Source organism: Rutidosis leptorrhynchoides, chromosome 5, assembly GCF_046630445.1.
Source record: "Rutidosis leptorrhynchoides isolate AG116_Rl617_1_P2 chromosome 5, CSIRO_AGI_Rlap_v1, whole genome shotgun sequence".
Taxonomy (NCBI): domain Eukaryota; kingdom Viridiplantae; phylum Streptophyta; class Magnoliopsida; order Asterales; family Asteraceae; genus Rutidosis; species Rutidosis leptorrhynchoides.
In genome coordinates, this window is record NC_092337.1 from 363,304,665 (window position 1) to 363,376,753 (window position 72,089).

Here is a 72,089-nt window from a genome sequence, read left to right on the forward strand (position 1 = left end):
CATGGCTGACAGGGTTGCTAGAAACATCGTGAGATGGTTCTGTTCAATCAGATTGAAAGTACATTGATGTGATAAGAGGACAGCGTCAACATGTTGTGCTCAATTGCTCTACCTGAAACATCGTGCGATCTCAAGTGAGGACTGACTTCGTGATTAAAATCTAACATTGTAAAATGTTAAAGTAATTAATCAACGTGATCATCGAAGTCTAGGGTGAAAGTTGGTAAATGTTTATTGATATGTTTGAAAGTTGTTTTGTATATGGTTTATCAAGTACTTTATGAATGAAGCGTGAAATTACATGTCAAATTTAGTTCAGTTCTGATCCCCAAATCATAAGATTAAATCAGTGTGATATGTTAACTCACAAAAACATGTGTTATGCTTTTCGTACTGGGCTTCATGATAAGTTGTATTATTTTTCCTTACGCTGATAACCTCATTTATCTGCTAATCATGATATGCTGGATCCTGTACAGTAGTTTGCTTTATGAATTTGCATATGCTTTCCTATCTGAAAAGTCCATATTTGATTACTTGAATTAGATTAGCTGCATGTGCATCTTTGTGTAGTGTATTATGTCAAGCAACTCAGTTCTCGGAAAGGTTTATTGTGAAAGGAATTCTTTATTTTTAGTTAATTTTAAAACCAAGTTGTTTGGAACATAAAGGTACAAAGCGTGTTAAATATATACTGTGGAGATCAGTCCCAGGGGGAGTGGAATAGGAAAGGGTTTGTGAAATTGAAATCGAAATTTCCTAAGTTGTAAACCCTAAAGACAGACGACTGATTGAGGCTACACACTCGACCGAGTAAGTGTACACACACGACCGCATGCGTAAACCACTCGACCGATCAAGTTTTAAATAATGTGTTGTGTTCATAACACACTCGACCGAGTATGTATACTCACACGGCCGAGTGAGAGACACACTCGACCGAGTGTGTCTGTGGGTATAAATAGACTGAGGTCTCGAACGGCTCAGAACACTTTGGTGATTTTGAGCGGATTTTACCTAGATTTTTCGAAGTTAAAGGAGGAGTTTTTTATCGTGCTTTTTACCTACATCTTTTTCTTGTGATTACAGTGCCACTAACTAGGTATTCTAACTCGTTTTAATTTGTTCGTAATCTTTGATTTTATATTCGAAGTGCAAAACTCAAATCGAATGATGTTAAGACTTAATCTGTTATAATTGATGCTATGAACTTGTTAGTCGGCCTGTTTAGATGTTATTGTGACCAGATCTTGAAGCAAAATCAATAGATTCGATCGATTTGGAAAATTGGAGGTCTCAGATCTGATGAACACGATCGACCGAGTGTGCAACACACTCGACCGAGTGAGTTCACACATTCGACCGTTCCAAAACACACACGACCGTGTGTGCATTCACACTCGACCGAGTGTATAGAAACCCTAATTTTTAAGATTTTGCTATTTTTGATTGTTTTGTTATGATATCATGTTTAAACTGAATGTGTTGCATAGTTTTGCTTTTAGAATGTCAGGTCCAAGTAGTAGGTTAAGTGGAAGATGGAAGTATGACCTGGAACGTAGGAAAGCATTGGCCGAACATAGGCCTATCCTTGTAGAGACCAAAGTTGTTGCATCCCAGTTCACGAAGGATCAGTGGAAAGGTTTAGATTGCTTGACGTTTCTTCAGATTGGGAATTATTTCTGTCCTAAGCTAATCCAAGAGTTCAATTCTAGTGTGACCATAGAGAAGAAGTATGTTCAGGCTAATTTCTTTGGTGTTGACTATAAGTGGACCATAGATGACTTTGCAGATAACCTTCTATTGAATTACTGGGGAGCCAAGATTTACTGTTCTAGTAAAGATCTTAGGAAGATTTCTAGCAAGTTTGATGCCGGTGGGGTAGCTTCTCACATCACTAAGCCAGGATATGTAATTGGTTCTAACAATATTGAGGTCAGAGAGAGCGATGTTAGGGATGACTTGATGCTTAACATGAGAATTATCAAAAGAAATGTGGTGTTTAGAGATCCTCATGATGATATACTATCTGGTACTGAGGCTGTTCTATTGTACTGTCTTATGGAACGTATCAAGGTGAATCTTGGGCAGATAGTCGTTAATGTCATGAAAGATGCTTTGGATGATGAGGAAAAACCATTTCCTTATGCAGTTCTTTTAAATCATTTGTTTGATGAGATTGATCTGGAAGAGGACACGAATTATGAATGGAATCAGGTTCCAGAGGAAGTTATTGAAGGATAGTTCTCATGCTTATGATTATTTATGGTTGTTTTGTAATTTGATCAGGCTAGCTTGTTAGCCCTTATGATTTTATGTGCTTATGTTTATTTATGGTTGTTTTGTAATTTGATCAGGCTATCTTGTTAGCCCTTATACTATGGTGTGTAATAAACAATAACTTGTGGATGACGTAACTGTGTGATTTATTTAATGTGTTTGTTATGTTTGTTAATTCATTGATTCATATAATTCATTAGATACCCCATGATACATGGAGGTAAATGCTTATTCGTTATGTTGTTTTGAGTGTTTTTCAGCTATTCACTATGTCTCAAGAACAACAGCAGATGTCTGATGAAGAACGTGAACCACGAATCCCATTATCTTCTGAGTTACCGGGTCTGATTTGTCGAGAAGATACAAACGTACTTGCGTGTGTTGATGAAAAGGGTTCAGAGGCCCAAAGAGGAGGTTTTGGTCCGATCATTACTTTCTTGAAACGTTATTACTGCTGAATGCACTCCGTATTATTCTCATCAGAGAAAATTCTGGGAGGTTGCCCAAGTTGTTACTGAAGATAACAAGAAGGTGATATTGAGTTCTGTCAACAACACGATTGTTCGTATTTCTGCACAGACTATCAGGGAAGATTTTGGGTTTCCGGACAATGATAATATGCCAACTGATTTGCCGATTCTGAAAGTTAGAAGGTGTTTAAAGAGATGTGGTTATACTGGTGACATAACCAAAGCTGTTAAATGTACGAAACTTCCAAGGCAGTATCGATACTTTACATACGTTCTTCTTAGATGTTTGAGCCCGATGCAAGGAGGTTTTGATGAGATGACAGCGAAATACAGCTCTATGTTTGTTGCGTTGGTTTTGAACGCTGAGTTTAACTTTTCACAGGTGATATTTGATGCAATGGTTCTAAATGTGAAGAGAAAAGTACATCTGGTGTTCCCGAGGTTTCTTCAGATTATGTTAGAGAAGCAGGTTCAAGGGTTGGTAAAGATACCTGAGGATGAACTAAAGCAGAATCATTTAAATGATCAATCTTTCAACAGGTTTTTGCAGAGCCGAGTGGAAGTACCGGAGAAAGGGCTGATTGGTCATCTGGTTAATGAGAACTACGTGTGTCCAGAAGGCTTGAGTTGCCGACATGAAAACAGTAATTCAGGGGATGAGACTGATATTACTATTGCAGGTGAAGAAGAGGTGAATCAGCCTCCACTAAAATCAACTGGTCCTCGATTAGTTGATGAAGATGATGTAACAGCACTTGATGATAGTCAAATGGATTTAGTGAAATGAAAGTTAGCTGAAACTCCCAATGTGTCAACAAGAGGGAGACAGAAACGTTTGAAGATTTTGGTTAAAGATGGAAGTTCGCCTTCCACAACAAAGTCCCAGCCGAAGGTTGCTCAGACTGGTCTAGCTACTGTGGATCTACTCAAGCTACACCCACTCAACTACAACAAACTACATCTTCTCAGCAAGTTCAAATTTCTCAACGTTCTGAGACTACTGCAGGTGATATGACAGGAATTGTTAACCGAAAGTTGATTCAGTTGTCTGCGGATTTTGCTAAGTTCCAAAAGGCAGTTGATGAAGATAAGAAAAATACAACATTTGAAATGTCTGCATTGAGGTTGAAGATTGGTGAGCTGGAGAAAAATATGGAAAGTCAGGCTGGAGAAATTTTATCTCTTCAGACACAAAACTGAGATCTGACGGATAGATTGAACGAATGGGAGAAGAGGATTGTGGTTGAAGAAGAGGATGATGAACCAGATCCATTTGGTACTTTTGGTGAGGAAGAAGAGGACAGAGCTGTTAAAGTTGCTAAAGGATACACGGAGGATAACCCGCTGTATGTAACTCCTCTTCAAGTTTTAACAGTTTCTGAATTTTTAGCTATGCAGGATCGTCTTAATCATACAACTGTTTACACTGATTTAGAAGAAGGGGAGATCCCTCCGGATCTGACCGAAACTGAGCAGGAATTGATGGAGCGTCTAGAGCGATAAGCTAAAGAATCTGCTGACGCTACATCAAAAGCTGCAACTGAGGCTTCGACATCAGGAGCTCGGAATTTTGATGATGAAATGAGTGATACTGATGTTTTTGATGAAAGTGATAACAGTTTTGATGAGATTGTTATTGAGGATGATCCAACTGAGCCTTATCCTCGTTATGAAGGCGTTGGTGATGATCTTACAACTTTTGCTGATTACTTTGAGATGAATGATGAGCTTTTGAACAGAAAATGTAAAGAAAAGGAACAGAAGGAAAAAGAAAGTGTGTTACCAGAAGGATTCTTGCCGGTGAAGATCAACAAAGAAAAGGTTGAAGTGTTGGAAGAAGAATGGAAGATTCATATGCGGATTAGGAAGTATGTGATGAAACCTGAAGTAGAGCAGCAGTTTTTGAAGTTTATCGAGCACTGTGAGAGTTTACGTGCTAAAGGAAAGATCATAGCCTGGGCCTATATTAAAGAATTCGATATGTATGCGATCAAGAAAGAATATGGAGTGGATTATATCAAATCTCCATTTGAATTCAAAACGTTAATTTATTTTGAGTTTATGCAGGTGGCCAGGCTTAAGATGTTGTATCAGGATTATAGTGGAATTCCTGATGTTTTGGTTCGTAAGATAAGGAGATCATATCATTCACCTAATTTAATAGGTTTTCGTCCTCAGTTCCCGAAGATTTCTTATCGAACGAACAAGAAAACAGGGATTAGAAGGAAGATAGTAAAATATCGACCTGTGAACTATATGCGGAAGGTTCCTTTGAGAAAGATGCCGCAGCACTTCAGTCCTCGTTTTCGTTGGTGGTATTATGATGAACGCTCAGAGGAAGCAGTTATCGTGTTAGACAAGGATGGTGGAGATGAAAATGATAGTATAAGGGTTCTAGATCTAGTTTGGTTGCGAAACTGCTGTGAGGAAGATATGTTTACCCTTTACTACAATTGGATGTTGTATCGCCCAGAAAATCGTGTGCAGGCTGAACAGTACTGCAGGGTTGTGAAACTTTGCTATTTGAAGAACTGGGTGACGGATCCGTTTACTGATTGATAATCGAATTTTTATTTCTGTTCTACGGCTAGGTCTTAGGGGAAGTTTGTTGGTGCATGAATCCCCAGCCGTAGTTTATTCTTACGTTTAGTACATTCGGTTATGTAATAATGTTATTTACTAGTGACTATTGATTACTATGGTGATTATGCGTTCTTAGTTTATTAAATAATCAATATGTTAAACTGCACACAATTGACCGAGTGTGTGTATACACTCGACCGACTGTGTAAGTCAGTCGACCGACTGACAGACACACTCGACCGAGTGTGTCTGACTTGCAGTATATATACGGGTTTAGACTTCTTTGATGAGGTTACTCGTCCCATTTGTTCCAAGTCGTTGTTTTTCGTCTCCAGAGAACCCTAACACCGAATACCACCGAAATACATCGTCTAGGTGTCGATCTAATCTAGGTTTTGCACTAGGTTCGACCAATTCGATCCAGAAACGACCCGTATCTCGATTTACCTCTATTCTATTGTGTTCCGCCTTTAGTTTAGAGTTCAAGCGACCTAAGATCCATAGAATCATCGTCTACAGATTTATTATGGTTAATTGACTTCTTGCTTGGGAAATGTTTGTTTAGTTGCTTGCTTGGATCTAAGGTGAGTACAATTTGTACATATTAATTAGTAAATTGATTTTGATATGCAAATTGTATTGAATGCGGAATGCGAAAGAATCTCAAGTTACATTGGGTGATGTACATACATCGGGTGACGTATGAGAGCTTCCTAGCATATTGTATGACATCGGATGATGTCAAAATACATCGGGTGATGTACACTTGGATGGTAGTTTGGCTTGGGGACACCCATGACTATGACATCGGGTGACATCTAGCACCAGGTGGTGCTAAGTGGACGACTAGAGGACTTGCTACTTGTGGGTGACTAGACAAGGACTCTAATGTGCTTATTGATGTGTTATATGGAGTTTGTTTTCATTGTTAAATTTATTGATTGATATGTACATATTGTATTCACTAAGCATTTGCTTACCGCTGTTATTTACTGCTTTTTATAGGCTCCGGTTTAGATAAGGGTAAGGGCGCTTTAGATGGATAGCTTGATGATGCGAAGTGTACTTTTGGAAGTTGCATATTTGATTGTAGGTACTTGCTAGATACTTTTGGTGGGATAGTGAAATCCCCAAGATCATGTTCTTACCACTAGCAATGGTTTTTAGTATTTTGTTAATATGGGTCGACATTAAGACTTGTAGTTCGTAATGGCTCAAATTTGGTACTTGTCTTATTTTGGGTCATGATCCTAGCACTCGTACTTTGGTTTATATATTTTGTTGTATTGTGATTATGTATTTAAAGTTTAACAAGTTGCTATTAAGTTGCTAGTGTTGGTGTCGAAATGAGTAGTTTGAAACGGATGAAGTGTGATTTTGGTAAGTTTTCCATTCCTGAAGGGTCAGCAGAAGTTTTCGTAGTAAGTCTTCTTAGTCAGCACGATTTCTCGTGCTAAGTCTCCTTAGTCAGCATGAGTTTTCGTGCCACGTCTTCTTAGTTAGCACGAGTTTTCGTGTTTGGTGTTCTAAGTTAGCGCGAGTTTTCCTTTTAGTTCGCTAATGCAGCTGGTTTTTTATGATATTCTTTTAGGTGGAACTCCATCTATCTCATTATTTAAGAAATCAACATAGAGATAGGATAGAAACTAAGCTGAATCCTAAGTTTCGGTTCTAAGTGTATTATTGGTATCTTTTGAAACATATAAAGATGTGTTTGATTTCGAACACGATAATATAATTATTGTTTGATTTCGAGCTTGATGCTCATTTAAATAATAAATAATATTAGATTGAAACTAGTTACTAGCTTAAGATTCTCGTTTAGAACCTTGAGCTAGATAAGCTCGTTTATAGATCCATGACTAATTAATCTTTGTTATGAAAGGAGAAAGATGTTTAGAGTGATGGGGATCATGTCACTCTTCTGAGGATCATTCAACTCTTAAGAATTAAAACTGAAATAGTTCCATTATTAATTTATTATGACAAAATTTCACTAATGCAGCTGGTTCTTTATGATATTCTTTAAGGTGGCACTCTATCTCATTATTTGGGCAAAATTTCACCAATGTACACTGCACTTTAATATAGACAGAAACATAGATCCATCTCAATTGTTGTTGTATATAGTCACGTCAAAAACAATTTGAAGGTACTGATGGATGGCCTGAGGAACATATACATGCATACTGCTATTCAGAACTAGTTAAGATTGCAAACACTATACAAAAGAAGTCTTCAATAAATCTGATTAACATTGAAATACTTTTAATGAAACTTGTTTTAACACTGTAAATAAAATTTAAATAGCTGGTTGAATCCAGATTGGAAGAGTAAAGTGACTATGTGACTCTCCGTGAAAGCGTTGTTCAACGGTTTGACTTGACATATGGTACACTCCCATATCGCTACCTCCGCCCACACCGCTTAAATCCTCAAAATCATCAGTAAAATATATGCAATTACCCATTATCACCCCTTTACTATCCTCCTCCATAGAAAACGACTGGCCATATCCCACAAACAAAGATTTCCTACCTAAATTTTTTACTTGTGACCATTCTTCACTATCTAAATCATACTTGAAAACCCTAAAACTCGTTGTCTTGTAAGGACTCTCATTGTATACAGTCGTACCAAGTGCTACTTCCCTGATAATCACCAACAACCCATTATCGTCTTTTAATCCAATAACATATGCTCTGAAAATATATTTTTCAAAACTTCTGCAATAAAGATATTCAGGCAATGTTGAAACAGTCACAATAGTTGTAGGATTCCCTTGAGAAACATCACAAGCTTTGATCTGGTAGTCATAACTTATATTGTAAATATGACCCTTGTGATAAGTGATATCTAGTAACATTGTATCCTGACTATCAAAGATAGATGTCCACTTTTCATCTTTACACCGACAAAACTTTAATTTCACCCGACATCCATATAACAGTACCACGACCAGTGATGATTCAACAAGGACTAGCTTCCTAAAATGTATATCATCCCTATTTGAAGAGATTCTCGATTCTGGAAAGGTGCATATGTTTGGAAGATAGATAATTTCACGTGAAAAAGGATTGATGAGTTTTGGAACATTTTCGTGTCCGATAGTTAAGAGCCACCCACCCGAAGAAATGTATAACCTACCACGTCCTTCAGATAGACTTATCTTACGGATGTTCTTGTTTAAGGGACAAAACAATTGTAGATCATCATCATCCTCTTTTTTCTCAGTATTAAAGAAGTAGTACCTTTTCCAATTATTACCCTGTTTTTCGTCTAGGAGCAACAGACACGGAATATGGGAAGGAAGACCATTGGGGTAGTGGTCCTTGTTAGTAGCCCGAACGGCGGCTAAACACCACGATTTACATACTCCGGCAAAACACACATAATCTTCATGATACAAATTATGCTTCTTGGCTATGATATCAAGTATTTCAGGAAGCATCTCGGACCAATTCATTGACTCGAATAACTTTATGCTTAACTTTTACGAGTACGAAATAAAACCCTACGAATTAATCGAATGTTTGTGAAATACTATTGAAACTTAATTAGATATCGTGCTTATATAAGTTTCCAATATAGATTTCCAGCTTAGCCTCAAAGGTTTACGAAATAGCCCTAATTTCATTTTTTTTCTTTTGTAATTGGGCTTTTTTTTTTTTTTTTTTTCTCTACTATGCTTTTTTGGTTATTTATTTATTTATCCATTTTTTAATTATTATTATTATTATTATTTATTCAAAAAAATTTATTTTTATTTTGTTTTATTTTATTTTCCTAATTATTGGCCGGAGGTCCTCTCGGAAGCAATCTACCTATCCGTCGAATAGAGAGGGGTGACTTTTTCTAGTTTTGAGAGTGTTTTTCACTCAGAGTGAAAAATGACTTGTTTTTATTCTCGGATAGGAGAATGATTGTCTACATCTCACCTCCCCATACACCATGATGCAGGGATACCTTGAGGGGCTGCAGGTGACAAGTTTGATAGTCGATGGACTGCATGCGACTTATATTCAAACTTCATATCCATTTTATCTTTTAGTTTGTTGATGTTTATCTTTAAGTTTGAATTCTGTTTCTTGTTCCATAATTCACGATTGCCTTTATCAATCGTGATAGACTCATTTTGAAGTAGTTTTTATTATTATTGAAAAGTTGCTTAGCAATAAAAAGTCCAGAAGCCACATCGGCATTTTTGGCTATTTCCACATTTGTGTTGATTATCTTTGTTATTCGGCCACGATCCGCCATTATTTGGTATCCAGAGCCTGAGGTAATGGCCGAACGTAATCAGAGTGGACGATTCACTAGGGGTGATGCTCGTAGAAACACCGAGAAAGGCAACGAACCTGATCCACGAGATGCGGAGTTCGATCGCCTAAACATAAGAATCGCCGAGTTGGAAGTAAATCGGTACCAGTATTATGAAACGGATTCGGATCAAACTCATGATCAATGGGATGATTATGCGAATCCTTTCGCTCATGACAGGAGGGGTCCGCGTAGAGATTACAACGATGATCCCTTACAGAACCTAGGGATGAAAGTCGAGATTCCAGAATTTACGGGGATGTTACACCCCGATGAATTTCTCGATTGGGTGAGCACCGTCGAGCGTGTCTTCGACGTTAAAGACATACCCGAGCACCTTAAGGTCAAGTTGGTTGCTATAAAGTTGCGTAAACATGCATCTTTATGGTGGGATAATTTGAAGCGAAATAGGTTGATGAACAGGAAATCGAAGGTCGAAACTTGGGCTAAAATGAAGAAACTCTTAAAAGAAAATTTTCTTCCAGAAAATTATAAGCAAGAAGCATTCCTTGACTATTATAATCTTCGCCAACGCACATTGAGTGTCAAGGAATTAATTCAGGAATTTGACCGATTGAACATGAGATGTGATGTGCAAGAGGAGGAGGAACAAACGATTGCCCGGTTTTTGGGTGCCTTGAACTCTGATATTTCTGATGTTGTTCAATTGCATCAATATTGGAACTATTCTTATGTTTGTAAACTTGCCCTACGTGTGGAAAAACAACAACTCCAGACTAAGGGTAAGGCTACTGTTTCACGTTTACTCCAAGTCCAAAAACACCTATAGTGACCACGAACCTACTTAAAACCGCGTCTAGTTCAACTAGCTCTACTCCACGTACTAGTGGACGAACTCCACGATGTTTTCGTTGCCAAGTTCAAGGACATTATGCCCGTTATTGTCCAAATCCATGCTCAGTTACCTATGTTGATGATCCAGAGGATTATCCCGTGTACGATACTGAGGGTGAAACCGATATACCACCAGAAGATGAGAGTGAAATTGTGTATGCGGATCGAGGAGAATCATTAGTTGTGCGGCGTACATTGAACACCACAGTGGGAAACCTCGACAATAATGATTCTTGGCTTCGTCATAACATCTTCCGTACGAAGTGCACGTCTAAAGGAAAGGTTTGTACTATGATCATTGACAGCGGTAGTTGCGAGAATGTTGTCTCATCAGTTATGGTGGAGAGGTTGGGGTTGACGACCGAAGCCCATCCCGAGCCATATCAACTCACGTGGTTGAAGAAAGGGAACACCATCAAGGTGAGCCAACGATGTAAGGTTGCGTTTTCAATTGGGAAAAACTATAGTGATGAGGTTTGGTGTGAAGTTATACCAATGGATGCTTGTCATATCTTATTGGGTTGGCCATGGCAATTTGACCGCAAGACGACACATGACGGGTTTCGCAACACTTATAGTTTTCAAAAGGATGGTGTCAAAATCATCCTAGCTCCTCTCGATACTTGAAATGATGATGAACCGACATTATTCCTGAATAAAACAGCCTTCGAAACAATGATACAGAAGAGTCATATTGTGTTTGCTTTAGTGGTCGAGGAAATGAATGCGCCTACTGTTCGCATACGTGCTCAAGTGCAGCCTTTGTTGGACGAGTTTAGTGACGTGATACCTGATGAAATACCCCCGGGTTTACCACTTATGCGAGACATACAACACTGTATTGATTTCGTCCCTGGCACCACCATACCCAACAAACCCGCTTACCGTTTGAACCCAAAGGAGTATGCCGAATTACAAAGACAAGTCACTGAGTTACTTGACAAAGGTTTAATCAGAGAAAGCATGAGTCCATGTGCCGTACCCGCATTGCTTGTACCGAAACACGGGGGGACCTTTCGGATGTGTATCGATAGCCGAGCCGTCAACAAGATTACAATCAAGTATCACTTTCCGATTCCTCGTTTAGACGATTTGTTGGACCAGCTTCACGGGTCTACTGTGTTTTCCAAGATATATTTACGCAGCGGATACCATCAAATCCGAATGAGGCCCGGGGACGAGTGGAAAACCGCTTTCAAGACACGGGACGGTTTATATGAGTGGATGGTGACGCCATTTGGGTTATCGAACGCACCTAGTACCTTTATACAACTCATGAATGAAACAACCCAACCCATATACAACACGAGAAAATATTTTTTTTAAAATAATAAACATTTACGCGCCATTCGAAAGATGTAAACCATTCTATGCAACCCATTTAAACATGCAACCAGTTTAATGTTTACAATAAGAGGCACAAGGCCTTAAATCAATTGTTTACAAGTTCGACCCATTAACATGATAGTTTTAATCCAAACAACACCCGAGCATGGTTTGGGGCTAAACTACCCAAAACTCTAGGTCGACTTCAAAAGCTTCAACAAGCATCCAACATGGGGAAACTAGTGTCCAACAACCCCCTTCCCTTTGTCCGCACCTGCATCTAAAAAGTAGACAACGAGAGGGGTAAGCTAACGCTTAGTGAATGCAATAATTATACATATATATATATATATATATATATAACCTACTTACTTGCAATCACTTACACAATACCGCATACAAGCTAGCAATTCAATAACCATGCAAAACTCATGCATAAACTACTATCCGCAATTCACAATAAGCTAGCAACATCAATACCATATAGTTCACAAATTAATATGCTAATACAAATTCACACAACCATGGTTAACCAATCGTACAAAGGAACGGTACTCGAAGGACCGTTGGAGTTCATAACATTCATTAGCGTACTTTACTCCGCGTAATCACTAACCCCCCGGGTGATGTCTTAAACACCGCGACTAACTCACCCCCATTAAAATGTGGTGTCTTGAACACCGCGACTATCCCACATGTCAATCAAACCCATGAGTGGTGTCTTGAACACCGCAACAATCCCACTCCCATGACAATGCGGTGTCTTGTACACCGCGACTATTCCACACGTCAATCAAACCAATGAGTGGTGTCTTGAACATCACGACAATCCCATTCGTTACGTAGAATGTGGTGTCTTAAACACCGCGACTATCCCACATTTCACGCTACACAAATAAATACATTATATACGTACACGCATAATTATTCCACTCACCATATCACACCGGTGGTGATTAAATACTTCCGTAAGCTTCAAAGCAAAGTACCTAATACATTAAGTACACATTCAATACACAAACTTGTGGAACTAACCACAATACTTAACTCTTGAGCATTTAATGACCCAAATGCATTAAATAACTCACTTACACCAAAACCGCCCATAAATGGCCAAGACTCATCATAATTCACTAAAAGCTAGTGATTAAAGTCCACTAGTACCAACTAACACAATTTATGGGTATTTCTTACCCATCTCACCCAAATAGGTCAACCATTACCCATTTGACCCATTTTAACACTTAGACTTACAAATTTGGTCAAACTTGAAACCATTAACAATCTTTCATCATTACACAAGTGTATTAGTGACTAACAACACAATTAACACTTACAAACCTCAATTTACATGACCAAACCCTAAATTATAATCATTAGGGTTTCCTTACATCAATTTAACCCAAATTCACCCATTTAACCCCCAAATGGGTCTTACAAGTCTCAAATGAACAAAACCTAGCCATAAATCAACTAAAACTCAAAACATGGAGTTAAGACTTACCAAAACTATCAAGTCGTAGCTAAGAACGAGGGGAACAATTTTACTTCTTGCTCCAAAGATCGATTCACAAATCTTCACTCTCAAATCTTACTTTGAATCTAAATGGGTTTTGTGTTTTGAGAGAAAATAGAGAAAGAAAATGGAAAAAAAAATGAAGAAATGAGATAAGTGGCTAGTATTTGAGCCACAATCTGATCCAAACGCAAAAATATGAAATTACCCTTGGATCACCCTTTTTAAAAACTGAAATCGGAATCAGACCCGCAGATCTGTCGCGGCGCGGCCGCATGCCATCACGGCACGACAATTGGGGAAATTTCGATCCTGTTTATCTTGCTTCCTGTTCCTGATTTACATGGAATGCCGCGACGCGGCCCCAGCCATCCCCAGCGCGACAATAGGCATAAACTGACCAATTTCGACAACTTTAAACCAACTATTGATTTACACGACTTGTACACTTCGTTCTCGCTTCCTATATACATCTAAACTTCACTATAAAGCCTCACACGACTTAACCCCATCAAAAACCATGCATATACTTATACATGCTTACATTCTCAAGTATATATATATATATATATATATATATATATATATATATATATATATATATATATATATACATCAAATTAACAATTTATATCATTTAAACACATATACGATCAAGTATAAACGTTCTAAAGATCAATTTCGCACCTTAAGACACGTATGAAGAAAAAGGGATGTTACAATGAATCAGGTATTCAAACCTTTTATAGGCCGGCTTGTCGTTGTCTACTTTGATGACATTCTTGTTTTTAGTACATCAACCGACCAACACCTTGCTCATTTACGCCAAGTTTTTGCAGTTTTGAGAGACCAAAAGTTATATGCTAATGGTCAAAAATGCCACTTCTTAGTTCCAGAAGTGAGTTTTTTGGGTTACATCATATCAGGCACCGGTATTAGAATGGACGAAGCAAAAATAGAAGCAATACTTAATTGGCCAACACCCACCTCTGTTCATGACGTAAGAAGCTTTCACGGCCTTGCTTCTTTCTACCGACGGTTCATTCGTAATTTTAGTACCATAGTTTCTCCAATTACCGAGTGCATCAAAGGTGGTTGTTTTACTTGGAACGATGAAGCATCAGCAACCTTTGAAGCACTTAAGATTCATGTTACAAAAGCACCGGTTTTGGCTTTACCAGATTTTGGGGAAGTATCTGAAGTTGAGTGTGACGCATCGGGTGTCAGTATTGGTGGGGTTGTTAGTCAAAATCGCCGACCGATTGCCTTTTTCAGTGAGAAACTTAATGATGCTCGACGACGTTATTCTACCTATGATCAGGAGTTTTACGCCATTGTTCGTAGCTTAGACACTTGGCGACATTATCTACTACCCGCAGAGTTTGTCTTATACTTCGAGCACGAGTCCCTTAAATACATTCACGGGCAACACAAACTCAATGTCCGTCATGCTAAATGGGTTGAGTTTTTACAAGCATTTTCATTCATCATCAAGCACAAAGCGGGTTCACAAAATCAAGTGGCAGATGCCCTTAGTCAAAGGCATTCTCTTGTCACCACTTTGTGTGTTCAAGCACATGGTTTCAAGTCTATAAAGGAATTGTATGCAGGTGATCGTGACTTCAGTACTATTTGGGCAAGTTTCTGTGTTGCACCCTTGCACAGGTTCGCTATCCACGATGGCTATCTATTTCGAGGTACTCGACTTTGTATTCCTTGCGGTTCTTTACGCGATGCTATTATTATCGAGTATCATGCAGGTGGTCTTGCCGGTCATTTTGGTCGTGACAAAACATATTCTTCTGTTAAAGCAAGGTTTTATTGGCCCCACTTGGAAAGACACATTAACCACGTGCTTAAGCGTTGTCGGGTATGCCATTTAGCCAAAACACATAGGACAAATGCCGGATTGTATACCCCACTGCATGTACCCCATCATCCGTGGGAGGACGTTAGCCTTGACTTTATCCTTGGTCTGCCACAAACACAATGCCATAAAGATTCGGTGTAACGACCCTACTTTTTCCGTTATCTTTTGCCGTTAATTATTTAACGACCGTTAACTGTTAGTGTGCCACGTCATTTCTATGACCTATATTATTATTTTTGTAATAATATATATATATATATATAATAATTATTATGTGTTATGTGAATATATGTATTCATATTTTAATTTATACGTTTCTACGTCTCGCGGATTTCCATCCGGCGAATCTTTTCGGTTTTTAAACCAACGGTCGAGCTTTCGGGATTTTTAAATCCTAAATATTTTAAATATGATATTTTATGATCATATTATTATTAGGTGTATTTATATTTATTTTTCGTCGCGCGTTTGTTATCTTTCCGGATTTTTAATCGCGTAAGCGTGTTTTCGCGTTTCGGGCTTCGTTCGGGATTTCGGGCCACAAGGAAATTAACTTTTAACAAAATTGGACCCATGGGGCCCACCCCCATGCAAATTCGGCCGAAGCCAAGGGGGGGAGGGGGTTACTTCTCCTTGTTTTCTTTTTTTTTGAGATTTCATCTTATCACTTTCCAATTTATCAAAAACCTAAATTAATTTTGCTCTCCTCCCTCTTTCCTTCTTCCTTGGGCGACGCCACCACCAACACCATTCATCATCATCCATCAACAATATATTACTTGGATCATTAAATCGTTCACATAATCGGATTCCTCTCTTCGTTCTCTACGCGATCATATACTTTGATTCTCGATTTGGGTATAAACCCTAACCCTAGCTTTTTGATTTTTCATATATATTACTGATTTTATATGTTATATTATTAGTATGATGTGTATAAGTTGTTGTAATGTTGTTTGAATGCGTAGAATTACTCGTTTGTACATGTTTTCGGTTTGTAAATTTTGGACAGCAGTTTGATTCGTATATTCTGACTTTGTAACTGATATGAATGTTAAAATAAAGTACATAAATGAGTTCCTCTCATCAAGACATTAACTTTAGACTCCGGATTCATGTCGTTTCGATTCCCGGAGCCCTAGTTATGCTTAATTTGGTTTTTGCTAAAGATTGAAAGGTGTTCTTGGCATGAACAAGGTTGGGTCCGACTTTGTGACCATCCTTGGTGTCTTTAGGGTGTGTCATTTGGTTAGGACTGATGGTGAGATGAATTTTTATGTTCGGGTCACCTAAATCCGAGCCACGGTTCACCCGTTGTGCCCGAATTACTGTTTTGAGTAAATTGATTTCCCAAATGTTGTCATGGCTGATATCCACGACCTAGGGACTGTTTTTGGAGTGTTCTTGAGTTCATAATTGTGTCGGGTGGTTTGAGTAGGTGAAGTTGCATATGTGGCTTGCCCGAAACCGACATCCGGGGCTCAAGATACGACCCGACGAACTTTTAAACTTAAAACTTATGGTTAATGACTAAACTTATGGTAAAATTTATGGATTTCATTATTAATTAATTACTTATGATAAAAGAAGTAATTATTATTATTTAAAACTTATGATATAAATATTTATTATATCATTTAATTATTAATTATAATTTAATTAACATTTTAATTAGACTTATGATTAATAATACTTTTATTATTTAAGGAAAATACTTATGATAAGTATTAAATTTGTTTTTGAGAAATTATTAAGAGACTTATAATAAATATTAAATAATTATTTAATTATTATAAGACTTAATTATTATTTAATTATGATTTAATTATTAAAAACTTATGATTTAATAATTTTAATTAGAAACTTATGATATGATTAATAATTCATTATTAATTAATAATACTTATGATATGATTTAAAATTTATTATAAATTAATAATATTTATATTATGATTAATATTTAATTAATTAATTAAATACTTATGTTATACTAATTATAACATTTCAACTTATATTAACTTTAATAATTCATTTTATTTAATTAAACTTATGTTAAGACATTATTATACACTTTTGACTTTAAATAACATTATAACCTATGTTATTATTATAACTTACACTTTTAAAATTAATATTGACTATGTTTGACCAAGGTTGACTTTTGAGTTGACTTTCGGTTGACTTTGACTTTCAGTTGACTTCTGTTGACTTTCTAAATAAGGAAACTTTCCTAACTTCAAAACTTTCCAAAAATAGAAACTTTCCAAAAATAGAAACTTTCCAAAAATAGAAACTTTCCTAAAATAGAAACTTTCCTAAAATAGAAAACTTTCCAAAAATGGAAACCTGCTAAAAATAGAAACTTTCTAAAAATAGAAAGTGTGTCCTTATGCTGTTCCAATCAAACCGATGCTTGCTGAGTAATGTTCTATGCCTACTTGCAACATGTACAATAGCTATCATACTAAGACTTGGCCTAAGTTAGTTATTTATTTCGACCTGCTTTATTTATAGGTCGGCGTTGTGATCTTTCTTGATCACTTTACTTTACTTGCTGTTCGCTTGTTTGTGAGATTTCTTCAGTTGCTATTTAAGGTGAGTTATAGTCCCGTTTTTACATACTTTTCAAAGTATATTTTTGGGATGTGAGTACATGCAGATTTTTATTTACGGTTAGACACAAGTAACAGTTAAATTTAATTATTCATTGTGAGTTGGACAAAAATATTCCCTAGTCTGGTAACTGTAATCATTGGTTTCTACCGGTGAACGCGAATCCTACGGATAGATCTATCGGGTTTGACAACCCCATTTCGAGCTAGTCGCGCTAGCAATTTATAATCGGAATGTTTAGTACTTCGTAATTTGTTGTAGATACACTGTCCAAGTGTATATTTTTATTGTGTTTGGCAAGGGTAAATAAAGGGTTAAGTGGTTACCAGGTGGCTCATTGATAATGGAATAATGTTTAATGTTTTCTAACATTTTTAAATCTTGTGGTCTAAAGTTTACTTATTTATTTAAACCTATAATTCACTCAACCTTTGTGTTGACAGTTTATTTGCATGTTTTCACAGGTACTTGAGTTATTTGATGCTTCCGCTGTCGTTAGAAGAGTCTGCATGCATTTGGGCAGATTTTATGAAACTATTTATGAAACTTAAGTTCGCATTCTATTTTGGATAATTTAAATTGTGGGTTTGTTGGCAAGGTTTTGTGTCAACTTTTGGATTATTAATATGTTGGGTTGTTTTAAACTTCATATTTTGGTTTGTTTCCTTTTTGGGCAACATTTTGAAATAAAAGAATGCAACTTTGTTTATTTAATTCATTTAAGTCCGATCAAGCTATGGGACCAACTGACGGATCCGTTAAGTGTTTTGACGGAGTCGTCACAGTTGGTATCAGAGCCTTGGTTGTAGGGAATTAGGCTGCATTGATGTCGTTACCCGAGTCAATAGGGAGCATTAGTGAGTCTAGTCTACAGCCCGGTATATTATATATTATTATATGTGATTATTTGTATCGTGTTGGTATGTATGTTGTTATCATACATACATTACTACTATGTTCTGAATCCGGGAGGAACTCCCATTCCGATTTAAACGCATTCTCCGACTCATGCGAGTTCATCTTTCATAGGAACACCTCGGTTAGTGAAACCGAGGGGGTGTCATTCTTGGCTTCTGAAATTCTCGACATTTCTATGTCATAATTTGTGTTTATTGATATAACGTTTGAGTTACATTACGTGTTCTAGAATTCTCGTCATTTCTATGTCATCAATTATGGTTATGTATATAACGTTTGAGTTATATTACGCGATATGTCATTCTTAACTTCTAAAGGCTCGGCATTTCAATGTCAGCTATTGTGTTTGGGTATATAACATTTTTGTTATATTACGCGCCTTTGTGCCGTTGTGCCTATGTGCCTTGGTTGTTGAAACGAAAAACGTCATTCTTGACTCTTAGAGATTCTTAGTACTTCGAAGACATTTTTATGTCATCGTTACTCATATTCATTACTTTCGATGTCTTTGTCTCTTGTGCTATCCTTAGCACATTGTTAAGAAATTGTTTTAGGGAAATTGTGTTGAAATTCGAGGTTGACCACGTGTCCTGACCTTATGTAGTGATATTGGAATGGAACTATGAGTTAGTGAAATATAATGGCGTCAGGCCAACGTGATTATATTACGTTAATTCATAAAAAGTCCCAATATTGTGACATGAGGAATAGAAAGTGAGTCAAAGAAAATTTGTACACCACTCATTCGGAAATTCTAACGTTGTTACATGAGTAAGGAAGATACTCATTATCTTATTTGTTGATATACGAGAGACTCGTCTTAACCGAACTACTTACCCCATGTTTTATCATTCATAACTCGCTTGTTAGTGACAGCTTCGCACGTGACTAGTTTTGACCCAAGGACTTGTGTCCTGATAAAAGTCAAAACAATATTTAACTCATTGGGTTTCATAACCTCGTAGCATTTATTGATTAGATGTCGCAAGACGATTCAAGTCCTTCACCCGAGCTTCAACGATCTTACTTCAACTCGTAACCTCTGTAATGCGGATACCCTGCTTTACATTAAAATTTTTACACATTTGTGTAATTGGGCGGTTCTCATGAGATTTATGGGTGAATGGAAGTAATGAGATATTTTGTCATGTATACAATTTATAAAATCATATATGTATGTATGGGTTCAAATGAATAAATTTACTCTTACCTATTTTGGCTAGTATATACTAAATTATACCTTCAAAATTATTTTAAAACCACTCCTTTATTGAGTTGTCTAGTTAACATTTTAAAACCACTCTTATTGAGTTGTCTAATTAACTCAAATTGTTTTACGTAAAATGGTACACGTTATACATACTTCTAAGTTTACTAAGATCTTCGTTCCGTTTATGGGGTTACATCAGGCGTTTAAAGCTTTTTCAAAACTTCTTTGATTGATTACATTAGAATTTTCGGAGTGTTTGGATCACAGTTCTTCTCATCCTCCGTTTAAGGATGAAATTTACCATTAAGTTCATTGATAGAAATTCTTACACTAGTTTGGATGCCGGTTTTATAAAATTTGTTGGAGAGTCTTTGCGCTTATAAAATTTTATTTCTTAGGGTTGGGCAAGGCCGAAACGCGGGCCGATAAATCAATTTTCTGGGGTACCCTCGGTGGTTACCCTATTGTAGAAAAGGCGCTAGGTGAATTTCTACCCCAACTGTTTTATAGTGGGTATCATGGATATATATTACACTAGACCGTTTGAGGAGTTTCTACTCTCAATTTTCGCTGTCAACCGCAACACCCTCGTAAACATCAATCATAGTATTCAATACTTTGAGGTACATGAAATTATTTTTTGGAGATTCATCTCACCTGGAGTCGGACATTCCTTATAACCCATGATTCACATTCTTTTCATCCTCACATAAATTTAAGAATATGGATGAATTCTAGATTTCCTCGCTCGTTGTACAAGGAAGTTCACTCTCGATGAAATATCACACCTTTCGTACGCATTACTTTCGGGAATGTAATGAAAATTTACTTTGAAGACCATGATCCTCGTTATCTCCTTTGAGAGAATTGCCTTATATATCTATGTCACCGATGTGACTACTCCATATAATTCTCCCTTCATTGTTGCAACTATATTTTATTCGTCCCAGTTCGTCCCCTTGGGGAGCTCCTGTTCTTTTTGTTAAGAAGAAAGATGGTTCGTTTCGTTTGTGTATTGGTTATCGCAAGTTGAACAAGCTTACGGTTAAGAACCGTTACCCTCTTCCGAGAATTGATGATCTGTTCGATCAGCTTCAAGGTTCATCTATTTATTCTAAGATCGACCTTCGTTCCGGATATCTTCAACTACGGGTTAAAGAATCTGATATTCCGAAAACTGCTTTTCGCACCCATTATGGTCACTTCGAATTCCTTGTTATGTTGTTCGGATTGACAAATGCACCTGCTGTGTTCATGGACCTCATAAATCGTGTGTGCAGACCCTATCTGGACAAATTCGTTATTGTTTTCATCGACCACATCCTTATTTATTCTAAGAGTGATGAAGAGCACGAAGAACGTTTGGAGTTAGTGCTTGATCTATTGAGAAAAGAAGAATTGTACGCTAAGTTCTCTAAGTGTGCTTTCTGATTAAGAGAAGTTCAATTTCCTCGGACATATTGATAGTAAACAGGGAATACAAGTTGATCCTGCTAAGATTGAGGCCTATATATATATATATACTCAGATTCGCCAGTTTCTAGGATTAGCAGGCTATTATAGAAGGTTCATTCAAGATTTTTCACGAGTAGCGAAACCTCTAACTGCTTTAACGCATAAGGGGAAGAAGTATGAGTGGAAGAATGAACAAGAGACTACTTTCAGATTTTGAAGAAGAAGTTGACTACCGCTCCGATATTGTCACTACCTGAGGGTAATGATGATTTTGTTGTTTATTGTAATGCTTCGCGTTAAGGCTTTGGTTGCATTTTTATGCAACGAAAGAAAGTTATTGCGCATGCGTCACGCCAGTTGAAGATTCATGAGCAGAATTATACAACCCATGATGTAGTGTTAGGAGCTGTTGTGTTTACACTTAAGATTTGGAGACATTATTTATATGGGGTCAAAAGTACAGTGTACACTGATCACAAGAGTCGTCAACATATTCTTGATCAAAAACAGCTATATGTGAAGCAGCGATGACGGGTTGAGACGTTGAATGATTATGATTTTGAACTTTTATATCATCCTGGAAAGGCCAATGTTGTGGCTGATGCTTTGAGTACAAAGGAGAGAGTTGAACCTCGTAGGTTTAGGGCCTTGAATATGACCATTCGAACAAACCTCGCAAGGCAGATTCTTGCAGCTCAACAAGAAGCCTTGAGAGAGGAAAATTTTGTAACGGGAAGGTCCGAGGCTTAAGTAAACAGTTTGAGGTACGAACCGATGGCACTCGGTATTTTTGCGGGACGCCTTTGGGTTCCGAAGTTTGGTGATCTACGACAACTTGTTTTAGATAAGGCTCATAAGTCTAGGTACTCTATTCATCCTGGTTCAGGAAAGATGTATCATGATCTTAAGGAGCTGTATTGGTGGCCTAATTTGAAAGCTGATGTGGCTACGTATGTGGCTAAGTGTTTGACCTGTGCTAAGGTTAAAACTGAACATCAGAAACCGCCTGGACTTTTGGTGCAACCTGAGATTCCCGAGTGGAAGTAGGAAGGTATTACAATGGATTTTATTACGAAGTTACCAAGAGTTGTGGGTGGTTATGATACCATTTGGGTGATTGTTGACCGACTCGCTAAGTCAACTCATTCCTTGCCAATTAAGGAAACAGATTCGATAGAAAAGCTTACCCGTTTGTATTTGAAGGAGATTGTTTCTAGACATGGTGTTCCCGTATCTATTATTTCGGACCGAGACAGTCGATTTACATCGAGGTTTTGGAAGGTCATAGTGAAAGGACCATTCAAACGTTGGAAGACATGTTACGAGCATGAATCATTGATTTTGGTAAGGGTTGGGATAAGTACTTGCCACTGGCCGAATTTTCTTATAATAATAGTTATCATGGAAGTATTAAAGCCGCACCGTTTGAAACTCTGTATGGTAGAAAGTGTAGGTCTCCTGTCTGCTGGAATGAGGTTGGGGATGCTCAACTCACAGGTCCAGAAATTATTCATGAGACTACCGAGAAGATCGTACAGATTAAGGAAAGATTGAGAACCGCCAGAAGTCGGCAAAAGAGTTATGCCAATAAGGGAAGGAACGATATTGAATTTCAGGTCGGTGACCGTGTTATGTTAAAGGTTTCACCTTGGAAGGGTGTGATACGTTTTGGTAAAAGGGGAAGGTTGAGTCCTCGTTTTGTTGGACCTTTTGAGATTATTGAGAGAGTTGGACCGGCGGTTTATCGTTTGAAGTTGCCACGAGAACTCAGTGCTGTTCACGATGTTTTTCATGTATCGAATTTGAAGAAGTGTTTGGCCTAGGCCGGTGAAACTATTCCTTTGGAGGAACTTCATGTTGATAAACAACTCCATTTTATTGAGGAACCTGTCGAAATTATGAACCGAGAGGTTAAGACTCTCAAGCAAAGCAAAATTCCTATTGTTCGAGTTCGATGGAACGCCAGACGCGGTCCCGAGTTCACTTGGGAGCATGAAGACTAGATGAGGCAGAAGTACCCGCATTTGTTCTCAGATGCTGAGTCAACCCCTGCACCTGCTTAAATTTCGGGACGAAATTTCCGTAACGGGAAGGTACTGTAACGACCCTACTTTTTCCGTTATCTTTTGCCGTTAATTATTTAACGACCGTTAACTGTTAGTGTGCCACGTCATTTCTATGACCTATATTATTATTTTTGTAATAATATATATATATATATAATAATTATTATGTGTTATGTGAATATATGTATTCATATTTTAATTTATACGTTTCTACGTCTCGCGGATTTCCATCCGGCGAATCTTTTCGGTTTTTAAACCAACGGTCGAGCTTTCGGGATTTTTAAATCCTAAATATTTTAAATATGATATTTTATGATCATATTATTATTAGGTGTATTTATATTTATTTTTCATCGCGCGTTTGTTATCTTTCCGGATTTTTAATCGCGTAAGCGTGTTTTCGCGTTTCGGGCTTCGTTCGGGATTTCGGGCCACAAGGAAATTAACTTTTAACAAAATTGGACCCATGGGGCCCACCCCCATGCAAATTCGGCCGAAGCCAAGGGGGGGAGGGGGTTACTTCTCCTTGTTTTCTTTTTTTTTTGAGATTTCATCTTATCACTTTCCAATTTATCAAAAACCTAAATTAATTTTGCTCTCCTCCCTCTTTCCTTCTTCCTTGGGCGACGCCACCACCAACACCATTCATCATCATCCATCAACAATATATTACTTGGATCATTAAATCGTTCACATAATCGGATTCCTCTCTTCGTTCTCTACGCGATCATATACTTTGATTCTCGATTTGGGTATAAACCCTAACCCTAGCTTTTTGATTTTTCATATATATTACTGATTTTATATGTTATATTATTAGTATGATGTGTATAAGTTGTTGTAATGTTGTTTGAATGCGTAGAATTACTCGTTTGTACATGTTTTCGGTTTGTAAATTTTGGACAGCAGTTTGATTCGTATATTCTGACTTTGTAACTGATATGAATGTTAAAATAAAGTACATAAATGAGTTCCTCTCATCAAGACATTAACTTTAGACTCCGGATTCATGTCGTTTCGATTCCCGGAGCCCTAGTTATGCTTAATTTGGTTTTTGCTAAAGATTGAAAGGTGTTCTTGGCATGAACAAGGTTGGGTCCGACTTTGTGACCATCCTTGGTGTCTTTAGGGTGTGTCATTTGGTTAGGACTGATGGTGAGACGAATTTTTATGTTCGGGTCACCTAAATCCGAGCCACGGTTCACCCGTTGTGCCCGAATTACTGTTTTGAGTAAATTGATTTCCCAAATGTTGTCATGGCTGATATCCATGACCTAGGGACTGTTCTTGGAGTGTTCTTGAGTTCATAATTGTGTCGGGTGGTTTGAGTAGGTGAAGTTGCATATGTGGCTTGCCCGAAACCGACATCCGGGGCTCAAGATACGACCCGACGAACTTTTAAACTTAAAACTTATGGTTAATGACTAAACTTATGGTAAAATTTATGGATTTCATTATTAATTAATTACTTATGATAAAAGAAGTAATTATTATTATTTAAAACTTATGATATAAATATTTATTATATCATTTAATTATTAATTATAATTTAATTAACATTTTAATTAGACTTATGATTAATAATACTTTTATTATTTAAGGAAAATACTTATGATAAGTATTAAATTTGTTTTTGAGAAATTATTAAGAGACTTATAATAAATATTAAATAATTATTTAATTATTATAAGACTTAATTATTATTTAATTATGATTTAATTATTAAATACTTATGATTTAATAATTTTAATTAGAAACTTATGATATGATTAATAATTCATTATTAATTAATAATACTTATGATATGATTTAAAATTTATTATAAATTAATAATATTTATATTATGATTAATATTTAATTAATTAATTAAATACTTATGTTATACTAATTATAACATTTCAACTTATATTAACTTTAATAATTCATTTTATTTAATTAAACTTATGTTAAGACATTATTATACACTTTTGACTTTAAATAACATTATAACCTATGTTATTATTATAACTTACACTTTTAAAATTAATGTTGACTATGTTTGACCAAGGTTGACTTTTGAGTTGACTTTCGATTGACTTTGACTTTCAGTTGACTTCTGTTGACTTTCTAAATAAGGAAACTTTCCTAACTTCAAAACTTTCAAAAATAGAAACTTTCCAAAAATAGAAACTTTCCAAAAATAGAAACTTTCCAAAAATAGAAACTTTCCTAAAATATAAAACTTTCCAAAAATGGAAACCTGCTAAAAATAGAAACTTTCTAAAAATAGAAAGTGTGTGTCCTTATGCTGTTCCAATCAAACCGATGCTTGCTGAGTAATGTTCTATGCCTACTTGCAACATGTACAATAGCTATCATACTAAGACTTGGCCTAAGTTAGTTATTTATTTCGACCTGCTTTATTTATAGGTCGGCGTTGTGATCTTTCTTGATCACTTTACTTTACTTGCTGTTCGCTTGTTTGTGAGATTTCTTCAGTTGCTATTTAAGGTGAGTTATAGTCCCGTTTTTACATACTTTTCAAAGTATATTTTTGGGATGTGATTACATGCAGATTTTTATTTACGGTTAGACACAAGTAACAGTTAAATTTAATTATTCATTGTGAGTTGGACAAAAATATTCCCTAGTCTGGTAACTGTAATCATTGGTTTCTACCGGTGAACGCGAATCCTACGGATAGATCTATCGGGTTTGACAACCCCATTTCGAGCTAGTCGCGCTAGCAATTTATAATCGGAATGTTTAGTACTTCGTAATTTGTTGTAGATACACTGTCCAAGTGTATATTTTTATTGTGTTTGGCAAGGGTAAATAAAGGGTTAAGTGGTTACCAGGTGGCTCATTGATAATGGAATAATGTTTAATGTTTTCTAACATTTTTAAATCTTGTGGTCTAAAGTTTACTTATTTATTTAAACCTATAATTCACTCAACCTTTGTGTTGACAGTTTACTTGCATGTTTTCACAGGTACTTGAGTTATTTGATGCTTCCGCTGTCGTTAGAAGAGTCTGCATGCATTTGGGCAGATTTTATGAAACTATTTATGAAACTTAAGTTCGCATTCTATTTTGGATAATTTAAATTGTGGGTTTGTTGGCAAGGTTTTGTGTCAACTTTTGGATTATTAATATGTTGGGTTGTTTTAAACTTCATATTTTGGTTTGTTTCCTTTTTGGGCAACATTTTGAAATAAAAGAATGCAACTTTGTTTATTTAATTCATTTAAGTCCGATCAAGCTATGGGACCAACTGACGGATCCGTTAAGTGTTTTGACGGAGTCATCACATTCGGTCATGGTGGTCGTAGACCGTTTCTCTAAAATGGCACACTTCATGCCATGTGCTAAGACTTTTGACGCAAGCCGAAGTTGCTAGGTTATACTTTGTGGAGATAGTGCGATTACATGGAATTCCAAAAACCATCACCTCTGATCGGGATGTAAAATTTATTAGCCATTTTTGGCTTACTCTATGGACTCGGTTGGGATCAAAACTGAATTTTAGTAGCTCGTACCACCCGCAAAACGATGGTCAAACAGAGGTAATCAATCGGAGCTTGGGTAATTTACTGCGCAGTTTAGTAGGGGAAAAACCAAAACAGTGGGATCTATCATTAGCTCAAGCATAATTTGCCTTTAACAGTTCTCTCAATTGCACAACGGGCAAGACTCCTTTTGAGATCGTGTATGGCCGTAACCCGATTACACCATTAGATTTGTTACCTCAGCCAGCCTTAGACACACCATCAGATGAGGGAGCTACACATGCTGATCAAATTAAAGCTATGCATCAGCAGGTACACGATCGCATTGTGCGCCAAAATAATGTGTATCGTGATCATGCTAATAAACATCGAAAGCGCGTTGTGTACAAAGAAGGAGATTTGGTGTGGATTTACTTAAGGAAGGAGCGGTTTTAAGGTGGCGTTTCAGTAAACTTACACCTCGTGCTGATGGTCCTTTTCGGGTTCTCAAACGGATAAACGACAACGCTTACAAGATTGAATTGCCCGGTCACTATAATGTTTCGGCTACTTTCAACGTGGCCGACTTAGCATCGTATGAGGGGGGTGACACTGATGATGCAGACTCGAGGTCGAGTCTTCCCGAAGAAGAGGAGGATGATGCAGGGATACCTTGAGGGGCTGCAGGTGACAAGTTTGATAGTCGATGGACTGCATGCGACTTATATTCAAACTTCATATCTATTTTATCTTTTAGCTTGTTGATGTTTATCTTTAAGTTTGAATTCTGTTTCTTGTTCCATAATTCACGATTGCCTTTATCAATCGTGATAGACTCATTTTGAAGTAGTTTTTATTATTATTGAAAAGTTGCTTAGCAATAAAAGTCCAGAAGCCACATCGGCATTATTGGCTATTTCCACATTCGTGTTGATTATCTTTGTTATTCGGCCACGATCCGCCATTATACCACTTATCTGGTATTGAGTTATGTTGTTGTTGTAATTGAGCTTTTTTATTTGTTAATTAAAAAAATCAAATCAGACCAAATCTTTCTATCTTCACTCCCACCTCCCCCCTTTAGCCTTTACTGTAACTTGACTATTACTCGAACCCATTATAGACATTTGACCAATCCAGTAGCTAATCCCAGCATAACTATTTACTAAACATCACAATCAAGAACAATTCATCTCTTTGACCAATCAAACTACACTTTTTTTTTTTATCACAGTTGCTTGTATATCCAGAGATAACTGTACATCCATCCTGATAATTCATCCTTTTGAATCCACCATAAGACCACGGTCACTTTACCCGTTATTACCAGCACTTTACACGTCGCCACCCGTAACTAATCATAGGCACAGCTTAGTTACCTGCGTTAGTTACCCGCATTGGCGAATACTCTTAGAAATTGTGGGGTCCAGTTGCTTTAAATTGTTTGGACTTGATGCTTATTGATTGTACAGAGACTCATTTAGCACAAGAATTAAAAAACCACACTTTTTTATAACTCATCCTAATAAACACAAGCCTCTTTTTCTTATGTGAGGACAATGGAAACACACACCATTCCAAGCAGTAGAGAATACATCTACCCTTCTCCCCCTTTTATCTCCTTTAAATTTCTCATGAATATGAACACGTTAATATACACACATACAACACATTTAAATTCATAATTTCACAACATGTAAGTTCCACATTGCCGTGGCAATCCTCAAGAGATATTTGCATATCTGAGTCTCGTTTTCAATCTTCTAATGCTCAAAGAAATTTAAACTAAAATTGTGCTTTTGTATGAAAAAGTTTCACTAATGCAGATGATTTTTTATGATATTATTTTAGGTAGGACTCAGAGATGTAGCTTTATCTCACTATTTAGGCATGAATAAGAACAAGAGATGCCAAGGTACATACAGAATAATGAATGAATATGAACACTGCACATTAATATAGACATAAACATAGATCCACCACGATTAATTGTTGTGGTATTTAGTCATGTATAAAACAAATCAAAGATACTGATACATTGAGGAACATATACATAACGGTAATCCAGAATCAGTTAAAATTCTAAACACCGTCCAAAAGAAATCTTCATTGACTAACTTTATTTCGAATAATAGAATTAAGATTGAGATAATTTTAATAAAGCTTGTTATAACACTGTAAATAAAATTTAGACAGGTTGAATCCAGATTGGAAGAGTAAAGTGACTATGTGAGTCTCCGTGAAAGCGTTGTTCAATGGTTTGACTTGACATATGGTACACTCCCATATCTCTACCTCTGCCCACACCACATAATTCCATAAAATCATCAGTAAAAATAGATGCAATTACCCTTTATCACCCCTATACTATCCTCCTCCATCCAAAATGACTGACCATATCCCACAAACAAAGCTTTCGCTCCCATATCCTTTACTTCTTCTGACCATTCTTCACTATCTAAATCATACTTGAAAACCCTGAAATTCATTGTCACGTAATTCCTGTCAAATACTTTTAAAGCCAACAACCCATTATCGTCTTCATCGTACTCGGTGGTATCAAGCGTTGCTTCCCTGATAACCACCAACAACCCATTGTCTTCCAATCCCATAATATATGCTCTGTAATTATATTTTTCCAAACATCCACTATAAATATGTTCGGGCAGCGTTGAAACAGTCACAATAGTTGTTGGTTATTCCCTTCAGGAACATCACAAGCTTTGATCTGGTAGTCAAAACTAAAACTATAAATATGACCCTTTTGACCAATCAAACTAAACTTTTTTTTTTTTTTTTTTTTTCCAGAGATAATTGTACACCCATCCTGATATTCATCCTTTTGAGTCCACCATAACAACTTTTCACAATTATCTGCTTCAACCCGGGTGCAATAACTTCTTATCCAATTACCACTTTGACTCATATTACTCAACGAATACTGCACAGCATATCAGTATCACTCTCAGCCCATTTCCAAACAGTATCTCCAATCCCAGCCTAATCCGAATGAATTAATGACTGTAACTAATCCATGTTATGAAGGAGAAAGATGTTTGTATTTTGATTAATTTAGAATGTAAAACAATTAGCTGGTTATGGAAATTTGGAATTATTGTATACAATAATATAGCAATTTTATTATTTGTTTATGTTCTGTTCTCTTTGCTGCAAATTTACTTTAGGATATTTGGAGTAGATGTAATTTTTATTTTGTTAAGTGATGGGAGTCACTACTCTTATGATAATTTGTTGGGGAAATGGAGTTAAAAATAGTGCCGTCTTTTAAAGACAAAATTTCACTATTAATGCAGCTCTGGTTATTTATGATATTATTTTAGGTAGAAGTCAGAGTAGCTCAATCTCATTATTAATTTGGGGTTAATTGAAAGACATAAAACATGGAAGGTACATTGTGTTTAGAACCATTACTCAATGCCGAATGAATGAATATGAATATGAACATTAATAATAATAACAGAAGAAACATAGATCCATCTCGATTAATTGCGGTGGTATTCAGTCATGTCAAAAACAATTCAAAGATACTAATGACCTGAATCAACATATACATACAGGTATTTAGAATTAGTTAAGATTGCAAACAATATACAAAAGAAATCTTCATTGAGTAATTACTTTATTTTGAATAATCGAATAACGATCGAGATAAATTAAATAATAAAAGTTTGTTTTAACACTGTAAATAAAAATTAGACAGAGACGGGTTGAATCCAGATTGGTAGGGTATAGTGACTACGTGACTCTCCGTGTTTGACTAGACATATGATACACCCCCATATCTCTACCTCCACCCACACTGCATAAATCATAAAAATCATCACTAAAATATATGCAATTACCTTTAATCACCCCTCTAGTGTCCTCCTCCATCCAAAAAGACTGGCCATATCCCACAAACAATGCTTTGGCACCCAAATCCTTTACTTCCAACCATTTTTCAGTTTCTAAATCATACTTGAAAACCCTTAAACTTGTTGTCTTGTTAGACCTGTTATAGTACTTAGTCGTATCAAGTGCTACTTCCCTGATTACCACCAATAGCCCATTATCGTCTTTTAATCCCATAATATATGCTCTGTAAATATACTTTTCCAAACTTCGGCAATAAAGATCTTCAGGCAATGTTGAAACAGTCACAATAGTTGTAGGATTCCCTTGAGAAACATCACAAGCTTTGATCTGGTAGTCATAACTGTTAGTGCATATTTTGTAATCCCTAGTTCCATGAACTTTAACGTTTTATTCGATCATGTTGTAACCTGTAATATTGTTAAACGTTGATTGTCGATGTGTTATTTTATATTTGTAAACGTTTAAATATAATTCGAAATATTACTCGACAGTCGGCCGACTGACATGGTCAGTCGACCGACTGTCATCCACTTTCGACCGACATAGGAACTGAGGTATTTAAGCCTAATTAATCTTCATTAATTTAGTTAACAACTCTGCACATTACACACACACGAAAACAGTTCTAGGTCGAGTCTCTCTCAATCTTCATGTCCAAATACCACAGAATGTCAGTCTAGGCTTCGTGTTTATCAAGATCTAATCTTGGTTTGACTTGTACGAACCCGAAAACCCATAGATATTCGTTTAAGCTCTTTCTAGTGTTATTCCGCCTCTAGATCGTGTTAGGTTGATTCTAAGATCCTCTCTCAGCGTCTACAAAGTGGTATCAGAGCTTTGGCTTGCTGAATCAATTGTTTTAAACGAGTTCTTGGTATATTTTGGGGTCAAAAAATTGGTTTTGGATTGAATTTTGTATACTTTTACGTTAAACCTTTGGTTTTAATTGCTTTAGAGTGTTTACAGAAGTCATACTAAGTTGCTTAAGGTGTTGGTCAGTAGTTTTAGTTCGAAAATTGAGCTTGAAATCGTTTAGAAGTCAAAAACCTGATTTTTTTTGGATTCTAGCTCTGAAAGAAAGTACAGTCGACCGACTTAGGAGATAATCGACCGATTTTCGTGTATTTCGACCGATTGTCATTAGTTCGACCGATTGTCTTTAAACCGACCGACATATGCTAAACCGACCGACTTAAGTTGTAAACCGACCGACTTAAGTACAAAACCGACCGATTGAAGGAACATCGACCGATTGAAAAAAATACTACCATTTGACTAAATGTAAACAAAACTTCGACCAATTAATCATTGACAGTCGACCGACTGTAGCAGTTCATCGACCGACTGTAGCTGTTCATCGACCGACTGTAGCTGTTCATCGACCGACAGTCACCAACAGTCGACCGACTTAGGATCAGATTCAACCTTAATTAAATTTTAAAATGTCTGATCAGGCAATGGCAATTACTTCCGGCGTTCAAAACATTTTACTATCTGATAGTGAATCAGGCAGTGCCAATCGTGCTCCTAGACTTGATAATACAAATGATTACATTAGATGGAGGGCTAGGTTCATGAATTACATTAGAGGCCTTGATCCTAGAATGTGGGATTTGATACAACATGAATATAAAGAGCCTTTAGGTACTGATGGTAATAGTAAAAAGTATGAAGATTATAGCATGACAGAAAAGGAAACATATGCCTTAGAATGTAGATGTTATGCTCAATTGACCCAGGGTTTAGACGGTGATATTTATCATCAATATCAAATGCACTTAACTTCATATTCTCTTTGGAATGCTATTAAGATAGGTGTCGAAGGAAATAAGGCGTATCGTGAAAAGAAAGCTAAAGTAATCAAAAGTGAATGGAAAAGGTTTGCTGCTCTAAGTCATGAAACGTTAGAAGAGACAATCATTCGTTATCGTCATCTTGTCTCTGAATTGGGTAACTTAGGTGTAGAAGTTACAGAACAGAAAGCTATCAAACAATTAACAGATGGTTTACCACACAAGTGGGATGCGTTTATTGAACAGATAGAAGACAGAGCTTCGTCTGCTGGTGAATCACTGACCCTAGATAAATTCACATCAAAATTGATGGTAAAGGACTTGGATATGGAAACCAAGAAGAAATGTCTTGAGGGTCAGCAGAGTCCTATAATTTACAAAGCTGGTACTTCTGGATTGAGCAATGTTCATGCTCCCTTACAAACAGCGTTTGTTTCTAATGATAGTGCTGTAAATAGATCACAACCTGCTCAAAATGTGATGTTTCCAACCCATGTAAATAAGCCTAGTAGTACAAATCAGTCCACCATTAGACAGGAGCCAAAAACTGTAGTTCTCAACACTGAGAATTTAAGAACTAGGCCCCTTTCAGTTGTAGAGGAAGATATGGCTTTAGTTGCTTTGGTAGTTAATTCTTATAATGAAATGGTTGGTGGTCAAATTGGTAATGCTCATTTAGAAGCAGAAGATTATGAGCAGATTGATGAGGATAAACTTGAAAAGATGGATATCCTCTGGGCTATGGGTAGTGTGATTAGACGAGCGAAGAAATTTCTGAAAAGGACAGGTCAACAGAGCTTAGGTGTTACTAGAGATACTAAGTTAGGTTTTGATATGTCAAAAGTGAGGTGTTTTAATTGCAATGAGTTAGGACACTTCAAAAGAACATGTACCAGGCCACAGAAAACTGGTTTTCACAACCCATTTCACAATCAATATAATAAGACAAAGGTTAATGTGCCAGTTGAAACAACGAGCAGTGATACTATCAGAAATGATAAAGTAAAAGGCTTAATTGCAACATATTCAGACGAAGGTTGTGATTGGACAGTATTTGCTGATTATGAAAATCATGCTAACGTTGTTAGAATGCCTAAGACCGAAGAAGAAACTGAAAGTGAGAAACAAGAGAGAGAGAAAGCTGGTTGTGTTGGTACTGCGAATGAATGCATGTGTTACATCTGCAAGATGGAAGCAAGAATTGAGCGAACTTATGCAATGATCAGATATGTTAGAAGAGGTGTTCTTAACAAGAGAGTGTATGAGAAGTTCAAGTACGCAATGCACAATGATGGCGATGTATGGACGGATTACAGTAGTTCGTCTTCATCAGATGGAGAAACTATTGTAGTAGATGATGTCAAGACTTCAGTTGAGTTGAATAATTCTGACTGTTCCAGTTCCAGTTCAGAATCTGAACCTGAATCAGAGACAGAAGAAAAGGAATATGCGTTCATGGCAAACACATCAAGTGACTCTAAGGTACAAACTGAATTTCCTTTGGTATGTAACGATTGTGCTGATCATAAGTTAGAAATTGCTAAACTTGAATCCATAGTTTCTAAATTGAATGATATCCCCTTAGGATGTATCTACTGTCCTGAAGTAAAACAGGAACTTAGGATTGTTAAAGCAAGTTATCTTGAGGTAAAAGGCCTATACGAGACTAATTTAACTCAGTTTAACAATAAAAAGGAATTCAGGGAGACAATCAAAACTCTAGAAAATCAAGTTCATGATTTAAGAGCTACAATTTCAGGTGACCAAAAGGCCATAATGATGTACTTAAATCAACTTGAATGTGCTAAGAGAGAAAAGGAAGAGTTTAAGATTAAGTATGAGTCAGAAAAGGCTAGAAATGACACTTGGCAGCGAATGTCATATGTCATTGACTATACTGTCTATAACAAGAATGATGGTAAAAAGGGCTTAGGTTATAAAGAGTGTCCTCCTCCTCTTAGGAATGAGTACATTAATAAACCTTCTGATTCTTGCCTTAGTGAAATCCTAAGTGTTAAGCCTGTAGAGAATGAAAAATCAGACATCACTAAGCCGGTTGTTAAAGACTTAGCTGAGGACAGTAAATCTGATTCATAGTATGGAAAAGTTTCAGAGTTTGTGACACCAAAATCCAAACCAATTACTATCCTGAAAAATCCATTGAATGCTAGTAAGGCTAGTGAAAGCGGACAACCCACACCTAGAAAACAAGTAAACTCTAGGAACGCTAATGGAAAGAAAATATTTCAGACACCTGTCAAGTATCAGCAGGGACTCAACCTAGATAAAGAATATGTTCTTACACAAGCACCTGAAGAACTATTTAATAAAAGGAGCCCTAATACTAACAATGTGCCTAAATATGTGCATCCTAACCGTCGACCAGGCTTGAAACATCATGTTGAGAAGCCTATGTCACCCATGAAACAGTCTTTTCCCAATAAGCATCTGAGTTCAAAAACACGTACAAAAGAAACTCAAAACTGTAATAAATGTGGGAAAAAGGGTCATTGTGCTGTTAACTGTCAACAGCGTTGGAAAACACCAAAAAGAAAATCTGACACTGAAACGAAAACTACACACTATGCTTCTAGTTCCAGTTCCATAGGTACTTCAAGTAATAGTTCAAAAGGTTTTTATAAACCAAAGTCAAATTCTATTGCTAATTCATCCACAAGGGTACAGTCAGGTGTGAATAAAATTTTTCAAACGAATGACTATTATGAGAAATCTGTTGGTAAACGTACCGTTTGGAAGCCTAAAACCGAGACAAAGGTTGTTGACAAGTCCAATGATCCATCAAGATCAAAGGGTCAATGGATGGATGTGCAAGTTATTGGTGTCGATGGGAAACCCACTACCATTCGGGCATGGGTGTCCATCTCAAACTAACTTCTTTTCTTGTTGTGCAGGTCGCCTACGATCCGAGTAGAAATACCTGGATTGTTGATAGTGGGGCGTCCCGGCACATGACAGGAAACATGTCCTTACTTTCTAATGTCAAATCAGTAAATGGAGGATCTGTTTCTTTTGCAGGAGATGAAGGAGGTTTTATTACAGCTCAGGGTGTGATTGCTAATGCTAATGTTAGTTTTGATAAAGTGAATTTTGTGAAGCAGATGTCAAATAATCTGCTGTCAGTTTCGCAAGTAGCAGATAAAAAGCATAAGGTTGCTTTTGATGATCAAAGATGCTACATTTTGAAGAAAGAGTATGTAATACCGGAAGAGATGATTCTTATGACAGCTCCCAGAAATAAAGATTTTTATATTTTGGATATGTCAACAGCCCATGTTAAAGCTGCAACAGGTCTTCAAGCTTTCATATCCAAAGCTACAGAACAAGAATCAATTTCATGGCACAAGCGTATGGGTCATTTGAGCTTGAGAAAGATGAACAATCTTGTTCATAATAATCTGATTGAGGGAGTAAATGTTAAGAGTTTTCAAATTCCTGAAGGATGTCTTCCGTGTAAGAAAGGCAAACAGACTAAAAAGTCACATGCAATAAAGAAACATCATTCAATTGTTGTTCCTCTAGAGTTGTTACATATGGATCTTTTTGGTTCGATTAATCGAACAAGCATCTCTGGAGATTCATATTGTTTAGTAGTGACTGATGAATACTCACGATACTCTTGGGTAGTGATGTTAAAGAAGAAGTCTGACACATTTGAAAATATAAAGTTGTTGTTTTTGAAGCTGGAATCTTTGTACAAGTTAAAGGTTAGGAAGACTCGAACAGATAATGGTACTGAATTCAAGAATCAGCAGATGGAGAGTTTCTGTAACGAGAAAGGCATTACACAACAGTTCAGTCCAGCTTATACTCCGCAATCAAATGGTGTTGCTGAAAGACGTAACAGAACGTTAATTGAAACTGCGAGAACTATGTTAGCCGATTCAAGTTTACCGGTTAACTTCTGGAGTGAAGCTGTGGCTACAGCATGTTATACAATGAACCGATTGTTAGTAGTCAAGAGACATGGAAAGACTTGCTATGAATTGCTACATAAAAGGAAACCTAACATTAAACATTTCGAACCCTTTGGTGCACCGTGTTCAATCATGATACGAGATACTGGAGGAAAATTTAATCCTAAGGCTGTTCCTGGTATATTTCTTGGTTATGGGAATCCAAACAAAAGAGTTTTCAACACTGTATCTAAACATGTTGAAGAACATTTCGAAGTAGATGTTCAAAGAAATGCTGCTATTCCTGCTGGGAAAGGTTTTTCATGGCAGTTTGATTATGAAGATTTGTTTGATTCTTTTGGTCTTCCGTCTGTTGCTACTGATGATGAAGTTATTGCAAGATTACTGAATGAAATGCAGACGTCTCCATCACAAATGGTTCCGAAATCTCAAACGGCACCACAACATCACCCAGTGCCGCAACAACAACTTGTTCAAGATGATGAAGAATCAGGTGATTATCAAGATGATCCATCTTATGATGGATCTGATTCTGAAGAGGAGTCACAACCTATAGACAGTGGTGAAAGTTTTCATAATCTGCCACAAATTGTAGAAGTTCAGGAAGAACAACCAGAACCTGAAGGTGTTCGTAGATCATCACGAACAGTTGTCCTACCTCGACACTTAGATGATTTTATTGTTGATTCGAAAGGAGTTTCTGGAGCACCATCAAATGATGCCTCAACGTCTGAAAATCAGAAAGCTTCAACTGAGAATGTTATGCAAGCTTTCTATTCTTCACTAAATAGGTCAGGCAAACTCTTCTTACATGCATATTCATGCTTTGTGTGTCAAATTGAACCAAATTCTGTTGAGGAAGCTCTTCTTTATGATGATTGGGTAAATGCCATGCAAGAAGAGCTTTTGCAATTCAAGCATTTAGGAGTATGGAAACTAGTGACTCCGCCTCATGGTTGCAAACCTTATGGGCTTCGATGGGTATGGAAGAATAAAAAAGACGAGCAAGGTATTGTAATTCGAAATAAAGCTAGACTGGTTGTGAAGGGATATCAACAGATCCCTGATATAGATTATGATGAAGTATTTGCACCAGTGGCTAGACTTGAGGCAATTCGAATATTTTTGGCATTCGCATCTTTTAAAGGCTTCAAGGTCTATCAAATGGATGTCAAAAGCGCCTTTTTGTACGGGACTCTCAATGAGACCGTGTTTGTTAAGCAACCACCGGGTTTTACAGATCCACACTCTCCAGAAAAGGTATATCGTCTAGAAAAAGCACTGTATGGGCTTCATCAAGCTCCAAGAGCGTGGTATGGTACGTTGTCCAACTATATGATTGATAATGGTTTTAGAAGAGGTGTCATCGATCAGACACTTTTCATCAAAGAAAAGGGCAAGCATATAATGCTAGTACAGGTGTACGTGGATGATATTATCTTTGGATCTAAAGATAAGACGATGGTGGATGATTTTGAGGAGGTAATGCAGAAACGGTTCAAGATGAGTTCAATGGGAACTATCAAATTCTTCCTTGGTATTCAGGTTGTACAAACAAATCAGGGTACCTTTTTACATCAGACAAAATATGTATCAGATATTCTGAAAAGATTCAAAATGGAAGATGAACGTCCTGCAAGGACGCCGCTATCGGTGAATCACGGGATTACACTGGATAAGGAAGGTGATAAGGTTGATCAAACCTTATATAGAGCCATCATTGGTTCGTTGATGTATCTAACAGCGTCTCGCCCTGATATCTTGTTCGCAGTTTGTTTATGTGCTCGCTATCAAGCAAATCCGAATGTACATCATTTGCTTGTGGTGAAAAAGATTATGCGTTATTTAAAGCAAACTCCGAATTTGGGCCTATGGTATCCCTGTGATAATGATTTTGTACTGACGGCTTATAGTGATTCCAACTATGGTGGATGCAAGAAAGATTTTAAGTCAACATCAGGAGGTTGTCAATTCCTTGGAATCAGACTAGTTACATGGCAGTGCAAGAAGCAGACAGCAGTGGCCTTATCCACTTGTGAAGCTGAATACATTGCTGCAGCAAGCTGTGCATCTCAGGTTGTGTGGATACAACAGCAGCTTCGTGACTACGGTTTGAATATTTCTAACACTCCTATTTTTGTTGATAATTCTGCTACCATAGCTATTACGAAAAATCCTGTGAATCATTCTAAGACCAAACACATAGGGATTAAATATCATTTTATTCGAGACTGTTATGAGAAAAGGCTAATTGATGTTATCCAAATTGGCACAACTACGCAAAGGGCTGATCTTTTCACAAAAGCTTTTGATAAACCACGTTTTGATTTCTTGTTAACTGAGTTAAGTGTCAAAATATTGTCAGATGTCGTTCCTGACGAAGAGACCAACGAGTAACTTCATTTTATGTGTTCTGCTTGCATAGCTGTATATACTGTGTGGTTATATTTCTTTTCTTTCTGATTGTTTCTGTGTGTTTAAAATCTAAAAACCAAAAAGATTTTAGATTTTTAGTATTTTAGGGGGAGTAATGAATGCAACATCAGATATTCAGAAAATAAAAAAACGAGTTTGATCTATATAAAAATGGGATACGGACTTAATCATAGAATGAGATGATCATAATCACAATCATGTAAATATCTTGATAAGGAACTCATGGAAAGGTTTACAGCGGTTGAGGGTAGTCACTTAATTACCACAGGTGCATACTTTAAAGAAAATTGTTGAGTAAATCAACAAAAGGTGAGGGTATCCCCTATCATGACGTATAATCTAGAAACACATGATGTAGAATATCCCCAAGCAAATTCCAAATTGCTGCACCATTGAGTCTCATGACTAATTGGGATATTCAAGCGATCAATAAGCGTTGAAAATGTTCTAATTGACTATGCATACCGACTTCTATCAAACTTTAATTCTTGAATCGTACCTAAACTCCAAAATAGTAAGTTTATCTCAATAAGAGTGTCTTTCCTGTGAACGGGTTGAAAAGTGTGGTTCTATATTACAGACAGTCCATGAATGAATGATTTAAGTTAATTGATACACAAATGAAGAAAAGAGATCTTCATCGCAAGGAAGTCAATTCGAGAACTAAATCAAAGTCAAGACTGCAATGTGTTGTTTTAAAAAAAAAAAAAAATGGCACATTGCATATCAAGTTATTATATCATGAAAACAGAAGTGAAATCATGGAAGACGAAAATATCAAGGTCAAGATAATGATGAAATCGAGAAGAGAAGTCTTTGCAAGAATACAAATGAGTGTGAAGATTACCAAGAAGAACTTAAATCATTCATACTTCAACAAAACCATTCTATTGGACTTATTATCATTGTCTGTGATATGGGACTGTACCCATTAAGGCCTAGACAGCGAAAGATGTTTTCAGAGAGATATTCTGAATACTCACTTATTAAGAAAGCTACGTCTTTCATTCCATTTCCTCCAATAACTTTAATAATAAAGAAGGAATGAGATTGATAGCAGTTGGTTGATTGCATGATTGATAGAATATTGAATATACTATGAGATCCATCAGAATCATATGAATTGAAAAGTATACGTTACGATAGAAGCTAATGGCTGACAGGGATATTCCAAAATTACTATGAGAACCTTCCTGTTCAATTGGACCTAACGTATGTGTTTGTGGTAACGGAAAGCGTCAATAGACTTGTGCTCAATTGACTACCTAAAAAATCGTGCGATCTCACATTGATGACTGAGTCTGTGATTGAATCTAACATAGCAATATGTTAATGTAATTAATTAACTTGATCATCAAAATGTCTAAGAGGAAAGTCTGTAAAAGGTTGATGAAAATAGAAACCATGTTAAAATCATTTCTCTGTTATTGTTTGCTTTTACTTGTGAAATTTTGTGTACATACTGTTGTCTGAATGTTAATTGAACATGTATACATTTGGATAATTTAGCTTCCTTAGGTTTATGACTTACTGAAACTGCTTCCTGTAAATAACATGTTTTATGCCATACAATCTTGGATCTTTCTTAAGCTTGATCATTGACTTTCTGACATGAATTGTACTTCATTTGCATTGTTATTGTGAAAAGTTTTAAAATCCTAAAAACTACAAAAAGATTTTTCAGTGTGTTGATATTTATTTTGAAAAATACAAAAACATTTTATTTGTTTGCTTATGTGAATATGTGTATATTTCCTTGAAGTTACAAATTGTGTCTCGACGTCAAAAAGAAACGAACTACACATCTCAAATCATAAACCTGTTAAAGTCTTCAAAATGAAAATATTTTGCGTGTAAAATCAGCCAGTGGAAGTGAATAGAAGGAATTATTGGGGTTTCTAAAACGCAAAACTATTTTATAAAGGGAAGAGACAGTCGACCGATTTATAACATAAGTCGGTCGATGTTGACAAAAGTCGACCGACTTACTCGTTTGTTATAATGTCGACCGTTTATCAAGTATGTCAACCGATTGTCACATATGTCGACCGACATAACACCAAAGTCGACCGATTGTCGAGCTGGGTATAAAAAGGCCTCAGACGGCCGATTTTCTTTATTTCGTACGATTGTGTTGATTTACCAAAAAATTCTAACTTTGCAAGGAAGAGCTTTTGATCGTGTTTTTCGTATACATCTTTGAATTGTGATTCCAGCGCCGTTAACCAATCAAGGTAATTCTTTTTCAATCGAAAGTTATTGAAGTTTTCTTGTTTATTTTTCATTTTCGATTAAATTAGTGCGAATTAGGATCTGTTAGAGTTAGTTGAATACTAGATCATGTATATCGGCTTTCTCTGGATCGTTATTAGCCTTTGATTGAAACAAAACACCATAAAATTGGTGGATTTGAGTTTGGATCTGCGTTTTTGCTTCGTTAGATAAATCGATCGATTGACTTCCTAAGTCGACCGATTTACCCTATGTCGGGCGACTTTTAAAGTCGATCGATTTGTATAAATGTCGGTCGACTGTCCTTGAAAATCGGCCGAATTACATAGTATGTCGACCGACTGTTGTTTCCTGTATTCTTTTTATGGTTTTCGATTTAACGCTTTTCGATTATTGTATATATGTTTGTATAGCAGAATAAATGGCTCAACTAGGTAGTCCAGTGAACGAAGACGTACATGAGGAAGAGGTGATTCTGTCCAAGAATCTTCCAGGCCTGACGGCAAGCGAAAATGCCAATCTAGAGGCATGTCTAAATGAGGAAGGACCTGAAGCAAAGGAAGGCTTCGTTGATATTATCAAATTCTTGAAAAGGTCCAGGATTCATACTGCAATAACTCTAGAATGCAAGGCATACTACTCACACCAACGAGAATTCTGGAACAATGCTTCTATTGTCACTGAACAAGGAAGAAAGGTGATACGAAGCAGCGTTGGTGGTACAATTGTAAAGATCTCGGCACAGACAGTTCGTGAAGACTTAGGTTTTCCAGATAATGATTCTATGCCAGTCACACTGAATAGAACTAAGGTCCAAAGGTGTCTAGTAAGATGTGGATACTCTGGTGATCCAATGAAAGGTGCTGTTAAGAGAACTCGATTCTGTCATCAATACAAATACCTAACTTTGGTGTTGTTAAGATGCATGAGTCCAATGGTAGGCGGTTTTGATGAGCTGAATGAGACTTATAGCTCAATGTTTGCAGCACTAGTTCTTCATGCGGACTTCAATTTCTCCAAAGTAATTTTCAGAAGCATGTTGGTGAACGTGAAAAAGAAGAGCCACTTAATGTTTCCTAGGTTCTTGCAGGTGATGATTGAAAAGCAAGTGCAAGGATTGAATAAGGTTTGGGAGGATGAGATTAAGCTGAATCATCTGAACGATTTGACTTTCAATCGAGTCAAGCAAAAGAGAGGTCCGGATGAACCATTCAAGAGATTGGTTGGCCACTTCGCAAATGAAAACTATGTATGTCCACCAGGTGCTGCCTGTCGTCATGAGAACAGTACGTCTGGTAATGAAGATGATATCGTCACAGTTGGTGAAGACGATCAAGAGGTTAATCAGCCACCGCCAGTTGTTGCAATTGAACAGATACTGGTTGATGAAGACGATGAAGGAGATGACTTTGACCCTGATCAATTCGAGCTGAGAAAGCGAAAACAATCTGAGGGTCCTTCGGTTACGACAAAGCCGAAACAGAGGCGCATAAGATTCATTAAGAAGGCAAAAAGGACTGAGTCGTCCTCAGCTACTGAACAACGACAATCACAGCAATCACAACCACAACGACAACCTTCAGCTGCTGCTACTCAAGAAACATGTGCTGAAACTGATACAGGAGTTCATGCTGCTGCATCCACGACTGCTATTACACAAGATGCTGCGGTTTCTATATTAAGTGAGAAGGTTGTCAATATGGCTTCTGAATTTGAAAAGTTTAAAGAAAAAGCTGATGAACGAGAGAGAAGAAAGGATGCTGAGATTGCCAAACTGACCAAGCAGGTTGAAGATCAACAGGTTGAATTGAAGAAGTTACAAACTAAATTTGATGCTCAGAATTTGCTGATTGTAAAGGCTGAGACTACAGCGAACAAGGCACTGTCGAAGGTGCTTGAGTGGGAAAATAATTTCGATATTGAGGCTGTTGATCTCGAGGAGGATATAGACTTTGGTAATTTTAACGATCAAGGCGAGGATGAGCTAGGTTTGGATATTGCTAAAGGCACAAGCGAGAACCCACCGTCAGTAATTCCTCTAAATATTGATTATTCTTTACGTGATTTTTTGGCAAAGCAGGATCGTCTGAATCACTCAGTTGTATTTGATGATTTAGAAGAAGGGGAGATTCCGCCGGATCTAAGCGCTAAGGAGCAGGCCGAGCTAGTGCGTCAAGAGCAACAAGCAAGTACTTCAGCTGACGCAACTGCTAGCTCATCTTTTGAGAATCGTTACGATTCTAGTGATGATTTTGAGGAAATTGTCGTAAGTAATGAAAACGACAAAGATTTTGATGAAGTAATTATTGAAGATGAACCAATAGGTGATTTTCTGGAGTACGAATGTAATAACGATAAAGATCTACCTACATTTCAAGACTACTTCAAAATGAATGAAGAGCTTCTAAACCGTAAATGCGAAGAAAAAGAAAAGACGGAAGATTTGCCTCCAGGGTTTTTACCGGTCAAGATAAATAAAGAAAAGATAGAAGTTCTAGAAGCTGAGTGGAAGATCCTGTTGAGGATCAGAAAATATTGTGAGAAGCCAGCGCCGGAACCTGAATGGATGAATTACATTAATAGACCGGCGAATCTTTTGGCTAAAGAAAAAATAATTGTGTGGGCCTACATTAAAGAGTTGAATATATACGCAATAAAGAAGGAGTACGGAGTGGATTACATCAAACATGGATACGAGTTCACGTCTCTACCGTACTTTGAATTTATGCAGGTGGCTAGGCTCAAAATGTTCTATAGGGATTATGACGGAATTCCTAATATTGTCTGCAAGAAGATAAGACACTCGTACTTGTCAAAGAACTTTGAGGGATTCAGCCCTCAATTTCCCACGATCACTTATCGAACAAACAAGAAAACGGGCGAACGAAGAAAGATTTTCAAATACAAGCCAGTAAATTATATGAGAAAGGTTCCTGTGATGAAAATGCCGTAGAACTTTAGCCCATGTTTTCGCTGGTGGTACTACGATGAACGCTCAGAGGAGGCAGTCATCGTTTTGGACAAATTGAAGGAAAATGAGACAGACTCGATACGGGTTTTAGATCCCGTTTGGTTGAGAAATTGCTGTGAAGCTGACATCTTCACATTGTACTACAATCGGATGCTGTACAGGCCAGAAAATAGAGTTCAAGCACAACAGTACATTCGTGTTGCAAAGGTTTGCTATTTGAATAATATGGTTACAGATCCGTACAGAGATTGAAGCAGATCGAAGACTTATGAGGAACTAGGTCTTAGGGGGAGTTTGTTAGTGCATATTTTGTAATCCCTAGTTCCATGAACTTTAACGTTTTATTCGATCATGTTGTAACCTGTAATATTGTTAAACGTTGATTGTCGATGTGTTATTTTATATTTGTAAACGTTTAAATATAATTCGAAATATTACTCGACAGTCGGCCGACTGACATGGTCAGTCGACCGACTGTCATCCACTATCGACCGACATAGGAACTGAGGTATTTAAGCCTAATTAATCTTCATTAATTTAGTTAACAACTCTGCACATTACACACACACGAAAACAGTTCTAGGTCGAGTCTCTCTCAATCTTCATGTCCAAATACCACAGAATGTCAGTCTAGGCTTCGTGTTTATCAAGATCTAATCTTGGTTTGACTTGTACAAACCCGAAAACCCATAGATATTCGTTTAAGCTCTTTCTAGTGTTATTCCGCCTCTAGATCGTGTTAGGTTGATTCTAAGATCCTCTCTCAGCGTCTACAATAACTAATACTGTAAATACGACCCTTGTGATAAGTGATATCTAGTAACATTTTATTCTGACTATTACCGATAGATGTCCACTTTTCATCTTTATACCGACAAAACTTTAAGTTCACCAAACATCCCCATAACAGTACCACCACCAACGATGATGATTCAACAAGGACTACCTTCCTAAACGGTATATCATCCCTATATGAAGTGTATCCAAATTCTGGAAAAGTGCATATGTTTGGAAGATAGATAATTTCACTTGAAAAAGGATTGATGAGTTTTGGAACATTATCGTGTCCGATAGTTAAGAGCCGCCCACCAGAAGAAATGTATAAACTACCACGTCCTTCAGGTAGCCTTATCTTACGGATGTTCTTGTTTAAGGGACAAAACAATTGTAGATCATCATCCTCTTTTTTCTCTCTATTATGAAATAGAGAGAGTCTAGTCTGCAAGTAGTACCTTTTATGATTATAACCCTGTTTTCTGTCTTTAAGAAATAGACAACGAAAACGTGAAGGAAGACCATTCGGGTAGCGGTCCTTGTTACCAGCCCGGACGGTAGCTGAACACCACGATTTACATACTCCGGCGAAAGACATGTAATCTTCATAATACAAATTATGCTTCTTGGCTATGATATCAAGTATTTCAGGGAGCATCTCAGTCCAGTCCCTTGAATCGAAAATTGCTTTCTTCTTCTTATCCTTCTTCTTATTCTTATTCTTTAATTTCATAACTGTATACAGAATAATGGAGTATTATGAATTAACCCTTACAAGTACCGATCGACTTAAAACCCTACGAATTGAAAGTTTCTGAAATAACGAAACTTAAATAGATTATCTCGCACATGTACAAGGTTTAGAGTAAAAACCCTAAATTTTGATTGGGTTAATTTTTTTTAGTTGGGCTCTTTTTTTTTTAATAGAAAAGACGTGCTTTTATATATTTGATCATATTTTTATTTGGGTTTCTTCCGGCTGTATTCACATGTTGTGGACCATTTAGTAGGAAACATCTAAAATAATTTATCCTCTAATATGTAGGAGGGTCGTTTGCGGTTCTTAGTTTTCTCTCGAGGTACATGGCAGGAAATATCCGTGTATTCGATCAGATTGTTATGTTGCCCTTAGACCATTTTTATCACATGGCGATCACCCCGATTGTCCGCTATGTACGTACCTTCGTACCGACGAAGCATGGTATGGTATCAAAGAAACCCTCCTTCTACGTTCAAATCGAATATCTCTTTATTTGGTATCTAAAGAAGAAGATGATGTACCATTTCATTCTGGTTACAATATTGATGGCCTTTTTTTCGGATTCCGAATCCGATTAAGTAACTTGTCGTTGTTTTTACTTTAATTATGTCGAAGTTTTAATATTATAATTTTTCATTAGAACTTTTAATAAATTATAATTTTTTTATTTATATGAATTTAAGTGTGTTTTTATTGATTTAAATAACTTATATATGTTTTTCTTTTATAAAAAATAATTAAGGAAATAAAATAAAACTAAAAAAAATTATAAGGTAGGACCTATTGTTCTATTACACTCACGTACTATTACAAACTTTATCACGTCATCACACTTGCCACATAGTACTATAATCCACAAAAATTTCGATTTTTTTTTAAATAATGATTTTTACATGTATAATAACAGAAATGTTTTTTCAAACTGGAAAATTTAAAAAATAGGGAAACTGAACTTTCAATTGCCGGTTTGGAGTATTTTAACCCAAACCGGTTTGAAATGCCTGTTTGTAGCCACGTTACCTAATCTGTTTTGCTTTTCCAGTATACCTGACACATTGTCAAACCGGCAATTGAAATGCCGGTTTGCATACATGATTTTTCCTGTTTTTTTTTTTTTTCCAGTTTTTCAGACTATTATTACTAAAAGGCTGCAACCCTATCATATCATAGTCCATTATTACAAGTAATTTCAGTTTGAATTGCCAGAAATATCTTTTATTTATAGAGTTAAACTGGAATCACTTAATCTCAAAACCATTACATGTTTCTTCAGTTAGTAAAACACTAAAACACCTTATACTCATCACATAGAATGGATGAATTTCGTGAATTTATAATTCATTTTGTTTGGGGTGGTGGAATTACATTTCAAAATGGGTGGTTAACTGGTGTTGAAACATCATTTAGAACCACTTTTTCACTATACCAAAAGATTAATTGCATGAAGTTAAACGAAATGGCTTATAAATATGCGGGTGCTGACCCAAGAACACATACGTTGAAGATGATTATGTGGAATGAGTACTTCGGCAGTGCGTGTGTGACTGAAATGCACGATGATAATTCTTTGGAATCAATGTATTTCTTGGCTGGTCAAAATCCACAATACATTGGTCAAATTTAAATTCAGTTTGAGCAAGTCCTTTCGACACAGCATCCGATTTTGCAGATCAGTTACAAAGTTTAATTCAATATTCTCAAGTTATACAAACTGGGGGCGGTGGTGCATCCACATCTCAATCAGGAGGTGTATTTGTAGATGAAGATGAAGTGGTGGCTGAAGAACAAAATGAAGAAGTTGATTCCGATGATGGTATGTCAACACCGAGTGAAGGTTCGTTAGATAAATATAGTGTTGAAGGAGATATATATGAAGATGATCAAAACGTGGTCGAGAGGCCTATCCAACCTCCCGTGAGCAATCCTTTCGGGTTTCTTAATATTGAAGAAGATTCTAATCGAGCTACGTTCGATGAGGATGACGGGCTAGGATGGGATTGTTATAACAATGACGGTGTACCTAGAAGGGGGATGGTTTTAGAAATAAAGAAGAATTTGTATCCGCTGTTCGGAACTGGAATATCGATCGACCGATATAAATTTTCATTGAAGATAGTAGTCCAAGTTATTATAAAGCAATTTGTTACACAAACAATCCTCATTACAATGGTCCACATTAAATTATAAAATCACTAGTAAAATAGATGTAATTACCCTTTATCACCCTTCTACTATCCTCCTCCATCAAAAACGACTGACCATATCCCACAAACAAAGATTTCGTACCTAAATTTTTTACTTCTGACCATTCTTCACTATTTAAATCATACTTGAAAACCCACAAATTCGTTGTCTTGTAAGGCCTGTGATATCGCTCCAATTATACACATATTATGTCGCGATATCGGTTCTTTATGGTTATTATTTCACGAAGACTTGAAGACTTTTGCGGGTATTTTAGAGAAAATGATGATTTGTGCTCAAAAAGTCTTTGGTTCAATGTTTTGGATGGTTTCAGCAAGGTATTAGCTTCGAACAAACTCAAGATAAGATAAAACGTAAAAAAGCGAAGAATTGTTGCAGCTGGGCGAATCACGGTCGCGATGTAGGTGATTGCGGTCGTAATACATTGGCAGAACTTTAGGATTTTTAAACGCAGTCAATCGCGGTCGCGATATATGAATTCCGGTCGCAATAGGGCATGTGCATCGCGGTCGCGATGCGATGGCTCTGAATAGACGGGTTTTACCCCCAAATTAGGTTATGCAGCTTTTCACCTATGAATTCTGGAGGGTTTTAAAGACTACCATCCATTCCTTGAAGATTAGTTCATCAATTTAATTGTTTCCATCATTAATTACATTCGGTACTTAATTCCTTAATTATTTTCAGTTTTGTAATCATGAATTCTCTTAGTTTTCATTATTTTGTTTCTTGCACTTTTAATATGCTAGGATAAATTCTTAGTGTGTTTACTTGAATGTGAAACTTGAGATATTGGATTGTTCCATCTATTGGATTTAATGTCTTATTGATTTAAATTATGTGTGCTTGATTAAATAACCATTGTTATGTATGATCTATACTCTTAATTTAATTACATAGATTGTTAATCGTTTAATGTGAGTTAAATTGAGATGAAATTTATGTTTCAACACTTAGGTGATCTAGACAATTAGATAAGTGATTTTAAGTGATTGTATCATAAGTTTAATTGGTGATTGAAAGAGTAGTGAACAACACAATCGTGTAACTGTTTCAAGTGATTGTTATAGTTGGGATTTTACGTGAGTTTAGTCCAAATCAAGTCTCACTAATTTTATCAAATATAGTTTAATCTCTTGAAGAAGGTTTATGTGAGTTTATTGACTTCAATTGAATTAAACTTTGTGAGAAGTCATAAGACAATATCATAGGCATAATAATCAGTAATTTACAAAGAACAATCCGTATCGATAGTGAATCATTCAATTAGGCACCGTTTTCTCTTTATTAGTTACTTCGTTCTCTTTACTTCACATTATTTCCGTGATTGAAATACAATTCAAACCCCCTTTTATTAAACTCTTAGGATAATTATTAGTTATAGAATCTTAATTAAACTGCTCTCTGTGGAGCGAATTGGTCAAATTATTTATTAGTTATTGCATGATCGGGTTCTAGTTGCCTGAATTTGTGTGATAATTGTTAAGCTTTTAGCTAGTTATTTTAAGGTACGATTTCACATATCAGCCTGACATATTCTCCTATCCTGATAACCACCAACAACCCATTATTGTCTTCCAATCCCATAATATACGCTCTGTAAATATATTTTTCCAAACTTCTGCTATAAAGATATTTGGGCAGTGTTGGAACAGTCACAATAGTTGTAGGATTCCCTTGAGAAACATCACAAGCTTTGATCTGGTAGTCATAACTAATACTATAAATTAAATATGACCCTTGTGATAAGTGATATCTAGTAACATTGTATCCTGACTATCACCGATAGATGTCCACCTTTCATCTTTAGACCGACAAAACATTAAGTTCACATTACATGCCCATAACAGTACCACCACCAACGATGATGATTCAACAAGGACTACCTTCCTAAAACATATATCATCCCTATTTGAAGTGTATCTCAAATCTGGAAAAGTGCAGATGTTTGGAAGATAGATGATTTCACGTGAAAAAGGATTAATGAGTTTTGGAACAAAATCGTCTCCGATTGTTAAGAGCCGCCCACCCGAAGAAATGTATAACTTACCACTTCCTTCAGGTAGAATTATCTTACGGATGCTATTGTTTAAGGGACAAAACAATTGTAGATCATCATCCTCTTTTTTCTCAGTATTATAAAATAGAGACCGTCTAGTCTGCATAACCCTGTTTTCTGTTTAAAAGCAATAGACACGGAAAATGGGAAGGAAGACCATTGGGGTAGCGGTCCTTGTTACCAGCCCTGGCGGAGGCTGAACACCACTATTTACATACTCCGTAAATTCTTACTGGGTTTATTTTATTTATTTATTTTTTTGTAGTCGGCCTTTTTTTATTTATAGAAAAACGAGATTTTATATTTGATCATATTTTTATTTTGGTTTCTTCTCACCTTGTTGATATATTGTGGTCCTGTGGACCGCAGTGGTGGAACTAGCTTTAGACAGGGCTGGCAGCACAAAGCCTACAATTTTGAATTATTTTATTTTGCCTCCGCTATTACACATTCCTGGATCCGTCACTATTGCGGGTATTAGTTTTCTCTCGAGATACATGGAAGAAAAGAGTCGGTGTATTCGATAATATGTGCCATGCCACAGCACTTTTGTATTGTTATGTTGCCCTTAATTTGTTGGTGTAACCTTGATCAGTGTCTTTTGAGTTGATTATTAATCCCTTATTAATGTCATTGGCATTCATGGTAATAACAAGATTAAGAGGCAAGCGCGTCGCTGCTAAAAATTATCAGTTTGATTACACACATAATTTACATACAACATTGTTTAAAGGTTACAAAGTTTCTAGGTAACAGATTACTATCAAAACTGTACAAAGGTTTTTAGTTACGTCCGTTTAACTACTATCAAAATGTGTTTCATGTGCGGCATCAATTCCATAAACATGAACCACATAAAAATAATCCCGAACTTTTGAGAAATTTACTGACAAAATTCGTCACCTGAAATATAGACATCGAGCAATAAATAAGCCGAATTATATCCGAAAATTCACAATTCCAACATTCCGGAAATGTGAAATGCTAGTCTGCAGAATTATATAAATTCTAGTCTCACTAAAATTAACGCAACAACTAGAATACATGAAGATTACATTTAAATTGAGACGGCCGCTTCAATTAGTACCTTTTATGATCATAACCCTGGTTTTTGTCTAGAAGCAATAGACACGGAAAGCGGGAAGGAAATCCGTTGGGGTAGGGGTCCTTGTTAGCAGCCCGGACGGCGGCAGAAAGCCAGGATTTACATACTCCTGCCAAAAGATATGTAATCTTCATGATACAAATTATGCTTCTTGGCTATGATTTCAAGTATATCTGGAAGCATCTCCGACCAATCCACTGAATCGAAAATTGCCTTTTTCTTCAATTTCATAACATTATATACTGAAACTCAATTGGATATCGTGCATACCTTTCGAATATGTATTTCTTGTCGTACAGCGTTTACGGAAGTAAAAAAAACCCTACATTTTTATTGGTTTTATTTTAGTTTTTTCTTTCTAATTGGGCTTTTTTATAAGAGGTTTTAAATATATACCCTTCTTAACATTTGAAATCACATATATATACCCACTTAAATGAATTAATATCATATATATGTCCATTACTAACCTTTAAAATAACAATTTTACCTACCTAAAAATATAATATCATAAATGTTCATTTTAAACAAATAAATTCATCATTTATACCCATTCATTCATTAAATCATTAAAAACCCATTTATGTTAGACACTTAAATAAAGGAAATGTTTGATTGCCTCTCCATGTAACGAACCTGTTACCTAGTGTTATTTTAGATTTTGAATGTTTCATGAAATTTGACATTTCCATAAAGTAACTGGTAATTCACTAATACTCATTCAAGTAATGATCAGTATACATAAAGCTTAAAAAAGAAAAAATTACCTCGATAGTACCTGTGGTTTGCTAAGTTTTTCACCACAGCACCTAAACTTTATTTTTGACGTCGTTAGTACCTGAGTTTTGTGTATGTTTCGTGGATAGTACATACACATAACATCCGTCAAAAATTAACAGTTTCCACCTCACATGTGCCACGCATGTGAGGGTAGATTTGACTGGAGTTGTTAAATGAGTCAAATGGTCTTAATTTGAATGGAGTTGACTTGGTGAGTCTTGGTCTTAAAACAGTTACACTTTAGATGAGTTTTGATATTGGTATTTTGGCTAAAACAGTTCACTTTAGATGAGTTGCAGATTGATATGTTGGTAACTTGAATACAATAACTCTTTTGGTATTTTAAATATTGTGTCAATAACTTGCATACACAAGTGAAGAAGCTTAACAAGTAGGAGACTGCATACAAATAGCTATAAGTATCATATATGTCTTACACAAATAAAGAAATTAAAACATCCTAAAACTAAATGCTATTAGTCTGGGCAAATTACATATGTTCAGTTTTGGTCAACCAAATGGCAATCACAGTTTCAATTGATTCGAAATGCATACACTTCAGTTGTCAATCACAGTTCGTTTGACAAACACATTCTACTATATATGCAATTTGAACAATAAACAAAGAAGAAACATCATAAATCTTTAAGTGAAAGTCAATTCATTAGAACCATTGAATCTTATATTACATACGAAGTACATGATCAAAATGTTGGAAAGTAAGAACAATTAGAATAAGAAACTTAATTTAAAAAGTCATGAAGGAATGTTTGTTTTTAACTTATTAAAAAGAAACGTCCTAATAAAAAAACTAAATTAAGTGGGAATTTCCATTTAAGTTCTTACTTTTAATAACTGCTCTTGTAACTGCTCACATATAGGGTTAATTTAGTAATTTTGATTATTCAGACAAATTTTCAGCACATAAAACAAACACTAATTATGTATTCGTCACTTATTCCTCACAGAAATCATATATTCGTTCAGATTCGGGACTTAATAAGAAAAAAATTAAACGGGCCAAAAGTGTTTAAAATGAGTATTTATGATATTATTCTTTTAGGTGAATTAATATGTTATTCTAAGTGTTAGTAATGGGCATATATGATATTAAAGTTTTAAGTGAGTATATATGTGATTTTAAATATTATCAGGGATATATATGTTACAAACTCTTTTTATAATAAAAAGAGCTGTATTATTTTAGTTGGGTATTCAGCAATCACCAAAATAAATAAGGAAAATGCTAAGGGTTACGTTTAAGCTTACCAAATTTGATTTTATTTCATTTATATAACAAAATTCTGCCATGAATAACATTATTCCTCAAATTATATAAGGAAAGTCGATATTAAAAAATGAATATTTATACTTTGTAATTTATTAACTAGAGTTTTTAAACCTAGATTTGGTAAGCTTAAACGTAGCCCTAAGGGCTACGTTTAGCATTGTCCAATAAATAATTGTTGAGTAGCTATTTGAACAAGAGGATTCACGTCCAATATTTGTTCTATACAAATATTTGATGAACTATTATAGTTGATATATTAATTTTAATGTTGAATATATCATTTCTTTCTTTATAATATTATAACTAGATGAATGAGGTGATTTTACGGGTTAGTTGAAGAAGAACAATCTAAACTTATCAACATCACTACAATAGGTACATATCCATTATGGATGTTGTATTGTTGTAACCTACATTATAAGAAAAGATGTCACCACAATAATAAGATATATACTACAAATTCAGAGTTGAATATTATCATAAAAATTGTATCTATTTATTGCAAATGGATATTCCCTTAACTGGTTGAATCTAATAATCGTAATTGCGTTGAGTGTAGTAAGAATATTCAACTTGAAGATTTTTTCCTATATGTATTAGAGTTAGGAGCTGACGGCTGCTGGCTGTTCATCCATCTTCATTCCAAAGGCGAGCATATTCATTGAGTGACTTCCCACATGATAACACAACTAAGAGAAACATCAATAAAACTTTGAGTGTATTAATTGTGGTTCCATCAATCAAACAATACCGTGGTTCCATCAGATAAAAACTGATAACATATAATCAAACAAAATTGAATGTAAATGTTAACAAAAAACCGAGTTGAATCGAGTAATCGTATTTTCAAGGCTAGAATGTAGAATTAAATTGATTGTAAAGAAGAAAAGCATGGTTGTTGAATAATAAAATTGGCAGAAGAATAATTTATAACGGATGAGAGTTTGTTAATTTTTATTTAGGAGAGATTAGTATTTCCTTTTATAAAACATGTTGTATTATTTTTTTTTAGTTAAATTAGTATAAAATAATGACATTATTATCATCAAAATTTAAGAGTAATTAGTGAAATAATTATAACATCATTTTAAAGCTTCATATATATATATATATATATATATATATATATATATATATATATATATATATATATATATATATATATATTTTGGATTGAAACACCCATAAAAGTAGGACAAAAGATAAAAACGTTTATATGTGGTGTGTCACACATCATGTAAGTTTTTAACAAATTTTGTCTTTAGTGATTGTGAGTGGCGTAGCTAGTAAGAGGCTAGGGGTGTCCAGCCACCCTAACTATGATAACAACAGGAACTTTGTATTGTAGCTCAAGTGATAGTTGTCTGACACTCTTTTTTAGAGGTTAAGAGTTTGACTCCCGTGATTTACAACATTGCACACAAGGTTATCCTTTGACGTTGAAATCCAGCCAAAGTCGCCTTTCGCATATTGCGTTGCGGGTGCAGTAGGGAGGGGGTTGTACCGGCCATGCCTTCGGATTGGTCCGGGTTTCCTCATGGGTAACAGTTGGGGGTGGATTATGCAACTGCAAGAGATAATTGCGTTTGTGGTTTAAACCCCCTGGGTGATCCCAAACTGCAATTCAAAAAAAAAAAAAAAAAAAAAAAAAAAAACTTGATAACAAGAGGGAGGTCGATTGGCGCAGTTGTGGCTAGTGTTTTTATGTTTTACGATGAGAAACAATCCGACCTGAAGGTTTGGGTAGGCTCTGCAGGATCAACAACAATAATTGCGCAAAGTACAGTAGAATTCCTCGGTACAGTACTCCTTCGTGATTAATATGATATCGATACTGGTAATACAATTTTTGATGGTGATGTTAACAATCAAATTGCAGTTAAAGTGGTAGTTGGAGACCTGCAACAATAACAAACATACTATACTAATACTAATAAACATAAAATTGAAATGTAATTGATCATGCATATTTTAACCGAGGGGTTTAATATGCCTGCTCAATACGTAAAGAGGGGGTTTAAGGATCTTAGAACGTGGCTTTCCGGTCCGGCTACCGTGAATAACCCTGGCCGACATGATGATGTCGGCGGGGTGGCCAAGTGATTAAGTCCACCTTCGATAGCGGTCGCTGATCGGAAGGCCCCAAATAAGGTCGTAGGTACTAGCTTACAAAATGTAGCGACCCGACCAAAATCGTCATTGACGGCGTCGCTAACTGAGGTCCCGTTACGTGGTCATAGTCCCTATATGAGACTCGTTTGACCGAAATTATGTCGCATCCATTTGAAAGGTACAAGACTTACAAAGTTTAGTTTACTAAACGGTTTGACAACAATTAAGTTTACAAAAGTTATAAAGTATAATGAAATAACTTGCGACATAATAAGTTGAAAATCACGGTTGTTATAAATAGCGTAAGTATGTAAACAAATGTTTGAATCCAAAGGTGCTATCACTAGCGTATGTATGTATGTATGCTTGACTCCAAGCAAGTAATCAGAGTGTATGCATGTATGCTTGACCCCAAGCAAAATGTATGTACGCGGAAGCATGTATCAAAATAGCCATGTAGGAACCTGAGAAAAACATATAGAAAACTATCAACGAAAAACGTTGGTGAAATCATAGGTGTATTAGTAAATGTTATATTTTGAACCACAAGATTTAGTATTTCCAATATGTTGATTATCCAAATCGTTTGCATTCCAAAAGTTTGTTCGCGAGCACCCAATTATCAAGACTTAACGTTTCCTTCCATAGAACCCCATCACAATAGTGTTAGAACATACACTGTTTCTCGAAAATATATTTCATCCGTAGACGGTAGCGAACCGTCCGAAATGAGGGTTTGTCAAACCCGTATGGCTACACAATATAAGTTCTCGCTTACACCCTGCAAGTGTAACTAATGATAATCGAATTGAGGATTTTTTGTTCTAACTCGCTGTGGAATGTTTGTTTCATCGTACTTGTGTTCAAAGTATAAAAGTAAGTAGTACAAAATGTAACAAAGTATATGTTCCTCAGCCCACAATTTAAAAGTATAAAAAGTTGTTGAAAAGGTGGGACTATGATCTCACCTCGAGTGCACGAGTATAAATGTACTTCACAAAGTAAACGTGTGCATGAAAGTTGCTTAGCCTTGACCTGTCATAACCCGTCCTTAACCATAAGAACGTGTTAGATAACGTATGATTTCATTGCGAGGTATTGACCTCTATATGCGACATTTTTAAAAGAACAACTGCATATATTTTACATTACAAACCATAATTCTTATTTTGATACAAGCTTTAGACAAAATATAGATGATTATCGTTTAGCGATAATCTTAGACTTACAAACTTTACAAATGATTATAACAACACGATTTCTAGCATATTTTACAATACAAATCCTCGGATATGCAGTTTTATTTTTGACACAAATATGAGTACGCAAGTTCCTGCTTAAATTCAACATGTTGCAGCGGAAGCTTTTAATTATCACCTGAGAATAGACATGCTTAAAACGTCAACATAAAGTTGGTGAGATATAGGTTTAATGCCGGCAGCAATATATATATATATAGACCACAAGATTTCAAATATAAACGTTTTAATAAAAATATTCTAAGTGGTTGAGCACTTGGTAACCATACTTAACATTTAATCACGTCGCATATTCCCTTTATTATGAAATCTTACTACACCGTACCAAGTGTAGTCACAAAACGAAGTACTGTGCAACCGTTGAATACTGGTCGTCCAGTCCGGTTGGGGTTGTCAGGCCCGATAGATCTATCAACAGGATTCGCGTTTACAATACCGCTGTAAATAACAGTTACCAAGCTACAGGGAAGTATGCCAGTGGTACAACTCAACGTAGAATATATTTTTCAGTTACTTGTGTCCATAACGTAAAACATAAAATACATGTATTCTCATCCCGAAATACTTAGAGTTTAAAAGTGGGACTATATACTCACTTTCGTCTTGAAGATATGTAATTTTGACTTGGTCTCCGATTGATATCACGAACCTATCCATATATAATATATCAATACCTTTTCTTTTTAAACAAACGTAACATATATATACTTATAATACTTTTAATACTTTTAATAATTCCTTAGTCCGTAGTTAGCAGTCCGATGTTAGTAATTCAATTTTAATGGTTCATTTTTAGGTGTTTAATAAACCCCCAACGAAATAAATAAAAACCCCCATCGTATATGTATTGGTCGAGATTAATCTTGACCCACGGTACCGGTGTTGTCAAATGACGTGTTGCGTACATAAAGTACCGGTGTTGTCAAATGACGTGTTGCGTACAATCATGGGATCTTATGATTAATCTTCTCGTATTGTTTACGGGTGATCCTGAACCATATAAAATTAAATTATGAGTACATATATATAAAATATCATGTTATTTTAAAAAGATGTGATTTATTTAATTTTCTCCAATTATTTTCGTAGCTAAACTAGTCTTAGATATCCGATCTCGTTTTGGTCATAGTTTCTTCGTTACAACTCCGTTTTCGTTGATTCAACTTGCCACTTCCTTGGATCGAGTCCCTCTTTAAGATTATGAACTGTAAATACCTTAGTTTGTATTCGAAATCACAGGTCATAAGTCAAACTTTAGTGAAACTTATGAAGTTAATCATTTTCCATCATGTAAACAACCTTAAATGATTATTTTTCTAAAAATACTTATACTTTGAGTTAAATCATGAAATTTTTATGTGTTATCATATTCATAGTAAAAATCATTTTTCCAGAAAATAAACCTCCAATTCAAAGTTTAAGATGGTTTTTAATTATCCAACCCAAAACAGCCCCCGGTTGCACTCCGACGTCGTAAATTCAGTTTTTAAGGTGTTCTTTGAAAAACCAAGTTATACCTTGTTAAATTAGCATATATTTATGATATATTACAGGTCTTGAAGTATTTTAAAAGTTAAGTGAGAAGGATCTATTTAGTTTGCAAACAAGTTTGAAAACATTCAAACTATGTTCTTGTTGTTAAAATTCTATACCACAAAATAAGATAGTTATATATATATGAATCGAATAAGGTTATGAACAAAGTTACTACCTCAAGTTACTTGGAAAAGATTGCTGTAAAAGAGAAGTAAAAATCTAGAACCAAAAGAGTGATGGAGTTGGATGAAAGATTGGAAGTAAACTTGTGTTCTTGAAAGGATTCTTGAAGTGTTTTTGTAAGGTTTTTCTTATGGTGTTTAAGTGATGTTTTTATGGCTAGATCTTCATGGATACTAGCTGAATGGTTATGGAGTTTCTTAAGAGTGTGTTTTTGGTTAAAGAAATGAGGTAATAAAATTTGAAAATGGAAGATGTATTTAAGGCCATAAAAACATGATTAATGGAAAAACATGGACAAAATTTCATGTTGTATTTTTATGTAATTAGTCATACTAAACATCAAAAGTAGTTACCTTATACATAAGGCATGAACAAGAGAGTTACCTTATACATAAGGCATGAACAAGGGCTGGTTGGTGGTGATTTGATGTGTATATACCAATAGTAAATACGTATAGAAGCTAGGTATGATACGAGTACATATACTCTAGATATACGTATAGAAAATCTTGTGAAAAATGGAATGAGAATTCAAATATAGCTATCTTTTGTGAATATACTTATATTGTTTTATGTATTTAAGTCTTTAAAAGTGATTAAATACATTACATATACGATATATGTATAAACATTATATGTTATAAGTATTTATGTCAAATAACGTTACGTATGGTTATCGTTTTGAAAACTTAAGTTAGTAGTTTCAAAATATACTTATAACTTATTGTTATTAATACAAAATGAGATATTAAAACATCCTTAGATCATGTTAAATATGTATATATACATATATATACACAAACGTATAATTATCATATGTTATATAGTTCGTGATATCATCGGTCAAACTAGACGGTCAAACGTTGTGTAAAACTCATTTCAAAAACATAAGTCTCAACAATTTGGATTGCTTATCATGTTGGTAAGGTTTAATTTATGTAAATATTAATCTTATAAGTATAGAACGATCGAAAAATTGCGGGTCATTACAGTACCTACCCGTTAAATAAATTTCGTCCCGAAATTTTAAAATTGTACCTATTTTGCGTCATCGAGAAACAAGTGTGGATACTTTTGTTTCATCTGATCCTCTCGTTCCCAAGTAAACTCGGGACCCCTTCGAGCATTCCAACGAACCTTAACGATCGGTATGTTGCTCTGCTTGAGCTGTTTAACTTCACGGTCCATGATTTCGATTGGTTCTTCGACGAATTGTAGTTTCTCGTCGACATGGATTTCTTCAAGAGGAATGGTGAAATCTTCCTTTGCAAGACACTTCTTAAGGTTTGAGACGTGAAAGGTATTATGTACTCCGGCGAGTTGTTGCGGTAACTCGAGTCGATAAGCTACCGGTCCAATGCGTTCGATGATCTTGAACGGGCCTACATATCTTGGGTTCAGTTTACCCCTTTTTCCAAAACGTATTACACCTTTCCATGGTGACACCTTTAACATAACCATGTCACCGATCTGAAACTCTAATGGTTTCCTTCGGACATCGGCGTAGCTCTTTTGGCGACTACGGGCTGTTTTCAATCTCTCCTTGATTTGTACTATCTTTTCAGTAGTTTCATGTATGATCTCGGGACCAGTTAATTGTCGATCTCCTACTTCATTCCAACAGATAGGAGATCTACACTTCCTTCCGTACAATGCTTCAAATGGTGCAGCTTTAATGCTCGCATGATAACTATTATTATACGAGAATTCTGCTAATGGTAGATACTTATCCCATCCATTTCCAAAATCGATCACACATGCCCTGAGCATGTCTTCAAGAGTCTGAATTGTTCTTTCACTCTGCCCGTCCGTTTGCGGATGATATGCGGTACTCATATCCAAACGAGTTCCTAGTGCCTCCTGTAGTGATTGCCAGAACTTTGAGGTAAATCTACTATCACGATCAGATATAATGGAAATAGGTATTCCATGCCTTGAAACAATTTCCTTTATATACAATCGTAATAGTTTCTCCATCCTATCCGTTTCCTTTATAGGCAAGAAATGTGCAGACTTGGTGAGACGATCAACAATCACCCAAATGGTGTCGTATCCCCAGGCAGTCTTTGGTAACTTCGTGATGAAATCCATGGTAATACCATCCCATTTCCATTCTGGGATTTCTGGTTGTTGAAGTAACCCTGACGGCTTCTGGTGTTCTGCTTTGACCTTAGAACAAGTTAAACACTCCCCAACATATGTTGCAACGTCTGTCTTTAAATTAGGCCACCAATAACGTGTCTTAAGATCTTGGTACATCTTTCCAACTCCAGGATGTATCGAGTATCTTGTCTTATGTGCCTCGTTCAATATCAACTTCCTTAATCCACCCAACTTCGGTACCCAAATACGATTTGCAAAATATCGAATTCCATCTTCCCGTATAACGAGTTGCTTCTCATACTTCTTCATTATTTCATTTCTTATGTTTTCTTTAGTAAGTGCTTCTCGTTGAACTTCTTTGATTTGTGAGTTGAGATTCATGCGAATTTTTATGTTCATCGCTCGTACTCGAATTGGTTCTCGTTCCTTTCTGCTTAATGCGTCAGCCACCACATTCGCTTTCCCGGGATGATAACGAATTTCACAATCATAGTCATTTATTAACTCGACCCACCTACGTTGCCTCATGTTCAGCTGTTTCTGATCAAAAATATGTTGAAGGCTTTTATGATCAGTAAACACAGTGCATTTAACCCCATACAAGTAGTGTCTCCACATCTTCAATGCAAACACGACTGCTCCCAATTCTAGATCATGCGTCGTATAATTCCGCTCATGAATCTTCAATTGTCGGGATGCGTATGCAATAACTTTCTTCCGTTGCATAAGAACGCAACCAAAACCTTGTCGCGAAGCGTCACAATATATTTCAAAATCATCGTTCCCTTATGGTAACGATAAAATAGGCGCCGAAGTCAACTTCTTCTTCAGTAATTGAAATGCGTTCTCCTGCTCCGAGGTCCATTCGTATTTCTTCCCTTTTTGCGTTAATGCTGTCAACGGCTTAGCTATTCGGGAAAAATCTTGAATAAACCTTCTATAATAACCGGCTAAACCCAAAAATTGGCGTATCTGCATTGGTGTCTTAGGAGTCTCCCATTTTTCAATGGCTTCAATTTTTGCTGGATCAACCTGAATTCCTTTGCTACTAACAACGTGACCAAGAAATTGCACTTCTTTCAACCAGAAAGCACACTTAGAAAATTTAGCATATAGCTGTTCTTTTCTCAACAACTCTAATATCAACCTTAAATGCTGCTCATGCTCTTGCTCACTCTTGGAATAGATAAGAATATCATCAATGAAAATGATAACAAACTTATCTAAATATGGACTACAAACTCGATTCATGAGGTCCATGAATACAGCTGGCGCATTTGTCAACCCAAACGGCATGACCAAAAATTCGTAATGACCGTAGCGTGTCCGAAAAGCAGTTTTCGGAATGTCCTCTTCTTTGACACGTAATTGATGATAACCCGATCTTAGGTCGATTTTTGAATAAACACATGATCCTTGCAGTTGATCAAATAAGTCATCAATTCTCGGTAGTGGATACCGATTCTTGATAGTTAACTTATTTAATTCACGATAATCTATACACATCCTAAAAGATCCATCTTTCTTCTTAACAAACAAAATTGGAGCTCCCCACGGTGAAGTGCTTGGTCGTATGAATCCACGGTCTAGTAATTCTTTTAACTGACTTTGAAGTTCTTTTAATTTGGATGGTACAAGTCTATATGGAGCACGAGCCACTGGTGCAGCTCCTGGTACTAAATCTATTTGAAATTCTACAGATCTAAATGGAGGTAATCCCGGCAACTCTTCCGGAAAAACTTCAGGAAAATCTCTTGCCACAGGCACATCGTTGATGCACTTCTCTTTTTCTTTCTTTTCGACTTTATTAACATGTGCTAGAATAGCATAACATCCCTTTTCTAAACACTTCTTGGCTTTCAAACAGCTAATGAGTTTTAGCTTTGAATTACCCTTCTCTCCATAAATCATCACCGGCATTTTATCCTTACTAGGAATGCGAATTGCCTTCTTGGCACACACAACTTCAGCTCCTACTTTGGACATCCAGTCCATGCCAACTATTACATCAAAACTTCCTAATTCTACGGGTATTAAGTCAATTTTAAATGTTACTCCGGCTAAATTTATTTTACAATCATGGTAAATTTTATCGGCTTTAATTAGTTTACCATTAGCTAACTCAATCATGTACTTAGCATCTAGAGGTAATGATGAACAATTCAATTTAGCGTAAAAGCCTCTACTCACGTAACTTCTATCGGCACCAGTATCAAATATAATAGATGCGGATAAGTTATTAATGGTAAACGTACCCGTAACAAGCTCCGGGTCTTCACATGCCTCTCTAGCATTAATAACAAATGCTCTCCCACGTGCAGGTCCGATATTCTTCTCTGGATTCGGGCACTGGCTCTTATAGTGACCTTGTTTTCCACACCCAAAACAAGTAACGGTAGCCAAAGCAGTTCTATTTGCATTGGTGGCAGGAGTCTTGGTACCATTTGTATTTGTAACGAGAGCCCTACAATCTTCAGCAAGATGACCCTTTTGATTACATTTGTTGCATACCACATTACAGTAGCCAGAATGATGTTTGTGGCATCGGTTACATAAAGGATTTTGTCCTTTGTAACCAAAGCTTAAACCACTACCCGCACCTTGCGTGATTTCTTGTTTCTTAAAAGATTGTTGTTGGTTACCTCGATCATAATTTCCATTCCACTTTCTCTTGTTACCTGATACCTTCACATCAGTATTGGATACTTTCTTATCCATGATGACCTGATCCATTAGCTCGTTTGCCATGGTTATAGCTTCATGAATTGTCTTAGGTTTCGATGCTGTAACATTTGCCTTGACCTTTTTGGGCAAACCATCTTTGTACATTTCAATCTTCCGTTCTTCGGTTGGAACCAATTCAGGACATAGCAAAACTAATTCCATGAATCGCTGATTGTAGTTGGTGATTTCAGTACCAACAACCTTCAGGCTTCGTAATTCATCTTCCAACTTCCTAACCTCGTTCCTTGGACAATACTCATTGATTAACATTATTTTGAATTCTTCCCATGGGGTATCATAAGCTACATCTCCTCCTACAGCCTTCACGTAATTTTTCCACCACGTGAGTGCACTATCTTGTAAAGTGCATGATGCATACTTGGTCATGTCCTTTTCAACACAACCACTGATTTTAAACACAGTCTCCATCTTTTCTATCCACCGGGTTAAACCGATCGGTCCTTCCGTTCCACTGAATGATGAGGGCTTGCAAGCTTGAAAAGTCTTGTAGGTACATCCTACACGAGGATTTGGGTTAACTGCAGCAGCTCTTGCAGCTTAAACCCATAACATTCTGTCGTTCACTCGCTGGTTGATGAATTCCTCGACTTCTTGTTCCGTCATTCGATTCAATCGCGCCATTTCCTAATGAAAGAAAATAATTATTCACATGGAATATTATAGATGTAGTGTGTATTTATAGTACATTATAGCTTGTTAACAATATGAACCAGGTATTATTATAAAAGCCTTTTCTTCTTATTAGCATTTTATAATTATATCTAGGGTAGTACCTACCCGTTAATGTTCATACTTAATAGCTTAGTACAGAACCAATTACTACAATCTAAATAATACTTAACCATGGAAAATTATTGCATTTCATACTTCATTATTTTACATATGCTTATCTTACATCGAACATTAAGCAAACCACCCTAATAATATTATACAAAACATTATATGATCCCATGGTTTAATACGGCAGCGCATCGTTTGGTCTATTTTCTAGGACGTTTAGGTTCAAGGAATGGCCTAACACTTATCCTAGCTGTCTGCCTATATTTTGGCTGTGGGGCTGAAGAACTAGATGCCGGGATAGAACGAATAGGAATAGCGGGAATAGGGGTGGTAGTGTCTAGTGGAGTTGGTGCCACATCATCCTTACTAAACTCAGGATTTGAATTTTCTAATTCATTAGCCTTTTGTTTCTTTCCTAGTTCGAACTTGTCTTTCGTAATTTCTTGTATTTCTTCCTCGGGTTCACTTTCCTCCTCGGGTTCACTTTCCTCCTCGGGTTCACTTTCCGGGTTCTTTATTGTTGGTTCATCCGGAATTTGTGAGTCTTCCCCAAAGATATTATTTTCGTCATCGGATAGGTTAATGACTGGAACACCATCTGAAGATTCTGGTTCGGAGTCGCTGAATGTGATAATAAGTTTTGAGCCCGACATCTATCACACAACAACTAACCCATTAGTACTACATAATATTTACATATAAATTTTAACCAACAATGATAAGCAATGGTTGTTAAATCAGATCCGGTCAAAGTCCAGACTTACTAATGTATCCTAACGACTTATCAGTTAGACACACTAATGTAAACCTGGTTCGCTAAGACCACCGCTCTGATACCACATGTCATAACCCGTCCTTAACCATAAGAACGTGTTAGATAACGTATGATTTCATTGCGAGGTATTGACCTCTATATGCGACATTTTTAAAAGAACAACTGCATATATTTTACATTACAAACCATAATTCTTATTTTGATACAAGCTTTAGACAAAATAAAGATGATTATCGTTTAGCGATAATCTTAGACTTACAAACTTTACAAATGATGATAACAACACGATTTCTAGCATATTTTACAATACAAATCCTCGGATATGCAGTTTTATTTTTGACACAAATATGAGTACGCAAGATCCTGCTTAAATTCAACATGTTGCAGCGGAAGCTTCTAATTATCACCTGAGAATAGACATGCTTAAAACGTCAACATAAAGTTGGTGAGATATAGGTTTAATGCCGGCAGCAATATATATATATAGACCACAAGATTTCATATATAAACGTTTTAATAAAAATATTCTAAGTGGTTGAGCACTTGGTAACCATACTTAACATTTAATCACGTCGCATATTCCCATTATTATGAAATCTTACTACACCGTACCAAGTGTAGTCACAAAACGAAGTACTGTGCAACCGTTGAATACTGGTCATCCAGTCCGGTTGGGGTTGTCAGGCCCGATAGATCTATCAACAGGATTCGCGTTTACAATACCGCTGTAAATAACAGTTACCAAGCTACAGGGAAGTATGCCAGTGGTACAACTCAACGTAGAATATATTTTTCAGTTACTTGTGTCCATAACGTAAAACATAAAATACATGTATTCTCATCCCAAAATACTTAGAGTTTAAAAGTGGGACTATATACTCAATTTCGTCTTGAAGATATGTAATTTTGACTTGGTCTCCGATTGATATCACGAACCTATCCATATATAATATATCAATACCTTTTCTTTTTAAACAAACGTCACATATATATACTTATAATACTTTTAATACTTTTAATAATTCCTTAGTCCGTAGTTAGCAGTCCGATGTTAGTAATTCAATTTTAATGGTTCATTTTTAGGTGTTTAATAAACCCCCAACGAAATAAATAAAAACCCCCATCGTATATGTATTGGTCGAGATTAATCTTGACCCACGGTACCGGTGTTGTCAAATGACGTGTTGCGTACATAAAGTACCGGTGTTGTCAAATGACGTGTTGCGTACAATCATGGGATCTTATGATTAATCTTCTCGTATTGTTTACGGGTGATCCTGAACCATATAAAATTAAATTATGAGTACATATATATAAAATATCATGTTATTTTAAAAAGATGTGATTTATTTAATTTTCTCCAATTATTTTCGTAGCTAAACTAGTCTTAGATATCCGATCTCGTTTTGGTCATAGTTTCTTCGTTACAACTCCGTTTTCGTTGATTCAACTTGCCACTTCCTTGGATCGAGTCCCTCTTTAAGACTATGAACTGTAAATACCTTAGTTTGTATTCGAAATCACAGGTCATAGGTCAAACTTTAGTGAAACTTATGAAGTTAATCATTTTCCATCATGTAAACAACCTTAAATGATTATTTTTCTAAAAATACTTATACTTTGAGTTAAATCATGAAATTTTCATGTGTTATCATATTCATAGTAAAAATCATTTTTCCAGAAAATAAACCTCCAATTCAAAGTTTAAGATGGTTTTTAATTATCCAACCCAAAACAGCCCCCGGTTGCACTCCGACGTCGTAAATTCAGTTTTTAAGGTGTTCTTTGAAAAACCAAGTTATACCTTGTTAAATTAGCATATATTTATGATATATTACAGGTCTTAAAGTATTTTAAAAGTTAAGTGAGAAGGATCTATTTAGTTTGCAAACAAGTTTGAAAACATTCAAACTATGTTCTTGTTGTTAAAATTTTATACCACAAAATAAGATAGATATATATATATGAATCGAATAAGGTTATGAACAAAGTTACTACCTCAAGTTACTTGGACAAGATTGCTGTAAAAGAGAAGTAAAAATCTAGAACCAAAAGAGTGATGGAGTTGGATGAAAGATTGGAAGTAAACTTGTGTTCTTGAAAGGATTCTTGAAGTGTTTTTGTAAGGTTTTTCTTATGGTGTTTAAGTGATGTTTTTATGGCTAGATCTTCATGGATACTAGCTGAATGGTTATGGAGTTTCTTAAGAGTGTGTTTTTGGTTAAAGAAATGAGGTAATAAAATTTGAAAATGGAAGATGTATTTAAGGCCATAAAAACATGATTAATGGAAAAACATGGACAAAATTTCATGTTGTATTTTTATGTAATTAGTCATACTAAACATCAAAAGTAGTTACCTTATACATAAGGCATGAACAAGAGAGTTACCTTATACATAAGGCATGAACAAGGGCTGGTTGGTGGTGATTTGATGTGTATATACCAATAGTAAATACGTATAGAAGCTAGGTATGATACGAGTACATATACTCTAGATATACGTATAGAAAATCTTGTGAAAAATGGAATGAGAATTCAAATATAGCTATCTTTTGTGAATATACTTATATTGTTTTATGTATTTAAGTCTTTAAAAGTGATTAAATACATTACATATACGATATATGTATAAACATTATATGTTATAAGTATTTATGTCAAATAACGTTACGTATGGTTATCGTTTTGAAAACTTAAGTTAGTAGTTTCAAAATATACTTATAACTTATTGTTATTAATACAAAATGAGATATTAAAACATCCTTAGATCATGTTAAATATGTATATATACATATATATACACAAACGTATAATTATCATATGTTATATAGTTCGTGATATCATCGGTCAAACTAGACGGTCAAACGTTGTGTAAAACTCATTTCAAAAACATAAGTCTCAACAATTTGGATTGCTTATCATGTTGGTAAGGTTTAATTTATGTAAATATTAATCTTATAAGTATAGAACGATCGAAAAAGTGCGGGTCATTACATGACCTAATCAAGTAAGTTGTATCAATTAACCGGTTACGACACATGGTCGGGTGAAATGTGTTCAATTAGTCCTATGGCTCGTTACGACTCGATTATGTAGCATGTGAATCACGTTGTCAAGTTTCATGCAAGAATCAAGTATAAAATAAGATTAGAACGATTGCATAGGTGTTTTGTTAAGTTTGACTAAAAGTCAAACTTGGTCAAAGTCAACGAAAAAGTCAATGGGGTCGGGTCGGGTCCCGAACTATTTTCATGAGCTTAGAAATCATATATGAGCATGTTGTCCAAGTTTCATGTTGATCGGGGGTGTGTAGCATAGCAAACATTATTCAAAAATCGACAAAATTGGACAGGCCACTTTGGCGCGCCGCGCGGGTATATGGCGCGCCGCGCCATTACCTGTGCAGAGAATTCTGGCAGTTTTCACACTCAAGCACGAATCCAACTTCAAATACCCATAAATCCTAAACCGTAAACATCCAAAACAAGTATCTTATATCGTTGGAAAGGTATTTTGACACGGAATACAACTAACTACTTTTCACCAAGCAAAAACATCAATTACAATAACCGAAAACTCGTCAATTGATCAATAAAGGTTTATTTTCAAAGTTCAAGTTCATCAAATGCATTTTTAAGTTTCGGGAATCCAATTCACACATATGATATGCCGTTTTGAAGGTAATGAAATGTGCATTACAACTAAACACTTACTAACAATATTTCATGGCATCCAAAGTATCAAAAGTTCATTTCAAGTTCATCAAACCCTAATCAAGAATCACAAAATCAATAATCATGTTAACGCAAGGTTTTCATATCATCCAACATACCAAAACGAAACTAACGATGCTAGTAACACTTTTAACACAATGGGTTTAACATCTAACAACATTTAATCAATCAAAATCAAAGATTAAACTAACCCATTTTGAGTGTTCATGCTAGTTACACCAAATAACAAGATCGAGCATACAAATTACATACACGACATCACAATGAGCCATAGACACTAACTAACATCATTTCAAGTCAAAAACACGAATTTAGAGAAATCTAGAGTTTTAGAAATGTTACCCAAACGAGATGAAATTGGTACCAAAATGTAGAGGATGAAGAGAGGATCACGAATATGTAATTTGTTTTGATGTTGGCCTCCTAGATCGAATTTAGATGATGATTGAATGAATTGGGTGTTATGGTTGTTCTTGCAACTAGAGAGAAAAAGAGGAGAAAGGAGGTAGAAGGAGAAGAGGAAAATGAATGGATGAGATGGGGAGGTGGTGACTAGTCACCAAACATCTGGCCAAATGCCAAGATTAGTCCCTCAAGTTTGTTGTCGGGTGCGGGAGTTAACCAAACGAATATTTCTTAAAACGCTCGATTAAACGAGTGATGTTATAATTAAATAACGGGAATATTAAGAACGTTAGTCATCAGAAAATACGAATTTAAATAACGAAAGATATTAAAAAAAACGGTGTTAAAATTAAATTTAACGGAAAAACGCGGGATGTTACATTATCCACACCTCAAAAGAAATTTCGTCCCGAAATTTAGTTGGAAGTAGTAGTTGCTGTTTCTTCTTCGAAACCTTGCATTGTAAACTCTACGAATAAGTGAGGGTACTACCTTGGGCATTTCGACGAACTTTGACGGTCGGGATTTTACGTTGTTTTAAAGTTGGTTTCACGATTCATAGTTTCATCAATAGGAATAATAAGTTTTTGTTTCGCGAGACACGTCTTTAAGTTTAGCGCATGGAATGTAGGATGAACGGAGACTCAAACGAGTCGGAAAATCTAAATGGCTAGCAACGGGTCCAAAACGCCCCAAGATTTTTTTAAAAGGATCAAAATATCGCGAATTTAGCTTTCTACGTTTCCCGAAATGAATTAAACCTCCTCAAGGTGCGACTTTTTTTCATTACGCGGTTTCCCACATGGAATTTGAAAAGTTTACGTCTAATAGTGGCATAGCTCTTTTGGCGACTACGGTCGTCTCGAGCCTTTCTGAGGTTAAAGAAGTTTCTTGGTTGTTCCATGAATGAGCTCGGGTTCGGTGGTTTGATTATCATTTACTTAGTTCTACAAAAGGAGAATGACGTTTCCGGTCACATAAGATTTCAAAAGGTGTGACGTTAAGACTTGAATGATAACCATCGGCGTAAGAGAATTTAGTAAAGGCAATGACTTTTCTCAAGAAATTTTGAAGTCGATAACACGAATTCGTTTTATGGTTTCCAAGGTTTGAATCGTATGTTTGTTTGGTCCTTCGAGATGCGTTGATGTGTTGTACTCATGTTTAAACGTGGTCTCGAGGCTTTTCGTAAAGCACTCCGAAATCTAGAAGTGAAACAAAAATCTCGATCTGAAACTAGGTACATTTCTGTAAGGTACGTTTGAACGGGTACATCAGGACTCGAAAACATTAGTTAGAACAAGTTTCTCAAGAAATTTGCGTCGCGAAAACTGTTTCCAAAAATGTTTGTCGGAGCCAGTTCTCATCGGTTTCTGAAAACGTTCGTCGGGGCGATTCACCCTCGAGGCGAGTACTAGTATAACGTGAAGAGTCTATCTCTCCATTGAAAATTTAGAATCAAAGATTTCCTTATACGGAAGTACGAGTGTAATACGAGAGAAGTTTCCACCTCGGTGTGAGCATAACCGGTATATTGTAGTTCGTTGATAAAACTGTGCGAGGACGAGATAGTATTCATGTATAACGTATGTTTGAAGTTGAAAGAATTCGTCATTCATTCGGAAGCATAAATATGGTTCGACAATATTCGAAGGTGTGTCCCCGGTATGGTTGTTGTCAGTACTTTCGGAGTTTTCAGATGTCCAAACATGAATAGATGAAGTCATGTACATGGCACATGGTGGTGATTAGGTTGATCGAGTCTAACCACCATCACGTGTCATTAGAACTTTGGTATGTCTTACCATTATATAACCACGTTGATCGAGTGTCATTATATTACGCTAACTCATACCTCCATTCCCACATCACTACATAGATTCAAGTTCGTGTCATCGTGAAGATCTAAAATGAACAAAATGTAACGACGTCTTAAACGTGACTCGTATTAAATCGAAAGAATTTCTGCAACTCTAAGGAAGCGTTCCCCAAGGGAAGTGTATAAATGATTGTTCACGTCAATGCGGTTCGAGTTAGACAATAATGTATTTAGGTATGAAAAGAGTAACGAGTCATGATAACGAGTAGTACGCAACCGTAGTGATAAATAGTGATGACGATACTCATCTAGAGTAGTGGTGGTAACTTTACAACACTTGTGGATAGTAAGCTGAGATGGGGTGGATAACAACCAAGGAGTCAGAATTCCCGAACTAGAGTGACTAACGAAGTCGTGGTCATCCGTACGCGTATAAACCTTGAATTCACGTGTGTTACCAAAAAGTGGCGGAATACGAGTTCGTATTATGAAGGTTGGGTACCATTAAAAAGTTTGCCTAAGAATGATTCAAGTATAATGCACAAGTAGTCAAGTAAGTGCTATCTATAGCAAATGTATGTCAGAATGCAATGGCTAACTATCCGGTTGTAGTCTAGATTCACTAATGCGTCTTAACGACTCTGTCAGACACACTAATGCATATCCTAGTTCCCTACAACCAACGCTCTGATACCATCTGTAGCGACCCGACCAAAATCGTCATTGACGGCATCACTAACTGAGGTCCCGTTACGTGGTCATAGTCCCTATATGAGACTCGTTTGACCGAAATTATGTCGCATCCATTTGAAAGGTACAAGACTTACAAAGTTTAGTTTACTAAACGGTTTGACAACAATTAAGTTTACAAAAGTTATAAAGTATAATGAAATAACTTGCGACATAATAAGTTGAAAATCACGGTTGCTATAAATAGCGTAAGTATGTAAACAAATGTTTGAATCCAAAGGTGCTATCACTAGCGTATGTATGTATGTATGCTTGACTCCAAGCAAGTAATCAGAGTGTATGCATGTATGCTTGACCCCAAGCAAAATGTATGTACGCGGAAGCATGTATCAAAATAGCCATGTAGGAACCTGAGAAAAACATATAGAAAACTGTCAACGAAAAACGTTGGTGAAATCATAGGTGTATTAGTAAATGTTATATTTTGAACCACAAGATTTAGTATTTCCAATATGTTGATTATCCAAATCGTTTGCATTCCAAAAGTTTGTTCGCGAGCACCCAATTATCAAGACTTAACGTTTCCTTCCATAGAACCCCATCACAATAGTGTTAGAACATACACTGTTTCTCGAAAATATATTTCATCCGTAGACAGTAGCGAACCGTCCGAAATGAGGGTTTGTCAAACCCGTATGGCCACACAATATAAGTTCTCGCTTACACCCTGAAAGTGTAACTAATGATAATCGAATTGAGGATTTTTTGTTCTAACTCGC

General features: G+C 36.0%; 2 protein-coding genes across 2 annotated transcripts; both read right to left on the bottom strand.

Moving 5' to 3' along the window:
* Positions 1 to 7,635: 7,635 nt before the first annotated feature.
* LOC139849698 (putative F-box protein At5g55150) lies at positions 7,636 to 8,799 on the bottom strand. Its single transcript, XM_071839330.1, has one exon. It carries the CDS (start codon positions 8,797 to 8,799, stop codon positions 7,636 to 7,638), a length of 1,164 nt encoding a protein of 387 aa, XP_071695431.1.
* Positions 8,800 to 44,956: 36,157 nt separating this feature from the next.
* On the bottom strand, positions 44,957 to 45,700 carry LOC139849699 (uncharacterized). The gene has a single exon (XM_071839331.1). It carries the CDS (start codon positions 45,698 to 45,700, stop codon positions 44,957 to 44,959), a length of 744 nt encoding a protein of 247 aa, XP_071695432.1.
* Between the last annotated feature and the right edge of the window lie 26,389 nt (positions 45,701 to 72,089).

Bases quoted from the DNA above. Each gene is read 5' to 3' on its own strand.
- LOC139849698 (XM_071839330.1), bottom strand. From the start codon at position 8,799: ATGAATTGGTCCGAGATGCTTCCTGAAATACTTGATATCATAGCCAAG.
- LOC139849699 (XM_071839331.1), bottom strand. From the start codon at position 45,700: ATGAAATTAAAGAATAAGAATAAGAAGAAGGATAAGAAGAAGAAAGCA.